The sequence below is a fragment of the Castanea sativa genome, chromosome 6 (genome assembly GCF_040712315.1).
Source record: "Castanea sativa cultivar Marrone di Chiusa Pesio chromosome 6, ASM4071231v1".
NCBI lineage: Eukaryota > Viridiplantae > Streptophyta > Magnoliopsida > Fagales > Fagaceae > Castanea > Castanea sativa.
The window spans coordinates 42119548-42191166 of NC_134018.1; the positions used below are offsets into that span (position 1 = coordinate 42119548).

Consider the following 71619-nt stretch of genomic DNA (forward strand, 5'->3'; position numbering starts at 1 on the left):
CCACCATTTAATGCGAAGGCAATAGGTTACTCCAAAATGGAAACTTCCCTTATTATCATTGATTCTATCTCTCTCTCTTCAAACCCTTCTTCCCACCTGGAGCGCCTCAAAGTCCTTTGACTCATCCCTTCCTCTCCTCGGGCAACTTTCCTTCTCGGGCCATGGTATCCCCACTCCAGTATTGCAACTTTTCAACTTCATCATCGGTCATCAGGCACCCACACCACGCAACTCACTTTTTTTTTTTTTTTTCCTAAGTTGTATCTTATTAAATTAATATTTTATTAAGATATTAAATTACAAGACTGTAAAAAATGCGGGGCTTGTCAGGAGCAATTTTGTTTGGCTCTTTCAAGTATACGTCCTCCTACATTTCTTGGATTTAAGTTTTTCAATGATCTCAATATTAGCATAAGAACATTTTAGTCAAGTCTCCCAAGATTGAGTGATTATCTGTGTGTGTATTAGGACCCTTAGTAAATTAAGAGTTTTTTCATCATATCTCTCTTTTGAAGCAGTTAAGAGGTAGTATCCTGCACCCGCTTGAAATCCACCCAATTGGAGTCATTTTAATTCTAGTTTTCTTGTTAGAAGTTTAGCTTTTGATTAGTATAGGCAAATTTTTACAAGGGAAAGAAGAAAATAATTTATTTTTTTAATAAATTATAGCCAACAAATGAATCATTTCTAGTTTAATTTGATTTTTTTTGGGTGCAAATTTGGATATTTATTAAAATTTCAATCAACCTTATTAAATAGTTTAAGAGAAATTGAATGATATTTAAAGGAAAAAAAAATAAGTGTAATGAGAATATAATAAAATAAATAATAGCATTGAATACTTTTTTTTTTCCAAGACCTCTCATTCCAAACATGAGAAAGATACACTTTCTCTACCCTTATAGCCAAAAAATTCTTGGTTCCCTCCATGCTCTTTATTGGTGGAATATCAACTATACATGTAAACATCGTCCCCACTAAAGGGATGAGGATGAAATTGATGCGTGGCTATCACAAAGAGGAGGCCTACAAATGGTCTAGGTGACAATTGATATGACCACCCTATGCGATTGGTGAGGTTTGATCACCATCTCTCCCCTTTCGTTGGGTTTGAGTGGCTTGACTGCTTGAGTGGAGAAGATATGAAAAGAATGAAATGTCATTTATAAAAGTGGTTATAACGATGTTTTAACTTGCAATGTGTATTTACAAAAATGGTTAGTTAAAAGAATAAAAACCATGTTAGGGACATGAAGTTCTTCTTCAACTTATGGGTGTTAAGTTGGAAGTCATTTAGGCTGCAACAACACTTCACATGATCTCACCTCAACATATTATTTTTATTTATGCATTTATTACAACATGTTATTTGAACTATTATAAAAATATTAGGCTAGGTTTGGTTAGATGGAAGGGGAGGGAAGAGAAGAGAAAAGAGTAAGGGAGGTAAAAGGAAAAAGAAAGGGAAAATAAATACTTCTTTTATGTGTGTTTGGATGAATAAGGGAAGAGAAAGGAGAGAAGGAATAAAATATATAAAAATTATTTTACTATATTATCATTGTAAATTATAAATTAATAATTAATTATGAGGATATTAAAGTAATTTCACACAAAAAATCAGAACTATTGAAAGGCATAATAAGAGTAATTTTAGAGATTTGGAGGGAAAGTAAAAAAAGAAAAAATTGGTAGGCGTAACTTGTAAGCCCCAAGAAACAAATTTTCTCCACATTTCTTTTCTCTTTCCTCTTTCCTCTTTCCTTCTAATCAAACAAAAGAAAATGATTCCATATTTCCATTCTCTTCGCTTCGGTCCTCTGCCTTCTAACTAAACAAAAGAAAAACTTAGGAATCTAACATCTAAAAACTGTTAGGAATTAACATTTAGCAACTGGAAAAATTCTATAAATAATTTCATTCATCAATTTATTCACAAACGATGCATCTAATAGACAGATAGAAGCTGGACAACAAATTAAAGATGGTGAACTACCCTCATAATTGTTTAGTCATCAAGTTACATATTTATTAAATTAAGCTTGATTTGGTTAATATTAAATAAATCAATATAATTAATATTTAAATATAAAAGCCCTCACTTAAAGGTTAAAATTATTGTTTTAGGCCTTAAACTATGAGGGCGTTTGGATACGGATTATTCGCGTTGCGTTTCCTTTGCTGCGTTGTTGTTTTTTTTTTTTTTTTTTTTTTTTTTCTGGGCACGCGTTTCAAGATGCAGAGGCTACTGTTTATGCACTGTGCATGAACAGTAGCCGCAATAGTAGACCAATTCAATCGTGAACAGTGCATTTTATACTGTTCATGGACCCACAAAATTCACTTTTCAGTAACTTTTTCATTAAAAATGGGTCTCACGGCATTATTCACATATTTAAAAATTATTTTACTACAGTATTTTCAGTTTTCAGTTTTCAGTTTCAGCACAACCCATGTGCTCCCTTCTCTTATGGGAAAATTACTATTAACTTTGATTCACACGTGTGTTTTCATTTCCCATCTAATTTTTTTTTATCCCAAATTCCTTATTCAGTTACTCCTATATAACTTCAATATTTAGGAGCCTACGTTAATTATAATTTTGAACTCGCATTGAATCGGAGGAAGGTCACAAGAGTTCATTACAACTTACAAGAGAGTTGATTATAGTTTATTTCAATTTCTTTTATACTAATTTTTTTTTTAGTTATAGCTTACTTCAATCTCTTTTATGCTAATATTTTTACTATGCTAATCTCATTGCACGCGGAGGATGGCTCCAAAAATAAGATGGGTGTACAACAAATAACTGCTTCTTTATTATGGTTTTGGCTTTTCATGTAAATGTTTTTAAAAAAAAAAAAGAAAAAAAAAAGTCGTTATACTATATTTTGTAATGCATGCATGATACAACTGCCCTGGAAAACGAAAAAGAAATACATTGAAAAGCAATTTCCAGGCATTATTTATGTTTGGGGCGACATCAGCCCTGCACACACCGAATGGAAAATGTTGGTCAGTTTCTCAGGATTATTTTTATCAGCTTATTATGCAAGAGTATAACTCCTTAAAAAATGTGATATTTTAAATTGCTGTATATATATATTATTTAGACGAAATTTTTCTCCGAATTAATTTGGATCTCCTTCAACCTATTAGGTAGCAACAAATAACACAGAGAACTACAAATATTGGCCTGTTCATCAAAAAGAGAGAAGAAAAAGTAGCAACATATAAAACTAGTATTAATCATATTTGAACAAGTCATGCAGGGATGGACCCACAGGGGCGGCCAAGGGGGCCCGGCCCCCTGGCCCAAAGAAAAAAAAGAAAAAAAAATTGGGCCCCTCTAGCCCAAAGAGAAAAAAAAAAATCTTTTAATTATTATTATTATATATATACATATTTTATTTCTAGAGTTGTAACTCATTTTTCCAAAAACTTACTCCCTCTCTTTTAATTAGTCTAGCCCAACTAGTAACTATCCAATTCAAAAACTTAACAAAAACAAAATTTTAAGATAAAAAATAAAAAATCTCAGTCAGTCCAGTATTAAAATACTAGTATTAAGTGTTCTAAATGGTAAATATTTAATATTTAGAACACCCAAATACCAAAACACTATTGTACGAGACATTTTAAATGCTATATTAAAGTAGCAAAAGTAAGTTTTGGCTTGTGAAAATATTATTTTTTGCAACAGTTAACGCTTTTAGGAAACAATATTATTTTGTATTATTTTATTTTTATTGGTAAATGAATGCATCTTAATGTATTAAGAAACAATGATTTTATGTATTGATCTTGATTGATAGTTATACTATATGAATTCCTATTTTGAATTTTGTTTATTCTTATACTTTGCCCCTAACTTGAAATCTTAGGTCAGCCCCTGGTCACATGATTCATTAAACGGGTGGAATCATATGACTAAAAGGCAAAAGCACACCTGTATAATTTTTAGAAAAAAAAAAAAAAAAAAAGTTCCATCCGCAAGTAAAAAACTAAAAATGGCAACACGTATGCAGGACTGAATACACGCTATTAGGCACAAGGTTACAAAAAGTGGGCTCACTACCATATCTCTTTTAAAGGACCAGAGCTGAGCCACATAAATCTGAGCGATGCTAATTAACCTTACCCCATACCACCATATCAGCTATCTATTCAGCATATATCTGCCACATGGCGGCACGCAATTAACCGCTTATCTTCTATCTCAAACTGTCACACACCATTCCTAGTTTCCATGCCCAAAGACAATGCAATAGCAGACTGAAAAATATACTACAAGCAAGTGGCTCTCAAGGAAGCATAGCTCTTTCACGTATTAACTTTGTTATAGTTTGAAACACATTTTGCACTTTCTAGTTTTGTAAGCATGGAGACTGGCATGGCATGTTACACGCGTGGTGCACTCTTGCCTAGTGTTACTTCTCAGCATTCGACTGGTCTAGTATCTCCACCATCCATTTCTCCATCTTTCAGCTCAAGGGTATGGAAAATTTGAGTTCTAATACTACATATATGCATGAAATCATGTAAGCCATTCTATGTTATACTTTGTTTTGAATGAGATATAGTTGCACGTTTAATATGACAGACATATGGTACTATTTTAGTGAACATATATTCTAGCAACTCTGTGAAAGGGTGTGTGATATGCATGACAGAGTTTGAAATCGAGCACACTATTTGGGGAATCATTGCGAGTGGTACCAAAATCATCTCTAAAAGTTTCAAAGGCAAAGAACTCTTCACTTGTAACAAGATGTGAAATTGGTGACAGCTTGGTGAGTACATGGAAACTAGTTTTTATTACATGAAACTAGTTAAAATCTAGTTATGGAGAAGGGAGCTTAGGGAGCATAGATAAATATGATTTGAATGATTTTGTGCTTGTAGGAAGAGTTCCTTAAAAAGGCAACCCCAGATAAGGGACTAATCAGGTTGATGACTTGTATGGGAGAGGCAATAAGGACCATTTCTTTCAAAGTGAAGACAGCTTCTTGTGGAGGAACAGCATGTGTGAATTCCTTTGGAGATGAGCAGCTTGCTGTGGATATGCTTGCCGACAAGCTTCTTTTTGAGGTTAGACATAATTTCCCCAATTAATTTTTTTTAACTTGTCCTTTTTGTTACTTTAATCCTGTTTCGTTTGTGTCAATAAAAACTTTTATGAGGAATGGCAGCTTGAAGGTGTCAAAATTGGTATAATATAGAACAAACTATGTTTCTCAAAACCCAATTCCATCAAACCTAAAGATGACATTTAAGGTGGTTTATATGGTTATCTCTGATGTAGGGAATAAAATTATAGTTAAGATGTAGGCTTAGAGCCCTGTACATGCTTTTTTGAATGAAGCTTTTATTTAAAGCAAAAAAATGTAACATCTTTAACTTTTCCAACTACCTATTTGTTTATGAGCAATCCTACTGTGAAGTCTCTTTGATGCAACTAAACTGTGACATAATCTGAAAATTGCACAATACATTATACATTTATGGTCAACTAGAAGTCGTTTTCCCTCTAGTTCACTTCTGATTCCTGAATTAAAACTGAATTTCTTGAGCATCTATAAAACTTATATCTCTCACTTGTAATTTTTAGGCCTTGAATTACTCACACTTCTGCAAATATGCTTGTTCTGAAGAAGTTCCTGAACTCCAAGACATGGGAGGCCCGGTTGAAGGTCTACGATTCTTAACTCTAGTGCAAAATTTAAATATTGATATTAGAAATTAACAAAATATATGAAAATATAACTTATGATGTTTCACAATATGAACAGGAGGATTCAGTGTTGCTTTTGATCCACTAGATGGCTCCAGTATTGTGGACACAAATTTCACAGTAGGCACCATCTTTGGGGTGTGGCCGGGAGATAAGTTAACTGGGGTGACAGGAAGAGATCAAGTTGCTGCAGCCATGGGAATTTATGGTCCCCGGACTACATATGTTCTAGCTCTTAAAGATATCCCTGGCACCCATGAGTTCCTTCTGCTTGATGAAGGTTTTCTTTCAACAATATGATAAAATTTAAAGGCTTTAATGGAAGAAGTCTTGCTTTTTTCTTTTTCACCCTTTTTATGATGGCGGCGAAAAGTTCCTCCAATCCATTAAAATGATTATCCATGTGCATTTTAATCTCATGACTCATTAAGTCATCTAAGTAAGTCACGTGGTCATCAAATAGGTCATGTAATTAAAAGCACACATGGATGATCATTTAAATTGTCACGCAATGTGTTGGAGAAGATTTCTCCATAATTAATTTTAAAGAAAACTTTGTCTATCTATAAACTATGTTCTTTTAAATGATTTTAAAGGGTTCTCTCCTTACAAGCAATGAAATGGTTTCCATTCAGATGAAAGTATCACCTCTTCCCTCTTTCTCCCTCTCTTCAGGTAAATGGCAACATGTCAAGGACACGACAGAAATTAATGAAGGAAAGCTATTCTCTCCTGGAAATTTGAGAGCCACTTTTGACAACCCTGACTACAACAAGGTCTTATTAATCACTTAACTTTACAATTATATTATACATATATATTTTGGGAATCGTCTTATGGTAGAAGACTAAATAGCTTTTTGTTTTATCACCCAACAGCTGATCAACTATTATGTAAATGAGAAATACACATTGAGATACACTGGAGGAATGGTGCCAGATGTTAACCAGGTGTGCCCTTTGCTTTCATACATCCCGTTGCCATGTTTGAATGTTTTAAGTGACTCTCAATTCGAATTGCCCGCAGTGAGACATATGATAAATGTGTTCAAGCACTCTAAATTTCTCCATTATTTCTCTCTCTGCAGATTATTGTAAAAGAAAAAGGTATCTTCACTAATGTGACCTCCCCAACTTCCAAAGCCAAGCTAAGACTATTATTTGAGGTAGCTCCTTTGGGACTCTTGATTGAGAAAGCTGGAGGTTACAGCAGTGATGGCAAACAGTCTATACTAGACAAGGTAATCAATAATCTAGATGAAAGAACTCAAGTTGCTTATGGATCCAAGAATGAGATTATCCGATTTGAGAAAACACTGTATGGATCCTCCAGGCTTGAGGCTGGGGTGCCTGTTGGAGCTGCTGCCTAATTGAAATAATATATATATTTTTTTGGAACAAAATTTAAGCTCTTTCATAGAAATGTTGGTATGATGGTGAATAGAAGGTTGTATCCTTGTGAGAACACAATAAGTCAGCAGAAAATTATTGCTCATTTACTAAACATGTATTTTCTTCAAATTGTGCTTTTGAAGTAAAAATTAGGTTCAAAGACCAGTACTGACTAGTGAAATGTTGTACTGTAAATAAGTGTACCTCCTTGCAATCATCTTCAATGACAAACAGGTTTATCTATAATAGACAAAGATAAAGGTCTTAAGGAAACAAATTTCTGTAATAAATATCTGTGAAAGGCATTGGTCCATGCCAGGGCTGAGATAGCAATCTGTTTGAAATTTCAAAGTGAAATACTGTAATGCCAACATCAAGCAGCTGTCACGTTCCTTTACAGATGGCACTTCTTAGACTCTTTGACTGTTTCTAATTAAATGAACTGTTCAATTACAAGGAGCATCCAAATCTGGCCTAAGTTAATACAGAGTTGTCATGGATTTTATCTTCTTGTAACTGTCTCATATGATGTGCCTATTTATCAGGAATGTTTCTTTGAGTACTTGTCTAACACCATACAAAAATTTCAAAAAGATCTGTTTGGAACAAATAGAGATTATTTTTCACTGCATTTTCCAAGACAATATGGGTATTTGATAGTTAAAAAAAAAAAAAAGAAACATAGAAAACAACCCATTATTCTTATTTAAATATTGTAAATCACTAAGAACATAAGCCTTGAAGTTATCCCCAAAAAGCTCCTACTTTTTGTCTTCTAGGAACATACCAAGCCGTACATTGCTTAATTGATTCCTTGACAGCTTATTGTGTCATCTCCCTGCTGATGTCTTCTTATAAGCAACCATCTAGTGCATAGTGCAATATGTGGATGGATTTATGAGTACCAGCACTATTCTTGGATTGTTTGTGAGGGAGGGCACTCTATTGAATTACTTTTAGATACAATCAACAACAGAACGAGACACAGATAAGCATGGTATGTAATCAAAAGTTATGCGTTCATTTATTTTGGTAATTGAATGCTATATACATACATATACATATATATATATATATATATATATTTATATATATTTGTTTTTGTTTACAAGCAACAGAACTAAACACATATAAGTATGGTACGTAACCAAGTTTTCTACCTGGAGAGAATTGGGTTATGGTATTGAGCCACAAGGCTTTTGACGCTACATATTTGTAAGTTATGTAGGTATATTCTTGATCTATTTATTATAAAAATATAGCATTTCAAAATTTCTCAAAGTTTGTAGAGTGGTCATAGAATCATAAATGTTTACCAGTACAAAGATGTTCATTGCATCTACCTCAGCAGAATTTAAAAATGAACTACCAAATAAGAAAGATTATCCAAACTGCTGGCAAGGGACTTGGTTCTGAGTTTAATCAACAAATTGTGAATTTCAAATTTTCACTCTGCTGCAGGAATTGCAAATGGGAAATGGAGTGGATCAGTTGGTGGCATTGTAGTTGCACCCATTGACAAAGTGTGGACCATGGTTTCTCAAACTAAAAAGCTACCAGAATGGATGCAAATGGTTGAACAATGCTCTGACTTAGTTGGGGAAGAAGGCATGCCGGGCTAGGTTAGGCTGGTGTCTGGTTTCATGTTCCCTCAGCAGGATGGAGAAAGGTCATGGATCAAGGAGAGGCTGGTCTTCATGGACTCATCATCACATGGTTATGTTTATAGAATGGAAGCAAGCAATATTGGCTTAGATGGGTCTCTAAATTCATTAAAGCTTGTAGATTATGGTGATGATTCAACATTAGTTAACTGGTCTTTTGAGATAAACCCTACTGAAGGCGCATGTAAGGACGGCATTATTGATTATCTAGGATTTCTGTATAAATCTAGCATTAACAGAATTAAGAGTGCTATTGAAGCAGCATTCAAACAAGGTTGAGAAGTGTGATTTGTGTGGCCGTCTCACCTATGTAAAATGTAATGAATTCCACATGTATATGTGTATGTTGTGGAAAAATGTCAACTTCACAAATGTTTTGTCACCTGATGGAAACATTGGAATTACATCTTTGTTATTTTGTATCCGGTTCTTCAAGAAATGTCTAGGCAATTCAAACCTAATCAGTCGGAGGGAGTTCTAGAAGAGAGGAATTCCAAGTCTATATCAGTAAGTGACAATATATCCATTTTCACCAAACAAGAGAAATACAGCTGTTATTGTTCTTAAAAAGAAAAAAAAAGTGTTTTTTTTTTTCAGAGAAACAAACACACATACCCAAAAGAAAAAAAAAGTGTTAAACTAGGTTTGCTTACAAAAGTTTAAAATGTAACAGACGCCAGCTTCAGGTACTATGCCGCTAATTCAGGGGAAAGCCAGTTGATCTATTTGATGAAGATTGTCTAGAACTTCTATACATGTGTATGTAAAGATCACCTTAAAATCTCCTCATATAATTCAACCATTATCATCCTCTTAATTTAAAATATATCAATTTCACGGTTTAGATTAAATATTATAAATATAGATTGTTTTTATTTTGAAATAAACTGTTTTCTCATTTTTAGATGCTTGGCCCATTCGAAGATATTTTCCTCATTTTCAGCTGAAATACTTTTACATTTGAAACAAAGGCTGCATTTGTTTCAACAGTAAACTAAAATCTGAATACATTTTACACCTTGGTGTGTGTTTGGCACCACTTGAAAATACAATCAAATTGAAAATAGAATTCAGTTTGACCGTAAAATAAACCTCCCAAGCTGTAAATTGATTTTCGTTTCTATTTTACCTTCAAATGATTTCTAGGAGAGAGAGAGAGAGAGAGAGAGCACAGGTGGCCGCCTAGCCAAGCTCTGGCCAGCCCAGATCGTGCCGCCCCCCCCCCCCCCCCGCTCAAATCACACGCCGGTCAAGCTTTTTTTTTTTTTGTCTCTTTCTCTTCTTCATCAACTCTTCTAGTCTTCTTCTCCCTCTTGCTCAATGTTGCCAATTTGGCCGTCATTGACCACCAGCCCACTCCTCACAGACGTCACACACTTGAAGATCTTAGCCCACCCCTCCCTCATCACCGATCCACAAACACCCAAGACCCACCTCTCCGATCGCCAACCATGCACCGACGAGTATAAGTTGAGCTCCGATCTTGACAACCGACCGTAGGCTGTGCTCCACCAGGCTCTCCAACGCACCTCTCCGCCGTTTTCCTCTCAACCCATAGTGAATTTCTCCCTCATCTTCTCACTCCACCTCACCACTGACCAGTCAAACACCTCTTCCACCTCTACATGAACCCGATCCACCACCGTTATAGCCCGATATGGAACGATCTCACCATCCCTCTCTTCAATCGGTCTCACCCTCCCTATCTTCTCCACGGTGTTCTTCATCTTCTCATCTCACTTTTTCTCTCTAACCCGAACCAAACCCCCCACATATTTCTGTGTTTGATATTCTTTTTCTTTGATTTCAGATTTTGTTGTTATTGTGGTGGTGTGAGTGGTGGTGTTTTGGTGGATTTTGGTGGTAACGGAGCAATAGGGGCGGGTTTTTTCCTCTTCTCGATCTGGATTTTGGGTGGTTGGTGGTGGGTTGTGCTTTTCCTTGGTGGTGGTGGTGGTGGCTGGACCAAGTGGTGGCTGGGGGCTGACTTGTGTTTCCCTTTTCTGAAAATAGGTTTTTTACATTTAAGACCAAACACAAGAAATAACTATTTGGCATAATTTTCACAACACAGTCAAACAACAGAAAATGTTTTCATTTTACATAAAATATTTTCCCCTAAATCTATTTTACACTCGGAAATGAATTTACATAGAGCCAAGCGCTGTAAGTGACAATTTTTATTATTCATTCAAAATATTGGGGTTTTCCAATTGGTCAACAAAATGTCAACATTAATGGTTTTGTACGAATTTGACTATTCAATATCTAATGGGCTTTTAATTAGTATTATTTTTTTTTTGAATTCAAGAACTGGGGTTTTAATTAGGGGATGATTTGTTTAATATTTAGTTAAAACAGAATTTTTTGGTTGTTGATGCCCATTTTGGCAAAAAGGCCCAATAACAAGAAGAAGTCCAACAATATAAAAGGGGTGCAGGAAGAAGAATTAGCAGAGTAAGAAAAAACTATTAAACTTGAATGGCAAGAATAATGGTCCACATGCCTATAAAATAGTAAAAAAGGGTCCTAAAGAAAGCAAATGGGCCCAAGGGAGCCCAAAAAAGGAAGTAGCAACCCATAAGAATCATAAGAAGTAGAAAGTAAGCAAAAAGGGGCCGGAGGAGCCCAAAGAGAGGGATTAGTAAATAGGATTGGTTCAAAGATCAATAAACCTGAAAGCAAAGGATATGGTAATTGGGCTAGGGAAGCCCAAAAGATTTAGCAAAAGCTAATGGAATGAAAGAAAGAGATGGGCCAAGGATGCCCCAAGGAATGCAACGGGTTGAGGATGCCAAAAGGAATGAAGTGGGCCGAGGACACTTAAAGGGTAAAATGGGCTGAGGAAGCCCAAGATGTTATGAGAAATAACCTAGCAAAGATGTTGGGCGACGTGAACTAAGAGAATGAATAATACATGACAGACCCAAAGGAGGCCCAGAAGACACAATTTAAGTGATATCATGGCAAAAACAATGCAATGGTGTGGCAAGATTACCAGTTGACCCATGAACCAGAAGTAAAAGGAGACAGGGGTTGAATCACAAAAGAAAAGGCCCATACCCAAGCAATACCTAGCCCAAAGAAGAAACAAGATGCAAAGAATGAAAGCCTAATGACTTATCCACGCCATAAAGAGTTAAAACGAGTAACCAGACGCGCAACAAGACTAGACAAACCCGCAAACAATGACAAACGCATGAACACCAGACAAACCATGGACTCATATGGGAGTGGAGCACGCATAGGGCTCAGACACCACCTATGTGTATCTAGCCAATACAGGGGCGATGGGCCATGAGTTAGAGGTAAGAGAGGGTATGATCTGGCAGTGGAGAGAAGGTGGAAATCTATTATGGGATTCTCGCTCAGGCTCTTTTGGGGGAAATGTCTTGCTGGGATGACATACCACCCAAAAGAGGAAAAGATGAGGAATCACTAGGTGCATGCCATAGGAATTAGTAAGAGAGAATACCCAACCCTTATCCAGATGGAAATGCCACGAAAGGCAAGAAAATAAAACAAAACTCCCTTTGTCTGGGAATTGAACATGGCACAGCCAGCACAGGGTAGTGGGGGTAGCTGGGCAACCAACAGACCAGTGGGTGGCTTGGGAAGGACACCCACAACAGGCCAAAAGTAGTTGAGGGGTAAAATAATAAATCTTATCACGACAGATAGCATAAGAAGGCCTTAGTTGTGCACAGTAAACAACAATGGGAGAACAAGGAAGAATAGCAAGAAACATAGAAATAAGAAAAGCAAATAAAAACAGAGAGGATAAACAAAAAGAAAGAAAATGAGAGAGTAGGAAGTGAAGTGAGAAAACAAAAATGTGATAGGGCATTCACCAATAGACTACTCCCTTCTGTCTCTCTTAATAGCCTACTCTTTAGTAAGTTAAAGGATTTGAGATTGAGCCACTTAGGTCCATTCTTTTAAAGTGGACAATTTCTATGGTAGGATTTTCTTGTGAAATTGCCCACATTGGAGATTGGTTCACTTCTTGGACTTAAATCTGCTAAGGAGCCAAGTTTAGTAAACTAATCCCCTTCCCCTCTTTTATCATGATTGTTTGAGCATTAAATTTTTTTTTTTTTTATTGTTGCTAACTTATTTCTGCCATACTCATATTATCGCGTTTTCCTGTTGCAAAGTTGTTTAAATATTATCTTTGGTTGGCAGTAAATACTTTAGTTAGAATATCTCTCTTTCTGCCATTACGTTTTATGACAGCATGCTTTGCCGTGGGCATGTGACCAAGATCTCTATAAAAGGGTCCAGGCTTATGCACAAGCCAATTTAAGGTAGGTTTCAGTTGAGTCAGTCCTGACCCTCCTACCCCAGAATTATTGGGTCTCTGTACAGCAGCAACAGTCCACAACACTGGTCCTACATACTCTTAGTTTGTCCTTGGCAACAACATTGATGGTTTCTACGAATTTGACAATTCATTAAGAAATGGGCTTTCAATTAGGGGCTGCTTTATTCAATATGTAGATAATACAGACTACAGAAATTGCTCAGTTTTCCTAATTTAATTCTTAACTGGGTCATAATTTAATTTGATAATGAGTGGTGAAAAAGTCATGACCTCATTTAGGATGATACATCTTTAAGCAAATGACAATTAACTAGTATTAAGCATTAAGGGTGGGCAACGTGTGTACAATGCAAACATGATTAAATTGGACATTACATTTTTAAATAATTAAAATCGAGATCTTAATGTGTAAACTTTTTAATAAAATATATATACAATCACTTATGATTTCATGCATTTAGTTGAACCTTAAAATCAAGCTTAGAGCTTGGAGTCAGATGATAGGTGCACATGGTTTTTTATCCACCCTATTTTTTTGAGACTTTCAACGGAAAAAATCCACTGTACACCTTTTCTCTAGTTACCGTTTGGTATATTTGGACTTTGCAATTTGCATGTTCTTTAGTCTTCTTCATTTTTATTTTTTCCGCTTTGACTTTTTCTTTTTGTTTTTATGACTGGCGGCTAGTAAAACTCTTGCAAGTAATTGATTAAACAGAAGCAGAATGAGATAAATGTGGGTTTTGATTTTTATGTTTATTTATTTTTGTAGGTGAGGCTTTGCTCTTTGTACAATTACATTAGGAAAGGCATGTTTGTGAAAATAAAATAGGAATGAAAGACACTAAAAATCGTAGTGAAAAAGATGTGAAATTTGAAATTTGTGGAGAGTTGAGCTGTTGCTACAAGCTGCATCTAACATCTTTTTATGCTTTTTGTCTAGCAAATCAGGCCATTCCAGTCCATGACCTGAAAACCATTGCTCAACTACAAAATATAATTTCTCTGAAAAAGATTTCAAACACTTATGGACAAGCATGAATTACCCACCACCACCACCACCATCATCATCTCCTATACTAGCATACTCTTCTGGAAGAGTATTAGCTCCCAATACATATCCATATGTGGCCAAGCATATTCATTTAAGGCCTAATATGACAAAATAGACCTTTGTTTATTTTCTTTTTTGGTTGGGTTATTGGGGTTGCTGGATTTAATTTATGGCCATAAAAGTTGTTGAAATATATACACACATGATGAGAATTTATAGGATTGGCTGATTCAAATCTTGAAAAAGAATAATTAACTTGGATATGTACACAAGCATGGGATTATTTGATGTAGAGCAAGTATCATTGGAGTTTTTGATAAGTTGAATAATCAAAACATCAAGGCAGATGGATGCATATTTCAATAGTTTTATTTGTTAATGGTTATTTTTAGGCCTAAATTTAATTATTTTATTTTATTAGGCTATTTTGGTCTTTTAGCAAAGTTGTAGGAAATTAAAGGTTTATTTTTTCATTTTATTTTCAGAGAAGCCTGTCAAAACTTATAAGCCTAAAGAGGCTTTGATAAATATGTGTTGTTATAGATTGATTTTGTCATACTTGAATAAATTAATTTTCTGAGAATTCCTCAAATTTCTAATTTGTTAGGGTCATATTTTTTATGTAATTGGCTAATCGTTTGACAAAACGAACTTTACTTGTAATTGAGTAAATCTAAGTTGGATTTAATGTATCAAGAAGTATATTGTTCATACATAGCAAGTGATATCATTAAAGACATGAAGGTCGATCCAAGAAACAAATGAAGAAAAGCTGTTTTATTAAATCTCGACATGAGTTCGACAATTGCTGTTATCGAAGATTATGGAGAAGTTTGACACAAGCTCGATTTATTGAGATCTAAGATTTCAGAAATTCCAGATATAATATTTGGCCCATGATGATTTGAATGATTAGGATTTCTCTTCTTATAACCCTAGTTATATATAAGACTTATTTTAAAAGTCATTATACATGGAAACAGAGACCTAGAACTCATACACTCTGTGTGAAGCTACTGCGTTTGTGTGTCTTAAAATTTTGTAACCAAGTACTTCCTGATCTTCATCGTTTATGAAGTAAAGAACTTTGCAGCCAACAAAAATTAATTAAGTTGTTGGAGTTAGACACGTATTGGAATCCGTGTAAAGGAGTTAGTCACAGATTGGAGATTTGTGCAACAAAGGAAAAAAGTCTGCTATAAGATCAAGTCCAATTGGGTATTAGAGCAAAGGTTCAACTATAAGTTGGTACATTGGGATAGATCAGGGTAATGGTAAGATTCCTCATACTTGTAACGCTTGATTATTGATTAGTAGATTTTTGGGAGTGGTGATCTTAAATTCACCTAGTGGGGTATTTGTCTTGACAGAGGTTTGCCCCATTTGTCAACAAATCACCTTGTTAATTTATTTTTCGTTGTATATTAGTTAATTGGTGATTTGTTGGTGCCTCCACGATTTACATGTAATTTAACCTAATTAATCAACTTGGGTAATTGAATTAATTAATCAGGGTCAATTTATCTTAACCTAACATGATGGATTCTAGATCCTCATGGACCTCATAACATAAGTTTGAATCTTACTAAACTTAGAAAAGATAGATGCTAATTAAGATACTACAATGAAAGAAAGCCTATTAATAAATATGATTTTGAAGGCTCTTTCTCACAGAGAGGGAGAGAGGGAGAGAGAGAGAGAGAGAGAGAGTTGTGTTGTGTGGTTGAAAGGTATGTCTCAACTCTAATATGGGTTTCAGTCAATTGAAAACGGCAACAAGAGCTTATTAGCTTCACATGTGCAAATGGACAGACTACTTTGTGTAACATGAAAGAAAACTTGGGTAGAATTCATGGCTGGCACTCTTCATTCACCTACCAATCTAAAACGACACGACATCAAAGATTTACTACTTTATAAGTTAAGGTGGTTAGTCGTACCACATTAAGTCAGAATTAAAGGTCTTCTAGAGAGAGAGAAAGAGAGAAAGAGAGAAAGAGAGGAATATGGCTCCTTGGTTTCGGGCATTGTTACTGGGAGCTTTTTTATTTCCAGCATTGGTTGAGTCCTTGGTTCGTCACTACAAGTTCAGTGTAAGTGCATTTTCTAATATATACTTTGTTGCATTTTCTTGCAGCACACAAAAGAAGTTAGGAATGCCATGCAATATATAACGTAAGAAAGCTTGCAATGTCATGCCATGCCATCATTATTGCCTGTGATGGATAGAAATTGCTTTGCTCGTTGCCATTGCAGATTGCTGGGTGAAAACCAACGACCCATACACTATTATTTTGGGCCTATATACAATTTACATTGTTAATTTTGGTTTTATATCAGTGTACAAATTTTATGTTTTATTAATTACAACTTAAAAGACTTGCATTTATTTCCTTATAAAGTAACAAAAAATTTAAAATGAAAGAAAAAAAAAAAGTGGACTAAATGATTTTTATTTTGTGGCATGAAGTGTTTCATAGCAAAGAGTGGATGCAATCACTATTCAGAATAAAAAGAAAAGATCAAGAAAAACAAAAAAAAGATGTTAAATTACCAATTTGGTCTTTTAACTATTAATTGTGTTACGTTAGTACTCTAACTTTTAAAATTACGTCAATATTATCATTGGATATCTTTTCTCTCTTTAAATTTTACTAAGTTTTTTGATGCGACTAAATGAGAATTATGAGATGTGTTAAAAGGTTAGTATATATAGGAAGTGTAAAATTTTCAAAAGCAAATCAATTTTAACTATAAATTTTGTTAATATTAATGGTCTGTTTGGATTAAAGGGGAGGTAGGGAGAGTAGAGTTAAGTTGACCCAAAATTAGTCTATTTTCAGTCAACTTTACTCTACTTCCCTCCATTCTTTCCTCAATCCAAACAGACCCTAAATGAATAGAAGGCCCAAGAATAAAATAAATTTGATATTGAAAATTGAGAGATCAAAGTGACTATTAATATTTGAGAGACCACATTGACCTTTTACCAATAGTTGGAGGATTAAATTACTAATTCAAAAAAAAAAAAAAAAAACCAAATTGAATTGCCAATGAAGGCGTGGTGAACCTCAGTGCAAAGAATCAGCGTAAATAAAAATTACAGTGACAGAAAACTAGGTAAGTAAAGAAGGCATAAGTTTTCTCATATCAGTATGTACAAAATAATGGTATCTATGGAAACAAAATTTTGGTAATAGAACTTTGTATAGCATGACATGATGAAGGGCTAAACGATATGGCTTGTATAGTGTATTTAACCGAACTACAGAAGTACACTAATACTTTAGCCATTTGGGCATGGCGAAGCATCAATGAAAAGCATGTAAAAAACTATATTAACATTTTCCTTACTTAACTTCAAAGCATTCAGTATCGTTTTGGGCTCCAAAAAAAAAAAAAAAAAAAAAAAAAATTCAAAGCATTCAGAAAAGAAAAAAAAAAAGAAGGTGTATATTGTTCTTATTATCGAATTAAAATTCTTTGTTACACTTTTTTATTCTCCATTAATTATTGTAGCTTATGAGAAGGTTTTTTTTTTTTTTTTTCCCTCCTTTTAGATGCATGTCATATTGGAATTGGTAAAGTATAGAATACCACACTAAATGTTAAAAATGGATTTTTATTATTATATTTATATATAACGTGAATCTCTTATTTCTGATACTTTTCTATTTTTCAATCTCACTTTTGCCATATATTTTGATACTCATTTTAGATTTTAAGATAGAAAACTTCATGTAGGTGGTCTCAAAAAACTAATAATAAAAATTCTTCAAACAGAAATTTCATCACTTTATATATATACGTAAAGCTCTAACACTACTGGGTACTTTATGTAGGTGGTCTCGAAGAACACTACAAAACTATGTGCAACAAAATCCATTGTCACTGTCGATGGGCTATTCCCTGGGCCAACTCTGTATGCAAGGGAAGATGATACTTTGATAGTAACGGTCACCAACCATGTTACAGACAATGTCACAATACACTGGTGAGAACAATTCTACCTCCATTTTCAACGGAGAATATTGGAAGTTAGTGGGAACAAGGCTATCTCACATTTAGTCCACTAATCACCAAAAATAAGTCTAGGCACATAAGAATTTTCACACTTATTGAGATAACATAACATGTTACTAACTAGATCATATGAAAGTAACGTTGCTTCAATCATAACTTGACACAATAGCAATTGTGAAAAAGATTGTAAAATTTTTTTTAGGTCCCCATGGCATTGTTCATCGCCAAAATGTACAAAAACCTAATAAAATTTGTATAGTTGACTAATTGCAGCTATATGCTATTACTTTTGTAATGGCAGGCATGGTGTAAGGCAGTTTCTAACTGGTTGGTCTGATGGGCCTGCATATATCACACAATGCCCTATACAGCCAGGGCAGAGCTATATTTACAACTTCACACTGACTGGCCAAAGAGGCACACTTCTTTGGCATGCACATGTCTCCTGGCTAAGGGCCACACTACATGGTGCTATTGTTATCTTGCCCAAGAGAGGGATTCCTTACCCATTTCCCAAGCCTGATAAGGAAAAAATCATCATTCTAGGTGAGCTAAAATGTTTATTTGGATTGTTTTGATACGGTTTTTTTAGTACTTGTAAATTGCAATTCTAGACTAATCAATAATCATAGACTACAGCTTAAGTTATCCTAGTAAAATGTAGCTATTAATGTGATATTTTCTTCAAATTGTAGCCGAATGGTGGAAAGCGGACGTTGAAGCTGTGATCAAACAAGCTACCCAATCTGGTCTTCCACCAAATGTATCAGATACACACACCATTAATGGTCATCCAGGACCCGTTCCTGGTTGCTCTTCTCAGGGTACTGACATGGGGTATACATTATCTTGTTTTGTCTTTAAAGCTAATAATATACCATCTTAATTCATATGTTTTCTTTTTACTAAAAAATATTGCACCCTTTTGATTCGTTTTTCAAAAGAACAAGCAAAAAAGGCTGGTTGTGTTTCACTAAGAAACACAACGAAACACAAGCATTGAAACAAATTCGAAAAACAATTTGCTAAGGACTAAAAGTCATGTAATTCAATGGCATTGTTTAGTTCTCTCTATGGGGAGAACCTGAGTTCAAACTTCAAACCCCCCATCCCCACTTATTGTAAGCAAAAGTACGAAAACAATCTGTTAAATGCAGACAATCATTGGAAAATTTTCAAGTAAATCCAGTGTAGCATATCCCCAATAGACTTTTTAAGCTTTAATGTACAAAGATAATAGCACACATATTACCAGCATATATGGCTTACCACTAATTGTTTACAACTAATCCTACCACTTTTTTTTTTTTTTCTTCCTTTGGGTGAAATTTAATCCTTTCTTGGTATGGTCTTTAATCTTCCTTTCTACAAGTGCAGGTTACACTTTACATGTTGAAAGTGGTAAGACCTATTTACTACGGATCATCAATGCAGCAGTGAATGACGAGCTCTTCTTCAAAATTGCTGGTCACAATCTAACAATTGTTGAAGTTGATGCCTCCTATGTCAAGCCCTTCCAAATTGACACAATATTCATCAGTCCTGGCCAAACCACAAATGCCCTTCTAACTGCTAATCAGGGTATTGGCAAGTACATAATAACACTCTCACCCTTCATGGATGCACCTGTTGGCCTTGACAACTTGACCAATTATGCCACATTGCGCTACAAAGGCACCCCTACTAATCCCCCAACCATCTTAACCAGTGTTCCTGCTCAAAATGCTACTCCAGTAACATATTCTTTCGTTGACTCACTTCGAAGCCTTAATTCGCCACAATACCCCGCAAAAGTCCCATTAACCATAGACCATTCTCTCTTTTTCACCGTGGGGGTTGGTGTTAACCCATGTGACACATGTGTCAATGGAAGCAAGCTTGTGGGAGCTGTAAATAATGTTAGCTTTGTGATGCCAACAATAGGTCTCCTTCAAGCATATCGCTATAACATATCAGGAGTTTACACAGTTGATTTTCCAGCAAACCCCCCAATACCTTTTAACTATACTGGTAACTCACCATCTAATCTCCAGACCAATAATGGCACAAGACTATATAGGTTGTCATTCAATTCAACAGTCCAGATTGTGCTTCAAGACACTGCTGTAATAGCACCAGAGAACCATCCAACCCATTTGCATGGGTTTAATTTCTTTGTGGTTGGGAAGGGATTAGGGAATTTTGATAAAAATAAGGATCCACAGAAGTTCAATCTTGTTGATCCCGTTGAGAGGAACACAGTTGCAGTACCAACTGGTGGATGGGTAGCAATCAGATTCAAGGCAGATAATCCAGGTAATTGAATTTACAGCCTCATCAAGTTTTTCTTTGGAAATTAATTTGAAATGCTTTTACATTTGTTTGAAACCGCCATTGATGCTGACTCCCAAAAGAGTGGACTCGTTTGAGAAATTAATAGTGCCATGCAATCTGCAAAGAAGTGGCATAACCAAGGAACAAATTTTCTCACCTTGAGCTTCTTCTTTTCCTGTAAAACATAGATAATTATTGACTAGGCTGCTGAACAACTACATGTGACAATCTAACAGTCATAACTTCTTGAAGTTTTTCAAACAAATTATTGTTAGGAAATTGTTTAAGTTACTATCAATTATACTACAAAATACTTACAAACTAACGTGCCAATGAATATAATAATGCCTACTTCAATGCCATAGCATTCCTCTTATCCTTAACAATTATTATGTATCCAAAAATTGATCCAATATTCTACATTGGTGTCTGTAGGTGTTTGGTTCTTGCATTGCCATTTGGAAGTACACACAACGTGGGGACTAAAGATGGCATTCTTAGTGGAAAATGGGAAGGGCCCGAATGAGACTCTACCACCACCTCCAAGTGACCTTCCCAAGTGCTAGAATACTCAAGTTTTTACATCAATGCTTGAGACTTGACATCGGAAGAGAGGGCCAAGTAAATGTATAAATCAGCCAAAGATGCACAAAAACTTTGACATAACCAATGAACAACAAAGAAATGGTTCGGTTGTTTTTGGGAGGGGAAAGAGAGGAACCGCCCAAAAAGAGTGAATAAGAATATGCAAGTTAGAGTCATGCTGTACAATTTCAGTTTCCTTTTTTTGTTTTTACTCTTTTCCTTGTGGATTGTAATTAATTAATTACACTTTGAGTGCATAGAGTGTATGTGCTTGGTAGATTTTAGATAGATCTTTCATGGTAATTAATCTCATGTTTTGTTTGGAACATAAATTAATTCCCATGTTTAAATTTGAAACTTCTGAATATTTATTATTTGTGTTATGTATGGAGCAATCGTGCATGGAGCAGAAACTTTTTGTTGCTGTATACAAAGTTTTTGTGGGATAGGGGTGTGGGTAAGGGATGGGCCAAAATAGCCAAATAATACTTTTTGGCATAATATGTATGGATTTACCATTATCTGTGACATAATTAGGAATATACCACTTTTTTAAAACTCAAGTTTGTGAAAATCGAGTTTGTCGTGTAACTCAAGTTCCATGGAAAATTTTTTATGTAACTCAAGTTCCAGGAACTCAAGTTTCATAATAATAGCACGGCAGATTTGAATGCTATTTTTTCAAAGAACTCGAGTTACACAGCAAACTCAAGTTTCAAAAATGTGGTAAATTGCTAAATATTTCACAAACAATAATATATTGCTAAATATTTTGCCAAACAGTGGTATTGGCTATTTTGGCCTAAGGGACGAGGTTTAAGTCATTAAGAAGTTTCACACACACACACACACACACACACACACACACACACACACACACACACATATATATATATATATATATATATTTAGATTAGACTAGAGTGGAATTTTAATCTTTATATATATATATATATATATATATATATATATATATATAAACCTAAACTGATATAATAATTGGCGAAACTGCACTATTGGTCCCTGAAGTTTACTCTGTGTGCGCAATTGGTCCCTCAAGTTTGAAGCGAGTACAATTAGTCCCTTAAGTTTTAAAACTGAGTTGTATTGGTCCTTTTACTTACTGTTTTTAATGGTGTTACTTACGTAGCTAACGGATCAATGATGTGGCATTCTTTTTTAACGATATGGCATGTTTTTGATTAAAAAATTTTAAAAAACTAATTTCCACATTAGATGAAAGCTTAAAAACAAATCTGATATTTGTTTAACTAAGGCACGACGGAGAGAGAGAAGAGGAAGAGAGAGATTGACAGCCACAAGCCTAGCCGCCGGTGGAGACCAAATACCTAGGCGCCGCCAGTGGAGACCAAATCTTTCACCCATCTTTATCTTTATCTTTATCTTTATCTTTGAAACACTACAGCTCGACCACTACACAAAAAATGTAGCATAATAAAATAGTGAAATAGAAAAAGTTCAATCATATCTAAATGATATAAAGTTGCTTCCTTTCTCTATTCCTTCCAAAGTTATTGTGAAGAGAGAGAAGAGACAAAGTGAGGCACAGAATAGAAAGCCCAGATTCTGGAGAGAGAGAGAGAGAGAGAGAGCTCTTCTGCTTCGCGGTGGTTACTTCTTGCAGAAGGTTCTCTGTGTTTGCTTATTAGAAGATTCTTTAGCTTCACGTAATCCCTTTTCTTTGATTATCTTCGTGCCTCTGTGCAAGTTTTTCTCCTTAACCCTTTCTTCAAAATTCGTTTTTGATTCGATCGATTGTTTTCGTGTGGTGGTCATTGTTGGAGGGTGGAACGAATTGGGGCTTTGTCGGAAGTGAAATTGGGGATTTCATGGTGAAAAACTTGGTGGGTCTAGTTTGATTTAGGTTAATTTTGCAGAATTGAATGGTGGGTTGGTGATGATTTTGGAGTTTTGTGTGTAATCGTTGGTGGGTTCGTTGGGAATTTGTGTATATTTTCGAAGATTTTTGTTGTGGGTCGGTGATTAAAGTTTTGGTTTTTGTGAGGGGAAATCTGTGTTGGATAGGTTGGTTTTGCTGGTTTCACTGATGGATCAATGGCAATTAGTGCCTTTTGGGGGTAAAATCCTTGGTGGGTTTGTATAGAATCGGGCTGCTTCTGCAGAATTTGGTGGTGGGATTGTGAGAAATCGGTTTTTTTTATAAAGATAAAGATAAAGATGGGTGAGAGATTTGGTCTCCACGGTGGCGGCTAGGGATTTGGTCTCCACTGGTGGCTAGGCTTGTGGCTATCAATCTCTCTCTTCCTCTTCTCTCTCTCCGTCGTGCCTTAGTTAAACAAATATCAAATTTGCATTTAAGCTTTCATGGAAATTATTTTTTTAAAATTTTTTAATTAAAAACATGCCACATCATTAAAAAAAATGCCAAGTCATTAATCCGTTAGCCACGTAAGTAACACCGTTAACAGCAATAAGTAAAAGGACCAATACAACTCAGTTTTAAAACTTAAGGGACTAATTGTGCTCGCTTCAAACTTGAGGGACCAATTGTGCACACAGAGTAAATTTCAGGGACCAATAGTGTAGTTTCGCCTATAATAATTTAATTAATAAGCAAAGACAAAAAAAATATTATGGAAGGTGCGCAGTGCAACCAACATTATTCAACATTAATAAAAAAATACACATAAAAACTTTTTAATACATTTTAAGATCAATCATTTATGATATGTTAAAATGAAATTCTTCGTTCTTTAATGTCTCAAACATTATTTATAATTGATTTTATAATAAATTTCACAACAACTCCCTTTCAATACACAAAATCAAATAATTCATTATAAAATCATCTTCCATTTTGTGACAATATTTAAGATATTGATCACTCAATAAGTTAAAGTTAATCACAATGAGATAAGAAGCAAATGAAATGACCAGGGCAACAAATTATGAAGAAAAGAGGGTCATTGGTCGGGCTCGAGGAATATCTATTTTATATATATGTGTGTTTCTTTCTCACTTATACAAATATTTCAGTTCTTGGTTACAAAGTCTTTTTTCTCTTTCTTATTTTCCTCCCCCACATATGGATCTTAATTTTTCTTTTATATTTAAACACAAATCATCCTAATCCTACAATTGGAGGGCTGAGATTGCATTCCTAGGACTTTTGTCTCATCCGGAACATACTAGTAAGCTTTTACCTGCAATCTTAGCTGTGCCACCACTGTCCATGGTCATTTCCTCATTAATGCAGCCAGGGGAGTGGTTGTCTTGTATTTAATGTGGAAGGGATCGCTTCTACACTCTTCTTCCTTCATCCTTCTCGTATTTTGTGCCGAGTCTACTTTCTTTCCTTTGTGATGTTTTAACTTCATGCGCCTCACACAGCTAATGCTCATCCTCGAGGCCCGAGGTGTATCCTCGGAAATAATCTTGGCTGCTTGTGTGAATTGGATTAGGGATCCTTGTCCTCACAATAGCCCCCCAGAACCTCATTTTTCACTCTCGACCAAAAAAAGTGAGGTTTTGGCCAATAAAAAGTCATTGACAAGGGTACATTCATAAACAGGTTCCCTAGTGAACACATCTGTTCACTTAACTGCGACCCGTTTATGACACTTCAAAATCCCCAACTCTACAATAAATGCAACTGGCAGCCTGCTGTTTCCCATGTTCTACGGTGAGATCATGATCGAACGGCTCAGAATTCACCATTAGAAGGGGCGGGAAGATTATCGCTCCTCCTTTTTCCAACATATATATAGAGAGATGTGAGACCCTTCTTTCCAGTTTGTCTCCTTAGAAGCAAAAAAGAACATAAATATGCTCCTTTCACTTGATAACCTCGCCCAAGGAGTTGTTCTTCCATGAACTCATAAGTGTGTATTTTTGTTAACCAGAGTTCTTCCCTTATTCTTTCACGCTAGTAAATTTTTTCTTTTTTCCTAAATGGGTAGATTTTTTAGTTTGGTTGACACTCCCAAACACCAAGAGGAGTTTAAGAGGTATTATAGGATTCCTAACAATATGTCCATACAACATTGCAACCCAGGTGAGTGGCACAAGAGGAGGCCTACTGGTGCTGTTGTAATTCCTATGATTGCCTTCATTGAAGGGGGTACAAGGATTCCTATGGGTAGAGTTACTAGGGATTTTCTAAATCTTTTTAGACTGTGTCCTACCCAGTGTGTTCCAAATATGTTTAGAATATTAGGTAGTGTAGATGCACTAAATGAAAAGTTGGGTATACAACTTACCCATCACGACATGAATTGGGTGTATAGTTGTCAGAAAGGTGCTGATAGGGGGGGGTTATTACTTAAAAACTTGGGTTCCTACTGTTAGGTTAATCTTTTGTCTCCCCGAGACGAAAAAAGGCATGGACAAGAACTTTCTCATTGTTTCAAGGGAGTGGCACGACGAACTCCATTGCACTACCAAGGATGGAACTCCAGGTAGGATGGCTTAGGGACACTTAACAAAAATCAATGTTAGCTTAGGAAACTATAAACAGTCTTTTTACATGCCATTTTATCGTTTTACCTCTATGTATGTATATTTTTCTTTTACTTTCTTAGATTTGGGCTTGTCCGACCTACAAACTAACGTGAATTCTTAACTTTTCTTCTTCCGAGAAAAGAGCCACCACCAAGAGATGAAGATTGGTGAACTTCAAATTACTGAATTCAGTCTTACGGTCTGAAATCTTCCTACATTGAGACAGTCAGCTCCATGCAGTTCATGTGATCCTAGGCTTCACCCCCATATCCAATCGCTTCCAAACATCCAAGCACGTGATCTAGGCCCGATACTATCGCCTTGCTCTGGTTGATGTGGCCATTGAAGGCTTCATAAGTATACCTCCTCTAGAGGGAACACAAGTAGTCGAGCTCCCTACCTTCAAGGATCCTCAACCCGTTGAGCTCCTTGCCTTTGAGAATCCTCAACCTATCATAGCAGAGATTACATCCTCGGACGAAGAAGTTGAGATAGAATCTGAGGATTATACTTTGGAGAAAGATATTGAAAATTCCGTCCAAGACAAGGATTTTAAAATCTTTTACCACACCAACGTGTCTGAGGAGGAAGGACTCAGCCCCCAACTAACTACAGCCCTAGTTAGTGAAGACCAAGGGAATACCTGAGTACCCAAAGGGATGGTGATAGAGAAAAAGCTACCAGATTTGCTTTCTCTACTAGAGTCCCATGCTGGGACAGTAGCCCCTGAGGTCCCCATAATTCCCAGACCTCCAGCTCCAATTCCTCCTGCCCCCGCATAGACCGAATCAGTTGACAAAAAGTGAAAAAGGGACAAAAAAGGAGGCAAGGGAGTTATTGAAGAAAGAGAAGTTCAAGAGGAAACCCCATTGAGCCCACCAAGGTGACCAAAATGACCCGCGCCCAACAAAGAAAGGGAGTGGAAAGCTCAAGCATAGCCTCTGAGTGAAGGTCTCTGGTTCCAAACTGGAACCCTATCTTTTAGTTAAATGACTCCCCTTTCTGGGAGGATGCTTCTATCCATGATTTTGATGGTAGAAGAGCAGGCTACGTAGCCAATGTTATGGAACAAGCCCTTCTTCTCCCTAGGGACATGGATGAACTTCGAAATTTAAAGAAGCATGAGCTTTTCCTGTCCGTGAAGAGGGACTTAACTCTGGTAAGGTTTCTCTACATTCTTTTTTTTTTTTTTTTAACCTTTAAAATCCCTTCTACACATGCTTTCCCACTAACTTTTATGTTAATTGTTCATACACAAGCTACCTAAGCAGCACATGTGGCAGAGGAGTGGGTCGACCAGGCTTTCCGAGACTTGAAAGAGGACAAATCCAAGCGCTTCACTATGCAAAAGTCTCAAACTCTAACTGATAAAAAGTTGAAAGAGACTCTCCTCAAGTTGGCTGAGTGCAACAAGGCTAGAAAGAGTGCTGAGGCTTCCATTGAAAGCTCAGAAAGGCAAGCTCGGGAGCAGCTTGTGCAATTGAGGGAGGCAGAGAGACAGCTTGTCATTGCTCGGACAACTATTTCTGAGTTGAAGAAGGAGCTCAGCCAAAAGGCCAAGGAAAGGGACAAGGTCAAGCAGACTGCGTACGACCAAGGGCAAAAGGAGACTGAGGCTCACCTCAAATCTCAGCTCCTAGTCGTATGTCACAGCTTCTGCCTCCAGACATGGATTGAGGCCTTGAATGCTATTGGAGTGGACTCTAACTCCGAGTTGAGGAATCCGGAGAAGGCCTTCTACTCTCCAGCAATCAGAGCTCGTCCAGTCAGCCAACCTTCGGTCAGTACCTCTGCTTCAACTCCAGCAAGCTCTACTGAGAACCCTCAGCCCAAATCCAAAACCATTGCTCCTACTTCAGTCAAACTAGCTGAACAGCGACCCAGCACCGCTGCTCTCGCCAAAGCCAAACCCACTAAGTAGCAGCCCAACACCACTGCCCCTGCCAAAGCCAAATCCACTGAGTAGCAGCCTAGCACCACTGCCCTTGCCAAGCCCAAGTAGACCCAGCACCGTTGCTCTCGCCAAAGCCAAACCCACTAAGTAGCAGCCCAGCATCACTGCCCTTGCCAAAGCCAAATCCACTCAGTAGCAACCAAGCACCACTACCCTTACCAAGCCCAAGCAGATCGAGCCTACTGTCTCTAAACCCAGTGCAGCTGCTGCTCAAAGTACTAAGGTGGCAACCAAGGCATCTCAAACAACACTCCATAAAAATTCCACCAACCACAATGGCTTCTTCTGCCCCAACTTCAATTGCTGAAGTGCAACCCATTATAGGGCTAGGAACACAGAAGACATTCTGTCTTTACTTTCCTTCTCTGTCATATGTATCTTTTTGAGCTTGGATTAATGAAAAACTTTTGCTAAAGCTTTGTCGTTTTAACTTTGCATTTGTATTTTTATAAGTTAATCTTTGCTTACCATGCATATATGTAAAGAAATACTTATACCGAGGTTTTAATTTCCTGAGGTAGGTGACATAAGAAACAGAACATAACCAAGGTTAGACTGAATACCAAAAACATAACTTAAATACTATTTTGCCCAAGGCAGGTAACCCAAGAAATTTAACTTAGCCAAGGCTTTGTTTAATACATAAAAACTACTTAAGTGTTAACTTACCCAGGGCAGGTATCCCATGGAGTGGAACCCAATTAAGGTTCTATTAAACATAAAAATGATCTTAGTGTTAATTTACTCAAGGCAGATAACTCGAGGAATTGAATCTAGCCAAGGTTTTGTTTAACATAAAATTGATCTTAGTGTTAATTTACCGAAGGCAGGTAACCCGATGACTTGAACCTAGCCAATGTTTTTTTTAACATAAAAATGGTCTTAGTGTTAATTTACCCAAGGCAAATAACCTGAGGAGTTGAATCTAGCCAAGGTTTTGTTTAACACTTAGAACAACCTTAGTGTTAATTTACCCGAGGTATGTGGTCCGAGGAACCAGGTATGACTGAGGTTCTGTTTAACACTTAGACGAATAATTGAGATAAGAAATACAATTATTGAAATAGAAAATGGCATTACTACCTTTTATTAATAATAGTACCTTCATAGATTATTACATTCCATAGACGTGGTACAACATTTTCATCTAAATCTTCCAAAAAGTAGGCACCTTTTCCAGCTACCGAGGTGATGCGATATGGCCATTCCAATTGGGCCCTAAATTTCCCCATGATGGATTCTTTGCAATACCCACTACTTTCCTCAGTATTAAGTCTCCTACGGCTAATGGTCTTATCGTTACACTGAATCATACCCCTGCTTAAGCTTCTACTGGTAGTACACCAGGCCGCTTCCCTTTGTTTGTCAACCAAGTCTAAATTTTTCTCCAATAGCTGATCATTACTATCTGTGGTGAACAAGCTCATCCTTAATGTTGGAAACACAGACTCAAGAGGGATCACAGCCTCAGACTCATAGGTCATTGAAAAGGGTGTTTCCCCCGTTGACCAACAAAGGGTGTTCCGATAAGTCCAAAGGACGTTTGGTAGTTCTTCTACCACATCTACCATTTGCTTCATTTAACCTCTTCTTAAGCCCGTTTACTATGACTTTGTTGACTGCTTCAACTTGCCCATTTCCTTGCGGATAGGCTGGAGTTGAATATTGGTTTCTAATGCCCAACTCATAGCAATATCTCCTGAAGGCTTTGTTATCAAATTGGAGCCCATTGTCCAAGATGAGGTTGTGAGGAATCCTAATTCAAGTAACGATGTTCTTCCAAATGAAATTTTTTGCATTTGCATCTCTGATATTGGACAATGGCTTCGCCTCAACTCACTTCGTGAAGTATTCAGTTTCGACCAAGAGACATCTTCAGTTTCCCACAGCCTTGGGAAATGGTCCTACGATGTCCAAGCCCCATTGAGCAAATGGCCATGGACTAAATAAATAATTGAGTACCCCCTCGAGCTGATGAATATTCGGAGCAAATCTTTGGCACTGATCGCACTTTTTAACGTACTCTTATGCTACTTTTTTCATACTCGGCCACCAATACCCTTGAATAAGGGCTCTATGTGACAAAGACTTGCCCCATGTATGACTTAGACTTGCCTCCTGTATGACTTCCACATATCCCCTTATGCAACTCTTCCAAAAGTGGTTCCACTGCCTCAAGATGAACACAAAGCAAGTATGGTCTAGAAAAGGAACACTTGTACAACTTTTGCTCCTCGAACAACCAAAATCGAGGATATTTCCTTCATATCTTTTTTGCCTCTCCCTTTTCATTAGGTAAAACACCCTCCTTGAGAAATAGAACTAAAGGATCCATCCAACTAGGCCCGACCATGATCTGGTGAACTTAGGCTTTCCCCTTCTTTTCCTTAGCAAGCTTATGTAGATCCTCAACAAGTATAAGCTGAGGTAGGTCTTGTCCAAAGGAAGTTGCTAGAGTTGCCAAGTAGTTAGCATGGGTATTACTGCTTCTTGGGATTTGTTGTATGGTGAAAAATTCAAAACCTGAATGCAAATGCCAGCTTGATTCAGATACCCTTGCATTCTCAAATCCCTAGCTTCCAGTGCTCCCTTTACTTGTCCTACAATCAAACTTGAGTCTGAGAACACTTCAACAACCTTTCCTCCCATCTTCTGAACCATAGAAATCCTTTCTAGCTAAGCCTCATACTCAACTTCATTATTCGTGGCCGGAAAACCTAATCTTAGAGATTTCTCAATGGTGATCCTGTCCGGGGACACTATAACTAGCCCCACCCTAGATCCCCACTGATTTGCTGCACCGTCAACATACAACTTCCAAGATGAGGGCCCTCGTAGAGAAATTGCTTGAACTTGCTTTCCTCCTGGGCTATGTTCTTCATCTACCCCCTCTATTGGAGACTCGGTAAATTCGGCCACCAAATCTGCAAGAACTTGACCTTTAATGGAGGTCCAAGGCATGTACTTTATGTCAAGTGCCCCCAAGATCGTCCCCCACCTAGCAATTCACCCTGTATAATCAGCCTTTCGAAGCAACGACTATAGAGGGAGTTGAGTTAAAACCATAACTGTATGAGCTTGAAAGTAATGGGGGAGTTTTCATGTAGCATGCACCACTGCCAAAATAGCTTTATCTAAGGGTAAATAACAAACCTCTGCTTCGTGTAGTGACTTGCTCACATAATAGACTGGCCGCTATACTCCATTCTCTACCCTCACCAATACCAAACTAACTGCATGAGATGCCACGGCAACGTAGGCGAAAAGAACTTCTTCCTCCTTGGGTCTGGACATAATGGGTGGTTGAGAAAGGTAATCCTTCAATTGCTGAAAAGCTAGGGCATACTCCTTGTTCCACTCAAACCCCTTCCACTTATGCAAGAGTTGGAAGAATGACCAACATCTATCCGCGGACTGAGAGATAAATTTGTTCAAGGTTACAGTCATTCCTGTTAACTTTTGGACCTCCTTAGGATTCCAAGGAGGTTGCAAGTCATTAATTGCCTTAATATGATCAGGATTAACTTCAATCCCACGGTGGGTAACCATATAACCCAAAAATTTGCCTGAACTAACGCCAAAGGAACATTTAGCAGCATTAATGTGCAATTTATGATTTCTTAACACCTCAAAAACACTTCCGAGGTCATTCACATGCTCGATCTATACTTTGCTTTTCACCACCATGTCATCAATATAGACTTCAATATTCTTGCCAAGCTAGGGCTCAAACATTCTAGTCATCATCCTCTAGTAAGTAGACCCAGCATTCTTTAATCCAAATGGCATCACCTTGTAATAATAATTTCTAGTGGGCATTACAAAAGTAGCCTTCTCTTGGTTAGCCAGAGTTAATGATATTTGATGGTACCCCTAAAAGGCATTTAAAAAGCTCATCCGAGGATGACCAACTATCACGTCCACCAACTGGTCTATCCGAGGTATCGGGAAGGGGTCCTTGGGGTAAGTTTTGTTTAGATCTGTTAAGTCCACGCACACTCGTCATTTTCCATTCTTCTTTTTTACCACCACCGTGTTGGCCTACCATTCTAGGTAAAAAACCTCTTTTATTGCCCCTGCGCGCTTAAGCTTCACCACCTCTTCTTTGACAACATCAGAATGTTCTTTGGAAGAGTGCCGAGGTGGTTGTTTCTTGGGGGTGACAAATGGATTAACATTCAGATGGTGACAAAATTTGGATCCACCCCGGGAGCTTTATAAGTACTCCAAGCAATAGTACTCCAGGCAGTTGAAATCCCACTTGAAAATACTTATTGTTATCATTATCAATAGTGATATTTTCAAACTCTTCGCATCTCGCCCCCTCAGCTACAGCGTTCGAGGAAATTTTTGTCTCATTTGGTTACTATAAAGCCCTTTCTGTGGTGGCCGAGGATTCACCCTTAGACTGATGTCTAATTGCCACAACTAGGTATTGCCTGGCCATATCTTGACTTCCAATCAACTCCTCGACTTGGTCCCCTGAGGGATACTTCACCTTCAAGTACAAAGTTAAAGAAACAGCCCCCATGGCATGAAGCCAAGGCCTTGCCATGATAACAGTACAGGGGGAATATGCATCCACCACAATAAAATCTACCTCAACTATTTCTGATCCTGCTTGAACAAGCAATCTGATCTGGCCCCTTGGGATAACTGTCTTCCCATCAAATCCTACCAGAGGAGAATTATAGCTAACTAAATCTTCGAGCTTCAACGTAAGCCTCTTATACAGGTCAGGGTTCATGATCTCGGCCTTGATGCCCTGGTCCACCAAGACTCTCGTCACATTATACCCCCCTATCCGGAGGGTAACCACCAAGGCATCATCATGCGGTTGAAAAGTTCCAACTTTATCCCCATCAGAGAAGCTTAGAGCTGGTCGAACTTCCATTCTTCCACGCTTAGAATCAGGGATCAAATCCTCAGCGCGTGGCCTTGCTATGGACAGAACCCTTGATGGATACGAACCAGTCCGACCTGGGGTAGCAAGAAGAACACAGATTGTTCCTAGGGGTGGTCTTGAGGAAGCATCCCTTTGGTGTGCTGATCCGACCTGGCTCCTCTGCCCAATGGGCTGTCAACTTCCCAACTTAGACTAACTGCTCAAGGTAGTCACGTAGAGTCCTACAATCTTTTGTAGTGTGTCCTCGGTCTTGATGGTACTGGCAATGAAGATTTTGATTTTGCTTTATGGGGTCTCCTCCCATCTTATTTGGCCACTTGAAATATGGCTCATTCTTTATCTTCTCCAAGATTTGGTGTACAGGCTCCTTGAACACTGTGTTAACCACTTGGGCAGTAGTAGGCCCAACATGTCCAGCAAAATCTCTTCAGGGTCGATTGCTGTTATACCTTTCTAACCTAAAATTTCTTCAATCCTAGGGAATTACCTTTGCTTTTCCCTTTCCTTGTTGCTGATCCTTATCCACCCGTTTATACTCATCAATCCGGTCCACCAATTAACACATACTTCAGGCAGGCTTCCTAGTCAAGGACTTCCACAAATTGTGCTCAGTGGGCAGACCAACCTTGAACGTTCTTATTGCTACATCCTCGAAATTTCCATCTATCCCGTTTAACATCTCACAGGGCCTATCCGAGTAAGTCTTCAGAGTCTCACCTTCTCGCATAGTCATAGATAGCAAAGAGTCCAGGGAACGGGGAACTCTACTACAAGTGACAAATCGGGCTCCAAAGGCCCTGATAAGCTCTTGAAAGGAGTTAATTAATCCTTCCTCCAAACCATCGAACCACCTTATCGCAACTGGCCCTAAGTTAGATGGGAACACCTTGCACATCAAGGCCTCGTTCCTCAAGTGAACAACTATTCTTTGGTTAAAATGACTGACATGCTCCACCGGGTCCGTTCTACTATTATACATGGTAAACGTGGGCTGCGTGAACCACCGAGAAAGGTTTGCCCTATAAATCTTCCGAGTAAATGGGGACTTTGAGATTTGATGCAAAGCCTTACTAATAGCATCATTTCTCAAGCCTTTATAAGTCGGGCTTCTATTCCTTTACTTATGATGACGCTCTTCATTATAGGAGAAATACTCACTTGAAGGAGTCCTTGATCAGGGTCTATAATTGTCATCCTTATCACACAAAGATTCTGTGTTTGATGGTATCCCTCTCCTCTGCTTCCGATGTAACTTCCTACATAAATGATCTATCTCCAACTGCAAGTTTTTGGTATCCTCCCCATGAGACACATGGCTCCCACTTCTAGAATGACTCCTATTGGTATAAGTTGTGTACACACTAACCTCATGATCTCTCCTTCGCTTAAGATTCAGAAAATGATCTTGACGTTGCAATTCCATTGAATCCTTTGAACCCACCATGGTTGAACTAACTCAGGTATGTTCAATATCCCTACAGATGGCACCAATTGTAAGGGCACAAGTTGACCCATGGCCCAAAAATGACTCTGACAGTGGCCCAATAAGCCACCACAATAAATTTGTTAGAAAATGGGTTGGATATTGATCACTTAATAAGTTAAAGTTAATCACAATGAGATAAGAAGCAAATGAAATGACTAGGGCAACAAATTATGAAGAAAAGAGGTTCCTCTCATTCCTACACTTGGAGGGATGAGATTTCATTCCTAGGACTTCTGTCTCATCCGGAACATACTTGTAAGCTTTTACCTTGCAATCTTAATTATGCCACCACTATTCATGGTCATTTTCTCATTAATGCGGCCAGAGGAGTGGTTGCCTTGTATTTAATGCGAAAGGGATGGCTTCTACACCATTCTTCCTTCATCATTTTCGTATTTTGTGCCAAGTCTACTTTCTTCTCTTTGTGATGTTTTAACTTCATGCGCCTCACACAGCTAATGATCATCCCCGAGGTCCAAGGTGTATCCTCAGAAATAATCTTGGCTACCCATTTGAATTGGATTAGGAATCCTCGTCCTCATAACTATTATTTTTAGGTTTTAAATAGCCATTAACACAATTCATAAATATTTGATATGTAAAATTTTGCAGATAAAACTTGTTTACAAACAAATAATATTAATTTTTTCTATGTTGCGTTTCTTTGCAAAATGATTTCATAACGATAATTAAAACATCTCATCCATCTTCTCTAAATTTTTTGATAAGCACTTTAGTGGATGAAACTGGATGAATGACAGCCCCACATGATTTTTCAGCAAGTTAGTAACTTTATGAAGAAAGTTAAAATAATTTCCTATATTCGGAAAAGCACAATTTTTTCTATCCTTAACTTTCTTCTAATTCGTCAACAAGTAAATGCATTATATCTATGAATTTCAAATAGGTTTTTAAAAAGAAATGATGGTAAAAAAAAAGTTTACATCTTTATTGGGCAAATATTCAATCCATGAATGACATAGAGCATGAACCACGAAAGGTTGATACTTGATAGTCATATTTATTATCTTATTCTATATCTAAGATTCTTCTAACTAAAAATTAATTAGTGTCACTGTTGCCAAATAAAAAAAAGAGAGTTTTAGGACACAAATTTTGCCACCACCGTGATATGTGCCTTTGTGAGTGGTGTAAAAAAGGTATAGTTCTATGTAAAAGTGATAGTTCATCAATCACAGTCAACATTAACAAATATAATCAAGTTGTGTTAAATAATAGTCCTTAAAAGATTAAAAAACAATAATAAAAATAAGAACACTAGATCTTAACATTAGATCTTATAAACTAAATAATTAAAGGTTCATGCCAATCATAGATTCATGTGACTATATTGTTTTTTGGACTACTTTCCAATTTGTTTGTTCGATCAGACCCCTATACACTTAGATTGTTTAACCTAATTAATTAACCAAGTAGTTACTTAAGTTGATTTTGTAGATCTAGGTTAAATTCATGCAATCATATTACTTAGTACAGAAAAATAAATAAGACAGCAATATGATGACCTAGGAAAACCAATAAAACCAACAGTTTACAGGTAAAAATCCTAGTGAGGATTTAACCTAGGTATCCTCAAAATAAACAAATTCACTATGATAGAATGAAAGTTTACAATAGATTTTTTCCCTAAAATCTAAAGCTACTTCTTGTAGAGCTTACTCACACGACCACATGCAGTTCTGAATCCACAGACTCTTCTATCTGAATTTATTGAACACAAACACCCCCATATGTGACTTTGAGATCCCACTTTAAGCTTTAGATCACCATTAGTAGTAAATCTTTATGCATCAACTTGTTTTCACCAGTTCTAGATTGTAGATCTCATTTCAATAGATGCTTGTTAAGTTAGAAAGCTACAGAAACTTCATAAATCTCACAGGAGTAACTGACAAGACTTCCAAGAACTTATAAAACGTAGTTAGAGTTTTCCTTTTATACTTAGTAGTGTTTCACTCAAATTCTAAACGTTTTTGCGTGCTTTGGGCCTAATTTAAAATCTGCTATCTGCAATTTTCGATTGGTCGAGCCTGATTTTCGATCGGTCGAGTTTTACAGAAATTTCTTTTGCATTCTACAGCTTGCATGTTTTGAATCTTGATGTGTACAATCTCAAGCAATGTCTAACACATAATCTAGACATGTTTTGTTCTCGGTTTACAAACATACATAAATTTAGAAATCTAAACATTTAATTCTAAATATTTAGAACCTAACACAATTTAGTAGGTTAATTACTTATAGCAGTACAAAATAATGTTATCCATGGAAACAAAATTTATGTAATAGAACTTTGTATAGCATGACATGATGAAGGGCTAAATGATATGGCTTGTATAGTGTATTTAATCGAACTACAGTAGTACACTTATACTTCAGCCATTTGGGCATGGCGAAGCATCAACAAAAAGCATGTAAAATACTAAATTAACATTTTCCTTCCTTAATTTCATCACTTAATTCATCACTTTATATATACGTAAAGCTCTAACACTATTGGGTACTTTATGTAGGTCGTCTCAAGGAACACTACAAAACTATGTGCAACAAAATTCATTGTCACTGTTGATGGGCAATTCCCTGGGCCAACTCTATATGCAAGGGAAGATGAAACTATGATAGTAAGGGTAACCATGTTACAGACAATGTCACAATCCACTGGTGAGAACAATTTTGCCTCCATTTTCAACGGAGAATATTGGAAGTTAGTGGGAAGTGAGAACAAGGCTATCTCACATTTAGTCCAATAATCACAAAAAATAAGTCTAGGCAAATAAAAATTTTCACATTTATTGAGATAACATAACCTGTTACTAACTAGATCATATGAAAGTAATGTTGCTTCAATCATAACTAAACACGACAATAGTTGGGAAAAAGATTGTAATTTTTTTTTGTCCTTCTAGCATTTCTCATCACCAAAATGTACAAAAACCTATTAAATTTTGTATAGTTGACTAATTGCAGCTATATGCTATTACTTGTAATGGTAGGCATGGTGTAAGGCAGTTTCTTACTGGTTGGTCTAATGGGCCTGCATATGTCACAGAATGCCCCATACAGCCAGGGCAGAGCTATCTTTACAACTTCACACTGACTGGCCAAAACGGCACACTTCTTTGGCATGCACACATCTCCTGGCTAAGGGCCACACTACATGGTGCTATTGTTATCTTGCCCAAGAGAGGGATTCCTTGCCCATTTCCCAAGCCTGATAAGGAAAGAATCATCATTCTAGGTGAGCTAAAATGCTTATTTGGATGGTTTTGATAAGGCATTTTTAGTACTTGTAAATTGTAATTCTAGACTAATCAATAATCATAGACTACAGCTTAAGTTATCCTAGTAAAATGTAGCTATTAATGTGATATTTTCTTCGAATTGTAGCCGAATGGTGGAAAGCGGACGTTGAAGCTGTGATCAAACAAGCTACCCAATCTGGTCTTCCACCAAATGTATCACACACCATTAATGGTCATCCAGGACCCGTTCCTGGTTGCTCTTCTCAGGGTACTGACATGGGGTATACATTATCTTGTTATGTCTTCAGAGTTAATAATATACCATCTAAATTCATATGTTTTCTTTTTACTAAAAAAAATTGCACCCTTTGGATTCGTTTTTCAGAAGAACAAGCAAAAAAGGCTGGTTGTGTTTCACTAAGAAACACAACCATTGAAACAAATTCGAAAAACAATTTGCTAAGGACTGAGAGTCATGTAATTCAATGGCATTGTTTAGTTCTCTCTATGGGGAGAACCTGAGTTCAAAATTCAAACCACCCGACCTTCCCCCCCCCCCCCCCCCCCAATCCCCACTTATTGTAAACAAAAGTATGAAAAACAATCTATTAAATGCAGACAATCATTGGAAAATTTTCTAGTAAATCTAGTGTAGCATATCCCCAATAGACTTTTTAAGCTTTAATGTACAAAGATTATGTTGGGTGCAAGTTCTTAATTATATGGCTAGGAGGAGAATTTAGTGTTTTGTAGAGATGTTACTGTTATGCTAGATATGAAGGAAAAACAGAGTATTGCAGCATAACTGTTACATTGTCATTTTTATTCATTGTTTTTCTATTCGAATGTTACACTCTTCAATTTACAACTCAAATCTATATATATGTGTGTGTGTGTGTGTGTGTGTGTGTGTGTGTGTGTGTTAGGAGTTTAGGATGACTACAAGCTTCAAGAATACTGCAGAGGTTTGGTTCATTTCTCATTGATTGACACTTGTCCATGAGGTGTCCACTTGTTTGCTTGTTCAATTTTGCTGCTGCTTGATTCTTCACTTGTTGACATCTAGATGATACTTAGGGACCCACTTTGACAATTACAAATTTTATTCTAACAGATAATAGCATACATATTACCAGCCTATATGGCTTACCATTAATTGTTTACCAGTAATCCTACCACTTTGATTTTTTTTTTTTTTTTTCCTTTGGGTGAAATTTAATCCTTTCCTAGCATGGTCCTTTAATCTTCGTTTCTACAAGTGCAGGTTACACTATACATGTATGTTGAAAGTGGTAAGACCTATTTACTACGAATCATCAATGCAGCAGTGAATGACGAGCTCTTCTTCAAAATTGCTGGTCACAATCTGACAATTGTTGAAGTTGATGCCTCCTACGTCAAGCCCTTCCAAACTGGCACAATATTCATCAGTCCTGGCTAAACCACAAATGCCCTTCTAACTGCTAATCAGGGTATTGGCAAGTATATAATAACACTCTCACCTTTCATGGATGCACCTGTTGGCCTTGACAACTTGACTAATTATGCCACATTGCGCTACAATGGCAACCCTACTAACCAGTGTTCCAGCTCAAAATGCAACTCCAGTAACAAATTCTTTCGTTGACTCACTTTGAAGCCTTAATTCGCTACAATACCCAGCACAAGTCCCATTAAACATAGACCATTCTCTTTTATTCACTGTAGGTGTTGGGGTTAACCCATGTGCTACATGTGCAAATGGAAGCCAACTTGTTGCAGATATCAATAATGTTAGCTTTGTGCTACCAACAACAGCTCTCCTTCAAGCACATTACTTTAACATACTAGGAGTTTTCACAGATGATTTTCCAGGAAATCCTCCAATACCTTTTAATTATACTGGTAACCCACCAACTAATATCCAGACCATGAATGGCACAAGACTATATAGATTGCCATACAATGCAACAGTCCAGATTTTGTTTCAAGGCACTGCTGTAATAGCACTAGAGAACCATCCAAGCCACTTGCATGGTCATAATTTCTTTGTGGTTGGGAAGGGATTAGGGAACTTTGATCCAAGCAACGACCCCCAGAAGTTTATTCTTGTTGATCCTGTTGAAAGGAACATAGTTGCAGTACCAACTGCTGGATGGATTGCAATCAGATTCAAGGCAGATAACCTAGGTAAAACATTTGGATTAGCTTATTTGCTTATATACAGATTTTAATGTTTCACTTTTTTTAGATACAATTGTCTGACTTTCAGCAAATTCAACCAAAAGCTAATCTAAACGCACCCTGATTGTCTTTTTCTTGATAACGAGGTTACACCTTCTAGTATGTCTTGTCATAGAAATAAAAAACAAAAAAATTTAGGAAGTAATTTCAATTTTCTTTGAAATCACTATTGATGCTGACTCCTGAAAGAAGTGGACTTGTTTTTAGTTAAAAGCTAACTAGGGCCATGCAAAAAGATGTGGCATAACAAAGCACAATGTTTCTCAAGTCCTTGAGCTTCTTTCTTTTCCTGTAAAATAAAGATAATAATCACTAATTAGGCTACTGAACAACCTTTTGTGATAGACTAGAAATTGAAGAGGATAAAATTAAGATGGACAAACAGATTTTATAAAAACAACTTTGGACAGCTGCACTTGGGTGACAGACGAAGAGAGTAGCTAACACGACGACATGTGTAGTGAGTGGACAGATTAACCTTGTTGGACGGACAGGGAGGTAGACGGACATTAAGGTGGACGGTGGCAAAAGCCACGTGGCACCTACATGGTTTAGTTGGTCCTCAAGGAACCTCAAATGGAAATAACTTGTGCTCCACGATTAACCCTAGTCAACAGAATATTTATATGGAAAGGATCCCACAAAACATGCGCATTTATGAGGATCTTCTCTACAAGGAAATATTCCCCTTCGCCAAGGAACCGAGGTCGGTTCCCTCACTACTATAAAAACCCAAAACCCTCAGAAACCAAGGTATGCATAATTCACCCCAGCTCTGGCACTATAGAGTTGTGACAGTTTTCTGACTTAACCTTTGGAGGATATTTGGCCGGTACCACACCGGTACTCTCTTGAGGTCTTCTTTTTCAGTGTTGTGTAGGTGTTATTTTGGGCATGTGAGGACTGTGCAGCTTACTGATGATTTTCAGTATCATCAGTTGGCGCTGTCTGTGGGAACGCGTAGGTGAGTCGTACTATTGCTTCTCGGACAAAAGGTTGCATGGTGCTTACTCGCTCGATGGCAATTAACACCAACAACCAAGGAAATGAACCCTATATCGCGACCCTTGAGAGACAAGTCCAGATTCTCGCCGCTACCGTGGAACACCTCACCAAGTTGAACCATGACTTAGAAGAACAGCTATGCCAAAAGGACGCCGAGCCCCGAAACTAAGAAGAGGAGCAGGAGGGCGACAACCTTTTGCATGCTAACGGCAGACAGAATAGGGAAGGGCCAGAAGGCAGCAACGCCGTGAGTAGGCCGACAGCCACAAATATCGCCCCCTCGAACCTAGTGGCAGATATGCAGATGATGAGGGAACAGATGGACTTGATGATGAACACTCTCAAGGGATGGGTATCAAGTGATCTCAACGAATTGGTGCACCGAACGGATTCGCCATTCACTGCACTAAGCTTCACCGAATGGATGAGACGCTAAGATTCACCGAACGGATCTCGATTGATGAAGCTGACAACAAGATACTCGTGGCCGCTTTCACCAATGGGTTACGAAAGGGGAAGTCTTTTTTCCCTATAAAACAACGACCTGAAGGCCATGTCAGATGTATTTTACAAGGCTACCAAATACATGAACGCGGCGGAAGCGATGCTCACGCGAGAGGAGAAGCCCAGAAAGAGAGAAAGACAAGAGGAAGTAAGAGAGGAAAAATGACGAAAGGCCATGAGGACAGGAGATGGACAAGAGGACAGACACTCTAAGCCCCCTATAGGAAGGTTCGCAAGTTTCACCCCACTAAACATCTCCATCGATCAGGTACTTATGCAAATCAAAGACGAAGGATCGCTGACGTTTCCTAGCAAGCTGAAAGGTGACCCTAACAAGAGTTCCATGGACAAATACTGCCGCTTCCATCGAGACCACGACCATGATACATCCGAATGCTACGATCTGAAGCAACAAATAAAAGCCCTGATCAGGCAAGAGAAATTGCAGAGGTTCGTCAACAAAGAGAAGATACACCAACCACAAGAGCAAGGCCCCTAAAGGGAAAATGAGCACCCTAAACCACCCATAGGGGATATATGGATGATTGTAAAGGGCACCGCAACCTCTTGTTCAACTAGGAAGGCACGCAAGACCTACCTCCGGTTGGTTCAGAATGTCCAGTTGACGAGTATGGTCCCGAAAATGGCGCGCATCGATAACCCCGTAATCGGGTTCTCGGAGGAAGACGCTCGACGTCTCCATCATCCACACAATGACACACTTCTTGGGAGTATATGGATTAGTGACTACAACACTTACAGGGTCCTGGTGGACAGCGGCAGCTCTGCTGATATACTTTATTATCCGGCATTCTAGCAGATAAGGATTGAGAGAGAATGATTGACCCCATCTGACGCACCACTCGTTGGGTTTGGAGGAACCAGAGTGTACCCACTCGGCGCAGTCACCTTGCCTGTCACCATCGGCGATTACCTTCAGCAGATCACCAGGGATGTCATGTTCCTGGTAGTAGACTGTTCATCTGCTTACAACGCCATCCTGGGCCGCCCTACCCTTAATTCGTGGAAGGCCGTAACCTCCACCTACCACCTGATGGTCAAGTTCCCCACCGAGTATGGTGTAGGATAGGTACGGGGCGACCAAGTAGCAGCACATGAATGCTACATTACCATGTTGGAGATGGGTGATCATTTGCTGGCAATGTGCATAGAAGAACATCGGGCGGGGGTAAAGCCAGTCAAAAGGTTGGAAGAAGTACTCCTTGATGACTCCATGCTTGACCGGACAATAAGAGTAGGTACTCTTGCAAGCCCACCGGTCCATCAGGCACTGCTATCATTTCTAAGGAAGAACCAGAATCATTCCTTCGATCATGGTTCACAAACTGAATGTACGCCCACATTTCCCATCCGTCAGAAGAAATGGGTATTTGCTCCAGAATGAGACAAGGCCATAACAGAAGAGGTTTGTAAGTTCCGGGAAGCAAGGTTTATAAAAGAAGTATATTACCCCGACTAGCTGGCCAACGTGGTGATGGTAAAAAAGGCCAACGGGAAATGGAAGATGTGCATAGACTTTACAGAACTAAGCAGGGTGTGCCCCGAAGAAAGCTACCTGCTCCCCCGGATAGATATCCTAGTGGACTCAACAGCAAGACATCAGCTGCCGAGTTTCATGGACGCATTTTCTGGTTACAACCAGATCAAGTTAGACGAAGTTGACCAAGTGAAGACTTCTTTCGTCACCAGCCAGGGCCTCTTCTATTATCAAGTAATGTCATTCATACTTAAGAACACTGGTGCCACGTACCAAAGGTTGATGGACAAGATATTCGCACATCAGATTGGGAGGAACATCCAAGTATACGTGGACGACATTCTATTTAAAAGCGTACGGGAGGACGACCTCAATGAGACTTTCAAAACCCTATGGCACTATAACATGAAGCTGAATCTGAACAAATGTGCGTTCGGAGTGACGGTAGGAAAATTCCTGGGATTCATGGTATCCCAAAGGGGTATTGAGGTCAACCCAGACAAAATACGAGCCATCATGGAGTTGGCTCCGCCAAAGATCGTCAAGGAGGTGCAGAGTTTGAACGAAAAGGTCACTGCATTGAACAGGTTCGTTTTGAAAGCCACGGATAAGTGCTTACCCTTCTTCCGCACATGAAAAAAGGTCTTTGAATGGACGACCGAGTGTCAGCGCGCATTCGAGGATCTAAAGGCATATCTTTCTTCCCCACCTTTGCTTAGTCCATCCAAGCTAGGAGAGGAGTTGTTTCTCTACTTAGCCGTCTCTTCGGCCGCTGTTAGCACAGCCTTAGTTAGGGAGGAAGACGGGGTACAGAAGCTTGTATACTTCATGAGCCAAGCGCTCCGAGGTGCAGAAGAGAGGTACCCCCATATGGAGAAGCTCACTTTCACATTGATAATTGCAACAAGAAAGCTAAAACCATACTTCCAGGCCCACACTGTTGTTGTCTTGACCGATAAACCCCTACGGAGAGCAATGAGTAGTCCGGAGGCAGCTAGACGGATGGCGCTATAGGCAATTGAGCTAAGTGAGTTTGACATACAATATCGACTACGCACGGCCATAAAAGGACAGGTTCTTGCCGATTTCATGCAGAATTCACCCACACGGATGAGCAGAGGGCAGGAGAGAATCCCCAATGGATGGTCCACATGGACGGCTCATCAAACAAACATGCAGGAGGAGCTAAGTGTAATACTCTGCAGCCCAAAGGGAGACGAGGTCGAGTGCATGGTCCAATTTGACTTCCCTACAACAAATAACGAGGCTAAATACGAAGCTTTGGTAGCAGGACTAAATCTCGCATAGGCAGCAGGAACCACAAGTGTGATCATGCATTGTGACTCCCAAGTAGTCACCAGTCAGGTCAACGATGGTTACGAGTGCAGAGGGGAACGGATGAATGAGTACCTTAAGCCAGTGAAGAGTCGGATGAACAATCTCAATGCAAAGTTCGTGAAAATCCCAAGGGAGGAGAACAAACGAACGTCTTGCCAAAGTAGCATGAGTAGAGGACATGTCTTTTCCTAGTCAGGTACTCTTCTTTATTCAGGCATCACCTGTGATAAACACAGTTAGCATGCAGGAGATAGGTTCCGAGAATAACTGGATGACGCCAATTACTACCTACCTAAAGTTCGGAACGTTACCGAACGATAAGGGAGCTGCAAGGAAGTTGAATGTCCATGCTGCATGATTCGTACTAAGACATTTTATACAAGAGAGGATTCTCCCGGCCATACCTAAGTTGCCTTATCCCCGAGGAAGCAAACTATGTCATGCGAGAAGTTCACAAAGGAATCTACGGAAACCATTTCGGATCTCAATCATTGGTCCACAAGCTAATCCGGGCTGGGTATTATTGGCCCACTATGCAGAAGGATGTCTTTGTGTCAAAGCTTGCAACAAGTGTCAGAGGTTCGACAACATAATCCGACAACCAACAGAGGAACTCACCTTAATGACAGCCTTATGGCCCTTCGCTTAGTGGGGTTTGGACATCATGGGTCTATTCACGATGGCTATTCGACAGCTTAAGTTCCTGGTGGTCAGCATAGATTATTTCACCAAATGGATAGAAGCAGAAGCCCTGACTACCATCATAGAAAAGAATATACACGGTTTTGTGTGGAGAAACATCATTTGTAGGTACGGTATCCCTAAAGTGCTGGTCTCAAACAAGGGGAAGCAATTTGATAATAACGCATTTAGAAACTTCTGCTCACAGCTTGGGACCAAGAACCACTACTCGTCCCCCACTCACCCTTAGGCCAACGGGCAAGTTGAGGTCACGAATCGATCCTTGCTCAAAATCATCAAGACTTGACTCGAGGCGGCAAAGAGTACTTGGCCGGAAGAATTACCAAGCGTGCTATGGGCGTATAGGACGATGGCGAGAACACTAACAGGTGAGACTCCGTTTTGACTTGCGTATGGAAGTGAGGCAGTCATCCCGACTGAAATGGGATTCACAAGCTATAGAGTGGCGAGCCATGATGAGGCAATGAGCCAACAGCTTGATATGGTGGATGAGGTCAAAACGACGGCTAAACAAAGGTTAGCACAGTACCAAAACCTCATGGCCAGGCACTACAACTCTCGAGTAAAACCTAGGAAGTTCCAGGTAGGAGACCTCGTCTTGAGAAAAGTAACGGGCGCCACCAAAGATCCCTCTTAAGGGAAGTTAGGACCTAATTGGGAAGGACCGTACGAAATCGCATCATGGCACGGGAAGGGCACCTACCACCTCGAGACACTAGACGACCAAAAGCTGCACCACCAGTGGAACGCGGAGCACTTAAAGAAGTACTACCAATAGACAAAGATCATAAGTGACGACACTCCTCATTTTTCGAATTATTTCTATTTTAGAGTTTATGTCCTTTTTTAGTTTTTACCATTTACTGTACTTTTGTGGCCCAAAGGGTAGTTTTATTATTCTCAAAAGAACAATTTCTACTTGCATATTTATCACAATAATAAGAGTTATTCAGAGTACATTGCATGTGTCTACGGAGTTATTTACCAATTCCATAAAGTGGACGGATCATCCTAAAATGATGATTTTTCTTCACTAAGTCCACAAAAGTAGACGAGTTCATCCAAAAGGATGTGTCACATTTACAAAGTCCATAAAGCGGACAAATCATCCTTAAATGATGAATTTATTCACTAAGTCCACCAAAGTGGACGGGTTCATCCAAAAGGATGTGCCACATTTACGAAATCCATAAAGTAGACAGATCATCCTAAAATGATGAATTTATTCACTAAGTCCACCAAAGTGGACGGGTTCATCCAAAAGGATGTGCTATGTTTATTGAGTCCATAAAGTGGATAAATCATCCTAAAATGATGAATTTATTCACTAAGTCCACCAAAGTGGACGGGTTCATCCAAAATGATGTGCCATGTTTACTAAGTCCATAAAATGGACGGATAATCCTAAAAGGATAAGTTTTCTTCACTAAGTCCACCAAAGTGGACGGGTTCATCCAAAAGGAATGAGCCACATTTACTAAGTCCATAAAGTGGACGGATCATCCTAAAAGGATGAATTTATTCACTAAGTCCACCAAAGTGGACGGGTTCATCCAAAAGGACGTGTCATGTTTACTAAGTCCATATAGTGGACGAATCATCTTGAAATGATAAGTTTTCTTCACTAAGTCCACAAAAGTGGACGAGTTCACCCAAAATGGATGAACTATTTTTTACTAAGTCCATAATGTGGACAGATTATCCGAAAAGGATAAGTTTTATTCACTAAGTCCACGAAGTGGACGGATTCAACCATTGAACATAAAGGAGACGAGTATATGGCAAACATATATTAACATACGCATAATCAAAAACACCAATATATTATAAAAAGCCCAGTAAAGGGCAAAATTTCAACATGTTAGGCCTAAAAATAGGCGATGATAAAATAAAGATTGTTCAACCAAGAGATTTTTACAAAGAAAAAGAAAGAAAGAAAATTTAAGTAAAAACTAATTTAATTTTCTCCATCCTTGGTCTTCTGGTCCCCCTCGAGTGGATGGGCATCATCACCGACGGGGGATGTTTGGGCTGCAGGAGCTGTCTCCTCTTCGCCTTAGGGGTTGGTGACGGTGTCATCATTAAATAGCTCGTTTGTGCTCTCGGAGTAAACGGACTGGGCAGGTGTTTGCGCCTGAGAGTCGATGGAGACATGAGAAAGATCCATGTCGGGGTAAGATGCCTTCACCTGACAGAAGCAATCGTTAAACCCATCCGCAAACGAGCTGCCGAGCTTCGCCAGAATCGCATCGGAGTCACGATACTCTTGTATCGCATCCTCCTTAGCCTGGCGGAGCTGGTCTTTGGTGTTGACGATTTCCTTTTCTTTGTCCTCAAGGACCTTTCCTAACACCTCCGTCTATTTCTCCAGCTCGCCCCCGGAGCTGCTCAGATGCCTCAAGTTTCCTCTCCTGAATTGCCTTCCAGGCCTGCAACTCCTCCAGCTCTGTGGCCGTCACCTTTGCCCGCGCCCTGACCCATTCCAAGGCTGTCTCATGGGAAAGGCAATGGTCCATTAAACCCTTCATCATCACTAAGCCTTGCAGAACCAACATAGGGATTAAAAGGGACACGGACATAATTTGACAAGTAAAAAGAAACGGAAGGAAATAAAAACTCACCCGCATGGTGCTGAAGTGCCTCATTTCCCCCATCGCCTACGTCGCACGATTACTTAAATTATTATAATCTTCTCCCTTGATGATGGACGACAACTGTTCAAGAGCGTACTAGGAGTCTTCGCGAAGGAGGACGGGTGGCTTTGGGGCGTTGGGGACCTGACCCTTCATCAAACCCAAGCCTTTTGTTGGGCCAGGAAGCATAGCCATCTCCTTAGCCTCGGCTTTCGCCCCGACGGTTGATTCTGCCACCTTGGGCTTTTTCGGAGGATAGTCAGAGTTCTCCGACGGCCTTTTCTTCAATAGAGGGATTTAGGCGATGGACTTAGGAGGTAAGTTGCCCTTTTGTTTCTTCCTGGCAGCAGCCTGCTGCTTTATGTAAGCCCTCATTCTGCCTTCTTCCATTTCTATACCAACATGGACGAAAAGAAAGAGTTAGGCAAATTGCAATATTAAAGAAAAATAAAGACTAAAGGAGACAGGCTTATGTCTACGGGCCTGATCGTTATAGCAACAGGCAGCTTCGCTAGGTTCAGGACCATTGCAATACAAGTGGATTGTGTCCAAGGTGACGAGCTTGGCCCATATCCTCTTCTTCAATTTGATTGCAAAAAAAAATTTCAAGAAGCTCCACTGCTCCAAGGTCACCTATGGACAGTCTCAGGCTGCAAAGAAAGGGAAGGTTAGAACAAAGACGAAGAGTAAAAGATGAAATTTAGAGAGGACGGATTCTTACCAGACAGAGGCATTATGCCCCAAGTTTTGTCTACAGGCATAATCGTCAGGGTGACACATCCAGTTGTCACCGTGCATGAAGAAGTAACGACTCTTCTAGTTCCTGTTGGAGTTTGGAGTGTCGCACACCAGCCTAAGTACAGTCTTCCTTGGTAGGAAGCTGTACATACCTCTAGATTGAACAATCTCGGACGGACAGTAACAATGGATGAACTCCTCCACCGTCATCTTTCACGCCCCGTCACTCAAAACTCCATAGAGGACTTCAGCACTAAGGAAGACCCTCCAAGCATTTAGAGAGATCTAGGTGACGACAACTCTGAGGTACTAAAGAAGGCGATGGTGTAGAGCACTTAGTGGGAATCGAAGTCCAGCCTTAAATATTTGCTCATATACACCGACGTCCTTGACGCCATCGTAGTAACACTTCTCAGACTTGCGAGGTAGACGGATGAGAACGTTAGCAGGGATCTGATACCTCTCCCTAAGGGTTTCAAAATGTCTTTACTTGATGGACAAATTAAAATCATTCACCGTCCACAAAGGAAGGAGGATGAACTCCCTGAGGCCATCTGGGCCTATCACAGATTGGATGGGAGGATCAACGTAGATGACGTTAGAACTATTTAAGTCACCACCTGAACCTCCCTTTGATCCGACCACATCCACATCCTTATCTTCCTCCGTAAGAGAATTGGCAGACGGATCTCTTTCATCATAAGATGTGTTGAGGTCGTCATGACCAGACGGGTACACTTCATCGTAGCCCGCTCCTTCGTGGACCCACGATTGATCACTCAACGCCTCACTAGACATCAGTCACCTACACGTGACGGGTAAACCCCTAAGACGCTGCTGGTCTATGAAGACGACGAGCTAACAACATTTAAGCTAAAAAACGAAATTAGAAATAATAGGCAACAAATGCTTACCTGTTAAGGATTAGAAGGAGAGATAGACACTGTTTAGCTGACGAATGAAACTGGTGGACGGTCTCCAAGAAGTGACGGAAAAGGCAACGTTGAAATGGAAAGCAGATGGTAGCGCTCTGGCTCTAAAAATTTACAAAAAGTAAAAATGAGAAGGGCAGGCCACAAATATAAATAGAGGAAACGGCACGGAAGACGAAGGGACGCTTCAGTACAAGCAATTAACCAATAGGAATGTTCCATGTGCCCCTACTACATTAAATGCACCAGTCTAGCCTGTCTAATCAAGACACATCTCCTAAAATATTGTGTTAAACCGTCACTCTACAGGTCCATCTAGGAAACATGGCGACTGACCCATAGAGTGAGGGGGCAGCTGAAGAGGATAAAATTAAAATGGACGGACAGATTTTACAGAAACAACTTTAGACGGTTGCACTAGGGTGACAGACGAAGAGAGTAGCTAACAGGACGACATGTGTAGTGAGTGGACAAATTAACCTCGTTGGACGAACAGGGAGGTAAACGAACATTAAGGTGGATGGTGGCAAAAGCCACGTGGTACCTACATGGTTTATTTGGTCCTTAAGGAACCTCAAATGGAAATAACTCGTGCTCCACTATTAACCCTAGTCAACAAAATCTCTATATGGAAAGGATCCCACAAAAATGCACATTTATGAGGATCTTCTCTACAAGGAAATATTCCCCTTCGCCAAGGAACCGAGGCCGGTTCCCTCACTACTATAAAAACCCAAAACCGTCAGAAACCAAAATACACATAATTCACCCCAATTCTGGCACTCTAGAGTTATGACAGTTTTTTGACTTAACCTTCGGAAGATATTTGGCCGGTACCATACCGGTACTCTTTTGAGGTCTTCTTTTTCGGTGTTGTGCAGGTGTTATTTTGGGCACGTGAGGACTTTGCCGCTTACTAACGATTTTCAGCATCATCAGAAACCATAATTTTTTCAAGTTTTTTCAAATTAGACATAACAATTATTTGTGTACCCAAAATCTGATTCAGTATTCTACTTTTATGTCTTTAGGTGTTTGGTTGTTGCATTGCCATTTGGAAGTACACACAATGTGGGGACTTAAGATGGCAGTTCTAGTAGAAAATGGGGAGGGGCCAAATGAGTCTCTACCACCACCTCCAAGTGACCTTCCCAAGTGCTAGAAGGTCATATCCAATCAGTTTTTACATCAATGCTTGAGACTAGACATCAGAAGAGAGGGCCTGCCTAGTAAGACAGCTAAAGATGCACAAAAAAAACTTTGACATAACCAATAAACAACAAAGAAGTGGTCATTGTTTTTACTTTTCTACGAGGGGAAAGAGAGCTACCCTTCCAAAGGGTGTGCGAATAAGAAAATGGGCAAAAAGTTAGTCAGATCCTGTACAATTTCAATTTTTGTCTTTTGTTTTTTTACTCTTGTCATTGTGGGTTGGAATTTCTACTCTTTTTAAGTGCATATAAGAGTGTATGTAATTGGTAGATTTTAGAAGGATCTGAATGGTGACTAATCTCATGTTTGGATTTTACACTTTTGAGCATTTATTAATTGCTTCATGCATGGAACAGAGAGTTTTTTTTTGCCAATGTAAAAAACATTATGTGTTTGGCTCTAAATTAAAAAGTTAGCTTATTTTACTATTTAACTTATTTTTGCTACTATTTATGGGTCTCACTGTACTTTTTGGTATTATTTATAGGTCTCATTGTACTAATTTAGCTAATTTTTACCTTTAGTTACAGCACTTCTAGCAAAAAAATTTCAATTTCAACAAAATAAGCGGATCCCAAACAGAGCTTTAATTGTGTAATTGAGAAAGAAAAGAAATTATGAGATAGATGCAAAAGGGAAAAAAAAAATGAAAGAAGCGCGCCAGGTAGGGGTCGAACCTACGACTTTCTGCTTAGGAAACAGACGCTCTATCCACTGAGCTACAGGCGCAATTGTTTCATACCCGTGATAGTTAGATTTAAAAAACACTAAATCTTAAGTCACATTCAGCATAGCTACGACAAAATATTCTGACAATGACAAAGATAGGTGAATTGAACATATAAGTTAACCCTGTCATACCAAAACAGAACTGTTCGATTGGGCTTAAAATCGATTTCATATTGACATACCAAAACACTTTTCTAGTGGTTTGTTACTGCTCAATTGAATGAGGGAATCAAACTCAAACAATTGGCTACACAGCTCATTTTCAATTTTTGTTTTATTAGATCAAGTTAATTAAGCCCAATTCTTCTATATAAAAAATTTAATTAAGCCTAATTAAATTTATGATTAGTTCCATAAAAACCAATTTACGAGTAACTCATTATTTACCTCACTCCTATAAAGACTTAGTAAAATTAGAATTGCACTTGTTAACATGCCCATCCTTAGAAGAAACATGTATGGGTAGGTATTTTTCAAAAAAATGTAAAAAAAGTTCAGGCTTTTTGAATCCTAAATGTCTCTATTATACACAATGAGTTGCCAACTAGTTGAGTTACAAGGTTCTTAAAAATTTTATATTTTACATGTCAAGTGCACCTAAAGCTAATTTTTAGACTATGACATCCAAATTTTCTTTAATTTAATTTTTTAAATCATTAGACTAGTGAACGGTTAAAGTTAATTATCATACTAGAAATTTAAAATTTTATGTACTATCTAATATTTATTTTTTGAGTTATTTTCTTTGTTCTCTTATTTATATTAAAAAAAGAAAAAGAAAATGGTTTAAGTTTTGTTTTTATTATTTATTTTAGTATTAAACGAAAGTATGAATCATAACAAATTTAACTAACCAAACAAAATCCGAGTACGGTCACAAGAATAATAACTAGTATTCAATAATCCACATCTAATAAGCTCCATTCAACTTGACTCATATGCCACGTCTATGTAACTATGCACTTGACAGAAGAAAATAAATAAATAAATAATAATAATAATGTTTACTTTACTTTAATTGGGAGGGGCCCAAAAAGTTGATACCTAATCTCCTTAAGATTTTTGATTAATGATACAAATTAAAACAACCCTTTGATGCTTTAACTACAGAACCTTGGTTTGATTAACCATAAACTAATTGTGTAGTTCAAAATGAAATTAAAATCAAACCAAACCTTATAAAAAGTCCAAATTCACTTATTACCATATATATTATGACTCAAGTCTGACCCCTCTACGTTAACTTTTTCCTACATTCTCCAAAATACAGATTGGCATCATAAAATATGACACATACTTAGAAAGATTCTCTCTACAATCTTCCTAATAATACTCTTATTATTAAGTGTCACATCAATTTGCTCTTTCCTCTTCCTATGTTGATAGTATTTTTGCACAAAAATTGATTATTTCTACACCATCTTATTTTATATGGTGGAATTTAATAAAAATAAATAAATAAACAATTTATATGATAGAAACAATAATTCTCTCAATTTGTTTTTTGTTTTAATTTCTAATGTAGAAGAATCTTGAAACCAACAAATTATATGCCCAATTGTCCACTCTCTGTCTAGGAATGTAAAAGATAATTGTACACTTTAATTAGCCAAAATAATTAAATAATTGTGAAATTCATTTAGGCTACATATATTCATATTCTTAATTATGTATATTCATAATAATTTTGGTTATTTTCATTTTCTTCCTCTTAATGATATGTATATTATAATTGAATACAAAATTAATGTTATAGGGCTATAAAGAATAATTAAAAATTATTTCAAAATGAAAGTATACATTTTTTGCACACCGCAAGGGACATGACTAGTTAAGTTAATAAGAAAGCCTAATTTGACCCTTAAAAAAAAAAAAAAAAAGGCAAGACAACAGGAAAATATGAGAAATTTCAAAATCCATTGACTCTTTTATATATATATATATATATATATATATATATATATATATATTATTTATTTTGAGCAAAAGAAAAATCCATGTTCTCTTTTTTGGAAGTAAAAAAATCCATATTCAAACACCCCATAAAAATATAATACCAATAAGATGGAGCCAATAGGCCCTAGACCCCTAGTGCTACAATCCAATCTCAACTTGCCACATTTCAAGCTACCTTTTTCTGTGGACGATTCTTCTCTCCTTTGAACTCAAACTCATCCACAACACAACCAACCGAGAAATCTCAACTGGTTCTGATTCATTTCTTTGATACTCGCTTGCTTACAGGCCCTTTTTCAATTTTCCTATTGTATATAGATTTACCTCTCTCTTTCTCTTTTCTTCTCCTCAAAGAAACGAAGCAACAACAACAACAAAAGAAAATAGTTTCCCGCTTCTTTTTTTCTATTTTCTTCCCGGATTCTTCAGAATCATTCTCTTTTCTCATCTGGGTCATGCTTTTTTATCCAACTTCTAATTCCATTACCACCATCTTGCTCTTGGGTTCTTCATATTTTACTTACTCTCTGTTTCTTGGTTTTGCTAGAGATTCTTTCAGTTGGTGGGCTAAGAAGGTTGCAATCTTGAGCAGCATAAAACTTGTCACTTTTGAGCTTCATTTCTTCAAAGGTTTCAACTTTCAGCATCTTTGCTTCAAATTCAAAAAATTCCATCCTGGGTTTGGTTCTCTCTCTTTCTCTAAACGGACTTAGTCTAGTTACACCAAAGCAAACAAAATCAGATCTCTCATGCTTTTCCAAGATTCCCTTCGATTCTTAAAAGGTGGGAGCTTTTTAAGATTCTTCAATTGATGCTATTAAGAAAAAGGAGATTCTTGATTCCCAAGTAAAAGCTTCTGTATTCAATGCCTTTTTAAATCATTGTAAGATCACATTCTCTCTACCTTCTGAGTCTCTGTTTGTTTCTTATACTTTAAAAAGAAGCTTGATTTCAATGCTTCTCATATTGACTCATTCAGCTCTTGTTGTATATTAGTTAGTAGTAGTAGTAGTAATAGTAGTAGTAGTAGTAGTGCTACTAGAGTAGTGATTATGGAAACTCTATATCCAGCTTCGTTTATGTCAAGCTCCAATTGGTTTATGAGCACTGAATGGACTAAAGAAGAGAACAAGGCCTTTGAGAGTGCTCTTGCTATGTTTGATCAGGAATCTCCTGACCGATGGGTACATATAGCCCAAATGATCCCAGGGAAGACTGTGTGGGATGTGATGAAGAAATATGAGGAGTTGATAGATGATGTTAAGGATATAGAAGAAGGGCGGGTTCCGATTCCGGTTTACCTTGCCTCTTCTTTCACTCTAGAGTTGGTGGATAACCGAAACTTTGATGCCTACAGAAAAAGGTCTTCAAGAGCTGGGGGTGCTGATCAGGAAAGGAAGAAAGGGGTACCTTGGACAGAAGAAGAGCACAGGTGATTTCCTTTCACGATTCTGTTTCTGATAGTGAGAAATGCATACTATTTTCAATACTCTTCTATTCAGTTAGTGAGAAAACTAAGGAAAAGATACCATTAACTTGATGGTTTTACCAATTTCTGCTTTTTCAAAACTTTGTTGATCTTTGAGATTCTGTTTCTAGTGAAAACGAAGGAAAAGAAACTATCAAATTGGTCGTCTTACACTTTAAGTTGTTGAATTATGATATAGCCACATGGTTGTGAATGATTGTTTTTGAGTTTCTTTTCTCTTTGTCATGTGTTTGAGTTAATGAGGATACTGAGGTTGCAACTTTACTCTTCTTTAATTTTCAACTAGTTAGTTATTGACCAAATAAAATTTTCCACTATGCCACATTGTTACTGCAGCCATATTTCTAATTTGGCTGCTAAATGTTCATGAAATGGCAATTTGGAGTTTGAAAACCCAGATATTTACTTCAAAAATTTCAAACTCATAGTAAATATTTCGTAACAGAGATGAACTGCCAAAGAACTCTCAAGCTTGTTAGTTTTTTAAATTTCGTGGACATCCCTATTTTGTATGGTCTGCAGTTAAAACTCTCTCGAATGTCATGCTATTATTCTTGACATGGGTTGTTTGGGTAATAAATTACAGGCGGTTTCTGATGGGGCTTCTAAAATACGGTAAAGGGGACTGGAGAAATATCTCCCGGAACTATGTAATCTCTAAGACTCCAACTCAAGTGGCAAGTCATGCTCAGAAGTACTTTATTAGGCAACATTCTGGAGGTAAAGATAAGAGGAGGCCAAGCATCCATGACATCACAACTGTCAATCTCACAGACACTACATCAGAAGATAATAAGCCTCCCTCATATGATCAATCTTCTGTATTTCAACCGCAGCAAAAGCCCACCAGCACACCAAGAATGTCACTTGATTGGAATCAACCTAACGATGAAGCAGTCATGGTTTTCGGCGCCACTCACGGAAACCATTTAATGTCATCTCCATATGAGTTTGGCTCCAATGACTTTAAAGTGCAAGGGCACAATCTGTATGGCAGTGCTCATTATGGAGCTCTTACCAAACCGCACAACTCAGTGTTTCAATTCCAACCCTCAAGACATCAAATACATGGATAAGGCAGCCGCTTTTTACATACAGAATTAAAATGCCAAGTCTGATAATGTTCAGTATAACTTCAACATCAGTGCTTATGTCAAGGTTATGAGTGTGATTACTTAGATGAGGGCTTGAGTTACGTTGATTTTGAACATTACCGAAGATGAAATTGCGTAATGGTTCAAAACTCAATCATTGAACTGTGAAAATTAAATGAAAGGGTCTTCAATTTCTCTGTATATTTTTAATTCTCTGTTTGGAATCCTTCCCCGTGGATGTTTGACTGATGAGTCCGCCTTACATACTAAGTCACCAACATTAGTCATAGGAGGATGGATTAAGTCATTAAACGCCACCCCATTAATGAGATTCGCCAAGGTGAATATACCTATTAACTTGTATTTGGTTTTTAGGCAAATCATTTGTCTAGGGAGTTTATGCTGCTTGGCTAATTTAACCCTTCTTCATTGACCACTTTAAGACAGATCAAACCTTAAATATGATGGCAGTCCAATTCTTCAAACACATGATTTTAGGCCACAAATTTAAAAAAATTCTGGATTTCATGGAGCAATAATGAATAATTTCCTGTGAGGTTCTAAGAATGTGTGTCTCTATTCAAGGTGTAATCCATGTATGCATCATGCTTTTACATGTTGCTGTATTTTAAGGTGGTAATCCATGTATACATTACATTATGGTTTCACATGTGTAATAGTTTGTGATAGCTGCAAAGTAGCAGCCATGTCATTGGATGATGTGGCCAAACTGGCTGACTCAATTGTCACTCTTTCTGATATTCCACGGTATCTGATTGCATACTTTTTTTCTTAGTACGCTTTTCTTTCGGCCAGTCTAAGCTTTATGGTTTAATATGGCCAAGTTGACTGAGCTTCGTCACCATCACTTAGTCGAAGCTGAGTTTGCATTCCACTTAGTTAGGCATCCCATGCTTAAATCCGCCGTAGAATATTGGAAGATCCACGTAAGAATGCCAATGTGGTTTTGCATTTTTTTGTAATCATCTTTTCTTGGAACCAATCCAATTCTGCCTCGTATTTGATATTTCTGTTTCCGCCAACCCAGTTGTCGATGGTGGCTAAGACTGTTGCATCAGCATATTTGCTCCCTTTAATAGTCTCTGGAAGCATCATGCTTTGTAGTGATTCTTTATTTTACTTGTAAATCCAAAAAGGGGGTTAAAGGGGTTATAGTTGTGTCACATTTTTGTGTACGTTGTAACCCTGTTCGTATGAATGGAGTATCTAGCTATGAAATGAGGTCTTGACTCAACTTTGCCTCTGTCTACGTTTAGTGTCATATATCTTTTGTTTATAGTTAGTGCGAAGCTCGAGAAAAAGAAAAAAAAAATTAAAAAAAGAAGGTTGTGGTAGATTGATAAAAATTTAGTCACTTTATTACGAATGAATCTACTACAAATACATGTTGAGATGTCTCCTATTAGAATGGGAGAAAAGAATGCACATAACTAACTTTGATTAACCTATTTAGGATTCATAGCCAACCTCAAAATTTTGGAACTATGGCTTGGTTGTTGATGTTAAAGTAGATTGACTTCAAAATTTCCCTTTTTTGGTTTGGTATAATAACTTTGATAGATAACGCAACATGTGGTGCTAGGAAGTGAAGACAAGCATTGGAGTCTTACTATTCTTTCCATACATAACAGATCCTTTTGGCCTTGTAGTACTAGTGAGTTGATTATACCTTGTTCAATTTATAAGTTGATAATATACCAAGAGAATACTGCCTAGGAATGTTCTCATCACAAGTAAGTGGCAAAAAGAAAAATCAGTTGGATTTGACAAGAAAAGAACAATGAATACTACAGTGATCTAAATTCCCTGAAAAACATAATTGTTTTCACTTTTTTATCTAAATTACCTACCCCACCACAAAAAAAAAAAAAAAAAAAAAAGGATACTATTAAAGTATTGTTGGTACATTTTAATATTAAAATAAATAAAATTAACAAATGGATATTTATCACGATAATAGATCTGCTGGATAAATGAGAAAAAAGAAAAGAAAAGAAGTTTCATGGGTTAATGAGGATTTATTAGGTTAGTAAAAAATCAATTTCCACATTAATAAGAAAATAGAGTAAGTATTAATATATACTTATGATATTGTTGGGCTTAAATGTCTTATCCATAAAATGGGCCTAACCCACAGGCATTGGGAGATATGAAGAGGTAGAGGTAAAATTTCTGCACATCAATCCAATCTTGTATTGATCAAATTATAAATTTGTTGTAATTTCTTTGATTTTCACCATCATATCTTTCATTGGGGCCTCACGAAATGGGTGATGATGGATCACCATCTCAAAAAGTAGGCATTCCACAAATGTCAAAATGAAATAAACAAATCATGTTTCCTAATATGCTGTTACTGTGTTTGTTTTCTTTTAGCTGCCATTGTGGGTTCTACTACCACCGAGATTGCTGCTTGCTACTATTATGAAAAAGCTTAGTGCCCACCTAAGTCACTTTGCATATATGAATTTCTAAGCCACACATTGGGCATTAAAATTTCCAAGCCAACTTGGTTATTCATGTCAACATTTATAATTTTTTTTTCTGGTTAATGACATAATTATCAACTAGGTATAATTCTTTAAGAGGAAAAGCATTCTGGCCACTTTATCCTAATTTTTATGAAAGCTTATTTGAAGAGGTTATATGGTACCCTTTTAGCCCTCTTTACTTATTTAAAGTTTCCTCTAAATCTTCCTTTAACAATGTTTTGTTTGCTCTGCAAAATCCTTTTAAAGCACCATGCAAAGGCCATGTTCAGTCACAAGCTTCCACTATAGATAAAGTAGGCCATTTTCATTGGCCCACATGGATCTAAGGATAACCTTCAAGGAAGCCTTTTATCATTTGAAATAATGGATAGAACTTTGGATAAATTATAACCAAGTTATTAATATGTTTACAGTCCACCAATTTTGTTAGCTATTCAAGTGAAAGTAAGTGCCTATGCGAATAAACAAAGCTGTATCATTTTGCTGAGAAAGTCAAAACAAATGATACAATATAACATCCCTACTATTACTACAAGGCAAAATCATGTCGATTAGTGCTCCATACTGTGCTATATAGCAAAGTGTGGTTGGTCTTCAAGGTGAAAAGGACCTGAGAAGGAAAAAAAATACTATATAACATACTGTGCAGATGATAATTTTCCTAAAAGGAAGTCTGCATTACTGTACTGGCCTTTTGCACCCATAATTAGACATCACAAAATGATGAAAGGAAGTTTAGGTGAAGAATAAGGACAAAACCAATGAGTCAGTTATCTTGGGTACTTGTTATATTTATGTTTGAAATTGACTTCATTTCAATGGAGTCGTCCACTAAAGCAATTTCACTTCTACATTGAAGATAAAAGTTCAATGATGTTTCTTATTTTTCTCTGTTTAATGATTGAAGTATTGAACATTTGTGTCTACACTTAGTGTTACGTATTTTGTTCATAGTCGGTCCCATGTCTAGAAAAAAAAAGAGGGTTGTAGCAACATTCACTATAGATAAATGGGACTGGGTGACCTTGACTAGCCTGTTGATCCATAATGGATCCAAAAATTTTAGGATTAAAGCTTGGAGGTATTGAAATTTTTATATTTAGCCATTTTAGTTTTTGTTACTGTCCAATAAATTCGAAATTCTAATACTGCTGATGACCATTTTAAACATGCTTCTTAAACAGCAAGTTCACTTTTGAAACCTCCCCCCTCCCCCTTTTCTACAGTTTCACATTTGCTTTGCCGACAGCATATGTTAGTGATTTCCTAAGGCTCCAAAAACATCACCATCTTGAGGATGCATACCCAATTAAGGGAAACAAAAAAGACTTTGCAAACATAAATTTTCCACAAACTTTTCATTAATGGTTGAGTACTTGAGTTGTCACGCATGTAAGGCTCACTCTAAGCATCTGGCACAAGAAAATTACAATCAAGAAGCTGCCACGTCGTGGAGTGGACAAGTTAACTTGTAAAATTTGTTGTCATCAAATAAGAAATCTGGAGTTCAAACCCAACCTACACAAAAAATAAATTAGTGTCTTAGTTTTAATGATAAAGAACAATCATCATAAAGCAGATATTCTAAGTTGAAAATCTATTGTATCTAAAAAATAAAGCTACCACATCATTTTTTCCCCCTTTACATTACATCACAATTCATAGTTGTAGTATTGCCTTAAGTGATGAATTTTTGTAATTATTGTGATTGGGGGCAATATTATTTTATTTGGGTTCATCACTGACACTTTTTTATTATTCTTCAATTATTTGTACTTTTTTTTTTATCACAACTGATCCTACCTTGCCCTTAACCATGGCAACATGGCACATGGGAAGCGTAACCCACTTTTTAACTTTGCACCAATACTGCACATGGGAAGTGTAAATCATTGAAATCTTTTCTAAAATGATTAGGTGGTTTAGTTCCACTCAAAAGTCTTGATTGTTTCAAAAATGCTCAACATATTTCTCATTCTTTGTCAAATCACTTCCACGAAAAGAATCCCATAAGATATCACATTTTCAAAGGGTCAAAACATTTTCAAGACTAGTTTTGGATCAATTTAAAATGCAATATATACAAAGACTAACTTAATAAGTTAGTAGTTTAGCAAAAAAAAAACTTAATAAGTTAGTATAAACTTTATACTTACACTTTGGAGCTTAAAGGAAATAAAGAATCATGCTCTTTTGAAAAAAGGTCATTGGGAGCAAACCATGGATTCATAGAATTCATCATAAGGTACAAACATGAGATCGGCTTTTCTCGTCCTTTACTCCCAGGCAACCATGCAGCAACACGTGTCCATCTTCTATAGCAGACTTGGTTTTGCAGACAAAGGTTTCCTAGGACTTATTACAATCATGGTAAGGTAGGAATTTTCTGTTGGCTACCACTACCAAGTTGATAAAATCCAAGCCCTTTGTTGTAACCTTTGCTTTCAACAAAAGTTTGAAAATATAAAATCGAGGTTATAAAGACTAGAATTTCGCTTCAATAGGCCCGAATATTTGAAACTTACCATACTGAGGAAACAAAAAAAGAAAAACATAAGTAGACACATCAAATTTTGGGTTGAAGCAGGCTCATATTTGTTTCTCGGTGAACTAGCCCAAAGGCCTTATGGGGAGAGAGTGTACATAAAAATTGTTGTAACTTGTAATCTAAGAAGCACGGATATAGGTATACATGATGACATGAGCAATTTTTTAAAATTAAAAATTATAACATAAAATGGTCGGTATGACACCAATATAATACGGGAACAACACAGATATGACACCTTAAATGAAGTGTCCATACTTCCTAGCTTCTAAGCTTAATATCTCATATAGTGGATTAATAGCCGCTTGTTCTTGTGGATGTTGGCACACTACTGAACCATGAAATCTTATTTTTCCCTTCCTTAATCTTGCTTATACAGAGTTTTCACAACATTTAGAAAATTAATTACCTTGTGTTCAGTTATCTGTCTTGGATTTTTTTTTATAAAAAAAAAAAAAAAAAAAAAATGTAACTTTGTATGATCTAGGCCTTGACAAATAGCCTCTCAAAAGCATATTAATCAACATTAATGGGATACCTAGTCAGAGATGAGAGAATGCCTAAACATTTACTATAATAAAAACTAGATTCCTATGTACAAACTAATAATATAAAGTCTTAGCTAGAGATGTTCACCAAACCGCACAAATCACACCAAAATCGCTCGTAAAATGACATAACCACACCGCATCATAAGTAACAATGCACTGCATTGTATCACATTGCATGGTGCAATGCAGTGTACGGTTTTATAATAAGAAAGCCGCACAAACCTCACTACACTGTACCCTCTCTATATATTAATATATTTATTTTTTTAATATTAAATATATTATTATTAGTTTAATAACCCTAGTTTTCAACAAAAAAACAAAAAACAAAAAAAAAAGCTTAATAACCCTAACAAGTGTTGATTAGAAAAATCAACCCAAAATAAAGAAAAATTAACTCAATAGTTTAAAACTTGGCCCAAAACAAATGGAAAAATCAGTTTTGTGCTAGGCAAGAAAAACCCAAAATTTAAAAAATATACTGGTTTCAAACTGTTCAAACTATATCGTATACACCGCACCGCACATGTGATCGCAAAAATAAGGTGAGATTCAGTGCGGTTATGGTTTTGGTTAAACTCTAAACCGCACCACACCATACATGTGACTATAAAAATGAGGTGTGGTGTGGTTATGATTTTGGCTAAACCACACAACAAAGTGCAGTGTCAAAAATAGCTCAAAATCGCACCACGAACACCCTAATCTTAGCATATTAAAGTAAGATGATAATGGTTAACAAGAAAACAAAAATAAATAACGTTTTACATAGTTGACAATTGTTAAACGAGAGGTCTGCATTGCGTTATTGGCCTTTTACACCCATAATTGGACATCACAAAATGGTGAAAGGAAGTATATGTGAAGAATAAGTACAAAATCTATGTGATTCTGCTATCTTGGGGAAGAAGTACTTGTTGTATACTTCTATTCATCATTGGATATTTGGAATTGACTTCATGGAGCCTCCCACTGATGCAATTTCACTTTTGTAGTGAAAATGAAAGTCCTCTCTGTTTAATGGTTGGAGTAATGAAATTTTGATATTTAGCCTTTGTATTTTGTTATTGTCCAATAAATTCAATATTTTCAATACTGTTTTGTCACTTTTGTCACTCCACTTAACAACTTTGTGCTTGCTTTAAATTTGACTATTTGATAACTTTACTTCCTCTCGTCTACCCATGCCGACAACAAAAAGTTGTTCCATAATGCATCATATTAATTATTCATTATTGATACAAATACTCATTCCTTGGAAAATGATTTGCGGACAAAATTTTTCCACTAGAATAATTTTGTGTAATTTGAAAAAAAAATTATATCCTTTTTAGATTTTTTTAACACAAAATAATGATTCTTAAAAGCATATTGATCAAAATAAGGGAACAATATCCTCAATTGCTACAAAATACTTAATAGTTTAGTTGGATCAAGGTATTTAAAAAGTAGGATCTGGATTTCAATTTTTAATTTAAGTAACTTGAATAAAGTATGAAATGACATTTTTTTTATTGATGAAATTTATTAATAGTTTTACGCTTTACCATTTGAAATAAATAGGTGAAAGATGTCATTTCAAATTCAGAATATTACATGTATTTTTACTTGATAAAAATCTCCGAAACTCAAATCATCATATATTGTTAAATTTCTATAAAGCAATTATACCAATAATTGCCTTTCAAATCCCTTGATTTATATAAAGCAATTTCTATATGTTCATTACACCTTATAAATAGCTGATACCACCTTCTTTAATTGCTGATGACATATCAACATCATCCTGATATCACTAAAAATTTTCTTCTAGATGCAAATAATTAAATAAATAAAATACTTTATTACAAAACATAGCTAATGTTGTCATGGCCATCAATTACACGATTACAACTGGAATTGTTGCACCATCTTATAATCTTCTGTTTAACTTTACAGGCACATTGGAAGACTTCCAAATCAAATGTCTTCATGAGGATGGAGGAAAATGCTAGAACTCAGAAATGACATTAGGTGTCCAGAGTGTTGAGAGGAAAATATTGGTGCCAAAGGCTTGCAAGATCTGTAGCACTTATGGTGTTGGGAAATTTAGTGTTGATTTTTGGTTATTACTATCTAATTTGTGAGTTGTAAAAATGGGTTGAAAACTGAAGATTATGTTCACAGTACAAGACTGCATACTTTGGTCAAGCAAAATCCAGAGCTCGGTAGAGCAAAAATGAAGTTCAAGTAGAAAGCCTGTTTGACTTCCCTCAAAATCTGGCGGGTGTTCCAGTGCAGAGATATGGCATGCTATCAGGTTTAAGCTTCCAAAGTTTGAGTGGTCTACGCTTGTCTAAATTTCAATGATAATTTCTAGACAAACTTCCATAATGTGGTTAGCACTCAAGAAAAGACTAACTACAAGAGAGAGACTGATTCAGTGGGATACTTGGGAGATGCTGAGATACAGTTTGTGTCTTCTTTTTTGAGTGCCCTTTCACTAGCAGACTTTGAAAAGAGGTCGTGAAGCTATGTCAGTGCAGTAGACCAGAAAAAAAAAAAAAAAAAGCTGGGAAGGGATTGTTAATTGAATGGGTTTAAAATATTGGAAAGGAACAAAATCTAGGGAATACCTTGTGTAAAATTGCTTTGGGGTAACAAACAATGTACCACTTATTATGGTCTCAAAGAAGTCTGTGACTATTCGTGGAGGGCAAACTAAGGCTAGAGTAGGGAGAGCATTATGCAGATCATAAAATGGGAATTCAGAGTTTTGATTGCTGGAAGAGAGAAGATTGAAAACTTTGTTTTGGATAGTACGCTTTGTTGCTGTTGAGGGATTTCTGTCTCTATACTTGAGTGGAAATATACAAGTAGTTTTGTAGTGTTATTGGGTTTTTCCTGATAGTTAGGAAGTGTACTTTGAGGTGCAGGGTGGCTTGTTGTCTTGAAGTGCCTACAGTAGTGTGTTCTGTTTTTTAAGTTGTATCTCTGATGTGTTTGGGTTTTTTTAATAAAAATTCTTACTTGGACATTAAAATATCCTAAAGCCAGTAGTGGTTTCAAATTAAATCTTAAATCCTACACTTTTAAGGAATATTTCAATTCACATCATAAACTCATTACATGTAATATCGTTAGTGGAAAACTACAATTTGTCAAGTAGAAGAACTTCAATTCGTCAAATTTTTATTATACATACAACTAAAATAAAATTATTAAAAAAAAAAAAAAAAAAAAACTCTCTAGAAAGCACTCCACCTTTCAATGTGAAATTCCCCCTCTACTTTTCAACATAGCTCTAAGCAAGACTGGAGGAAATAGTAATCAACAGGCAAATAACCAGTAAAAGCATTTTCAAGGCCCAGCCAGTAGTTCGTCCTTGCAAGTTACAACATAGATGAACCACTCATAATCAGTAAAAATTAGTAAAAACATTTCAACCCAGTGGCAGTTCATTCCATCTAGGACACAAAAAAACTATATATCAGAATTACTTATGGTGATAAGAATTACCTGTTTAAAGAACTATAAAGCTCTACAGGTCACAAGCACATATGCGATGTACCTCAACCACAATCTCATTTGTTACCTCAAAATAAAAATAAGCAATCACATTTGTATTAGTAATTTATTTTGGGGTACAATGTTACTATGAGTCGTGGATATGGTTAAAACGTTCCCACAGCCATTGTTCAGTAACAGTTGAAATATACTACAAAGGCTTGAGGCTTCAATCCAGTCAGTTGTCGCAATAATATGATAGCATAAAATCATGGTAAGTAAAACCACTCTTCATTTCTATTCACAAACTTGAAACATCTCAACATTTTACCCAATAACAACAATAATTTCGAATAAGATTGACTCAGCATATTAATACAAGTCACCAAAGTGTTGAAGTTTAGGCCAACTACCCCCCAACAGGACAGTGAGATTGGTAGCACCAAAGATTCCAAATTACATAAGGAAACCCAAACTTATTACAGGACTAACGTCTAGAGCTAGGACAGAAAAATGTAATTTAAAATAGAAAACCCCCTTATCAAAAGGGGAAAAAAGCTACATGAAAATATAAACAAGACGTGGCAAGGAAAGACTCCTCTGCGGAGTAGTATATACAGCTCTACGCGGTGACAAAGGCTTCTGCATCCAAAGGGATAACAGTATTGGGAAAATCAGTTCTCGGTCCAGCAAGGGAGTAATATGCAAGTATATGGGCTGGATGCTCAACTATCACGGTCTCCCCAAGAGCATTGGGAATGCTTCCTCGTCTAGCAGGAATTAACTCGATATTCCAGAATGGGCGAGCCATTGCCATAAGGTCGCTACCATTTGAAGATGCTCTATATCCTTGCACCCATAAATACCTCAGAGAAGTGAGTTGCAACACAGCATCAGCCAGTGCACGCTCACTGAAGATACAGCCCCTCATTTCTAGTTTTTGCAAGCTAGGACAGCCTTTAGCAAACTCCAAAAGCCCAGCATCAGTCTCTCCAACAGAACCAAGAAGCATCCATCTCACATTTTGGCTGTACTTCCCAATATAACTGAGACCCACATCAGTCAAGCCCCCAGGTCGGACATACAACGCAAACCTTCTAAGCTTTTCACAGCCCCTCAAAAGAGCTCGAACACCATTGTCAAGTGGCAAATCGGCTATCCTCTCTTCTCGGTCAAGCAGGACTAGGCGGAAATCACAAAGGTTTTTTGAGTAAGAGCCAATATATTCCAAAGAGGCATTTGTGATATCAGACACATAAACAGCCAAGTATTCCAGTTCTAGGCATCCCTGGGCCAAGGCAATCAATCCTCTTTGTGAAACTAAACCCTGTTCATCGTCCATTCCCTGCTCATCGGCACCTCGCTCAATCCTAAGCCTCTTTAGTCTCTTACAACTCTGAGCAAGAACTTCTAATCCTCTATCTCCAATAACATTCCTTGTCTGTATTTAAGAAAAACAGATTTAGAGATATATATATATATATAAGTTTCAATGCACTAAATACCCACTCCTTTGAGTAGAACCATTTTCTAGGATTTTTTTTTAAAGAAGTTACGTACAACCATTTTAAAGGATATGCATCTACATTTGGCATTTAGCATTGCCCTATAATTTCTATTTTTTTCCCTACAGTTTACATGCCAATTAACATGAAATAATTCAATTTGCGACATCACAAACAGGAAATAGTACACTTAAGTAAAATCCTAGGAATTTGATCTTTTAAAACCAAGGTCAATATAGTCATTATAGAGAATAAGTAATGGGGGATTCTAATGGAAGAAAAGGTTCTATAATAGTTGCAAATAATCCGGATAAGAAAAGCAGAAATGAAAGTCTTTTGAAATGTGGGTTCCAATTAGCAGAACGAGTAAAGTCTCTTGCCAACGAATAAGAAATTTGGGATTCAAACCCCTGTTTACACTAAAAACCAATTAGTGTCTTGGCTTGATGATGAGGAACAATCATCATGAAACGAACATCATAGGTTGAAATACTATTGCATCTATCAAAAAACAATTATAAAAAAATTTCAAAAAAAAAAAAATTGTTTCAAAATATCTACATATATAGTGCCTTAAAAATTTAGAAATATGATATAAGACAAAACTCTGACCAATGAAAAAAAAGTATACACGCACACATAATGATAAAAAATAAATAAATAAAAAAGGAGAAAAGATGAGAAGTGGTTTTATGGTTTTACCTCAAGAACTTCCAAGTTGGGGCACTTTTGAATTAACATACAATGGTCATCTGTGTCAAGGAGTGCATAGAGTAGATCCAACTTTTTGAGTTGGGATGCAAAAGGGAATACAATTGGAAATTCATTCTTCCCCATGTATGATAGACCCAAACGGCATAACTTTGGAGGTAATGACACAACTGAGTAATTTTCTGGTTGCTCATTGAAGGAACCCCCACAAAACTCTTCTAAAGCAGTTGCAATACGAAAGAAACCAAGGAGGTCCAAGATTTCTCTATCACTAATTTTCACAGAGATCAAGGAGCGGCAATTTCTAGCAATGAGTTCAAGGTCCTCAAATCTGACTTGGGTAAGATCCGTCATATAAAAATTTAAAGTTTCAAGAACAGTGTTGTTCAAAGCAAGCTCATGTAGCCAGTCGCCATCATTCTCAGAAATGAAGCTCTCCTCCAAAAACAAAGTTTTTAAATTCCTGAGAAAGCATATAAAGAATAATACATTAGTCATAATGACTACGGATCAGATCAGTGCTCCAGAATCAATAGCGTGTACCACTATGACAGCAAGCTGTGCTCACACATCCCCTGAGTGAAACGTAATAGTAGTAGCCCAAATAACAGGCATCATATACAGTCAACATATATATGAATGGTAGTGGGTGCAATCACATGATACATAAAAATGAGAACATAATTCTCAACTTAACAAAACTTATCTGAACTAATTTGCAACCACTGCATAAGTCATGTTTCTGCAAATCTAGAACATCTCACTAATGGATCAACATTTATATACTGCTATCTCATATCTTCCTCTCCTTTTTTCCTGGTGGGACAAGCTCATTGTGACTAATACAACATATTTCTAAAATCCATGGAAAAAAAAATAGAAGTGAAAACAAGAAACAAAGCACAAAGAAAACTTTCCAGGGTGTGAAATTCTCCAAGAAAAACAAAATTCTACCAAGGTTTAAGCAGCATTGCAATCCCAGGCAACGGCTAATTTTTATTTTGTGCATCCTGAGCAGCTTTTTTCCTAGCTTTAAATTTCTGTTTTCCTCTGTAGTACAGAAAGTTGCTTAAGAAAGATTATTGCAGAATGAGTAAATATAAATAGTGTACCAATACATATGTGAGGGTTGGTGTCCAAAGCTCTTCGGGAGTCCAACTATTCCCCTAAGGGTGTGTAGATCCCTTGCCCCACGTACATTAGGTAATTATAGGGAGGAATCCCTTGGAGGAAGTACCAAGATGCTGATTAGAGGTTTCAAAGCCAAGACCTCGTGGATATCATGAGGCCTTAGAAACCACTAGTCCAATCCCTTGGGGTAACAACATATGTGCAGCCTAACACTTCACAAACATATCCAAAAGACTAAAGCTTCTCTCTAAAGGTTTTTTTCAAAAGTAAAAATTCATTGATTAAATGAGAAAAGTGCTCCCCATGTAAAAAAAAAAAGAGGAGGGGGGGTGAGGGAATTTACTATTAAAACCCTATTATATGTATATTGTCAGAATAGGGATGAAATCGATATTTCATCTCCATTTCATTAAAGGAATAAGTGTTCCTCCAACTTCTGAGGGGAATGCTTACCTAGATGAGCATAGGGAACAAGATACAGAATCTGCAACTCTAACAAGTCATAAATTTCAAGATATAGAATCAAGCTAGTTGACTTTCAAAGACAAAGTAAATGTATAACTTACTTTCATCATTCAAGAGAGAATATATAGAAGCAGTTAATTAAAAGGAGAAACTTGGTATCATTGCACAATCTACCTTTTAAACTCACTTAAATCATTTTGTATATATGGTTGATGGTTCACAAACATTTGCTTGTCAAAAGCAATAGTTTTTATGTTTTCAGCCTACATTTGATGCATTTTGCAGTAGTAATTAATCTTGTATATTATCTCAGTGTTATCCAATGATTAGACTCTTTCAAGATGTTTGAATTTCTAAATTGAATATATTTTCATTGCCTTATTTTTTTTTTCCATTCTCTAGAATCTTGATTCATTGCTGATCACACCTATAACTCAATCCTGTCAAGCCTGAGTATTTCATTACCCATTTAAACATCCTGATTACTCATCAAGAAAACTTTCCATTGGTCATTCAAGTGGGAAAGGGAAAAAAATGGTAGTTTTGTCAATTGATCTCCATTATATAAAACCAAGTCAGTATTGCATTACCCTTTCCAAAACTTGATTGCCTTCAAAAGTGCTCAATCATACTCCCCAAAGTTTTCAAAACATAACTCAGAGATATGACAATAATTAGCGCAACTTCAACCCTCTGATTAGTGATTAATGAATTCATCGCAAAGTTCTAGGGATTTCACAACCTTTAGAATCTCGGCATTGTAGCCGTTGTTGTACACAAACCATAATTTCAAAAACCTTGCGGACTTTTAAGTTAGATGATTTGCAGGTTTAAAAGTTCAGAAGCTAAAGCATGAGGAGAGCCAACCTCAACTACCTGAGAAATCCTCAAAAGTAACATATAGACAGATCCAGATATATCCAACTATTGTTAATATACATGTTAACAAAACATTCTAGTATATTTTCACTTCCCAACTGTACTCAACTCATCTACTAGTGGTAAACTCAAACTATAACTGCCAACAAGCTTTCAGTTACAAACCTATGCATTACTAAAACAACTATATAGAGAAGAAGTCCACAAATGACTGAAAAATTGTATCAAAACTTTAATTCTTTTTATCACGCGTGCTAATTAATTCAAATTTCAATCAAACTACAACTTCCCGAAGAAGAAACAGAGACATTCTTCCCACTATAACACATGTAATCATCCGAATAGAGACATAATCATACTCAAATGGCCTGCAATTTAAGCTAATCATGGAAGACACCAACGATCATTTTGCTCGACATTCAAAAACAAAAACAAAAAAAATCGAAAACAGCATGTCAACTACAAGCCCTGCACTGTATCAATAACTCGCGATAAATGAAAAGATTTAAGTAAAAATTACTCGAGCAATACTAGCGAAGAACTTCAAGCCCTTGAAAATCATATTTAATCAAGAAATCTCAGTAAGTCAAAACTTAAAGCAACAAAATTTGTACGATCAATCTTTACTTAATAACAAGAAATTGAAAAAACAAAATAGAAATCACAGTAAGTCACACAATAAAGCAACAAAATTTATTGAGATAAATCTTCAGTTCAAAAACAAGTACAAAATCCGAATCCGAATCCAAATTCAACAGGAATAGAATCAATTCAAGCTTCAATTATCACAAAGAAAGTTTCAGATAAGAGGAACTACCTGCAAGATCGACCGATATGTAGAAGGCCATCGGTGGAGAAGCCAGAGCACTTGTCGAGCTTCAGCGCGAGGAGAACACGGCCGCGAGTGCGAGCGAGAAGTTCCAGATCCGAGTCTCGAACAATCATTCGGCGAAAGTGGAGCGCTTTCAAGCAATTGAAAGACTCGGCGATCTCTCTCACCCAGGGAGTGACGTAGCCGCCCCAATCTTCAGGTATGAGGTTGAACATGGCCGCTCTCGGCTTTCCTTTAAGCTTCAGAGATTCGAGGTGCCGAAAACGGCGCCGCAGCCGATCGGGACTCGTGGTGTAGCAGAGCGCGATCGTCACGTGCTTGCGCGTGAGCGCGTCGAGGTCGTACCACCTCTTGCAAACCAGAGACACCGCGTCTCGGTCTTTCGGGTCGTGAATATACGGCATCACACAGCCCAGAACCACGTCAGACATTCCGATGTTCATTCTGTTCAAGTTCCGATCCTCCATAACCGAAAAACAACAAAAACAAAATCGGCTTAAAAGTTAAAAATCAGTTAAAACAGCAACAAAACAAAAATATCGGATACCGAAACCGATATTCAGAGACCGAATCATTCCGTTATATCTGGAAACGACGAAACGTTTTTTGAAGAGAAACGCGGTTCGATGAAGATCCACTGGTGAGAGAGAACGATCGGAGAGGATGGACGGTGACGATCGACGGAGAAAGAAAATCGAACGGCGACGGTTGGAGAAAAAACAGTTAGTGGAGTGGTGGCTGAGTGATTGGATTGGATCAGACCCTAGTGAGGGGTCTATTGTGCGCCTCAAATAACAAAAGAAGAGAGAGAGAGAGAGAGAGAGAGTGTCTGTGTGTGTGGTTTTGTGAGTGTAAAAAACGAGAGGACTCACAGGGTAGGAGCAGAGGTTTTTAGAGAGAGAGAGAAAGAGGGAAAGAAAAATAATGAAAAGATAAAAGAGGAAACGACAAAAACATACTGGTGCAAACCAATCAAACGTCATTGTTGAGACAATGAAATTTTTTTTTTTTGGGTTGATGAATTATTGGGGAAAAAAAAAAAAATCGTGATGGGTGGTTGCAATGTGGCCAGCTTTCATTGCTTGGGTTGGATTTATGCTTTTATTCACTTTACTGCACCAGATGTTGTCTGGCTCTCTCTTACACTCTGCGATTGCTTTATATATTTTGGAGGGTTTTTTTTAACGGTAATTAAAACTTCTGATCACAAATTTTGATAAAAATGGAAACAGTAATTAAAAGTGGAAAGTATTTTTGTTTTTCTGTTTTTATGAGAGTTGAATTTTTGAAAGTTTGTCTTTTTTTTTTTTTTTTTTTTTGGCATCATTTGAAATGCCCTGGTTAGTGGGGAATTGCCCAAATAACTAGTTGCTTATCGACTCTTTTTTTTTTTTTTTAAGTGATGTTAGCAATGAGGTCAAATATGATAACTATATTACAGATATTAATTAAGATTCCAAAAACTTACATATTTATAACATTAATTAAGCTCTATTTCTATCACAGAAAATATAAGTACAATTTTTACAGGTATTTTAAATCCCTCACTTCCACCTTAAACTATTGAATTATTAAAAAAAATTGACTTAGCTACTTTGAACCCTTAAATGAGAAAAAAAGAGTGTTTTTTTGGTATGATTGACAAAAAGGAGGATTGAATTAGTACAAAAAGAAAAGAGTCAAAATATTAGTGACAGATTAACTGATTAAGGATGGAACTATTCAATGAGTAAAGAACTAGGATCTACGAAAAAATAGCTATTAGA

The 71619-nt window shown here is 37.3% G+C and overlaps 5 protein-coding genes, 1 non-coding gene and 1 pseudogene across 7 annotated transcripts; 4 read left to right on the forward strand and 3 right to left on the reverse strand.

The window, feature by feature from the left end:
* The first annotated feature begins 4119 nt into the window (after nt 1–4119).
* Nucleotides 4120–7379, forward strand: LOC142640450 (sedoheptulose-1,7-bisphosphatase, chloroplastic). Its single transcript, XM_075814551.1, has 8 exons — nt 4120–4495; nt 4674–4793; nt 4906–5091; nt 5612–5693; nt 5793–6014; nt 6410–6510; nt 6613–6684; nt 6822–7379. The coding sequence occupies exons 1-8, from the start codon at nt 4382–4384 to the stop codon at nt 7101–7103; spliced, it is 1179 nt and encodes a 392-aa protein (XP_075670666.1). The 5' UTR covers nt 4120–4381; the 3' UTR covers nt 7104–7379.
* An 8731-nt stretch (nt 7380–16110) lies between these two features.
* On the forward strand, nt 16111–21462 carry LOC142638723 (laccase-4-like). Its single transcript, XM_075812791.1, has 6 exons — nt 16111–16260; nt 18010–18161; nt 18492–18736; nt 18886–19014; nt 19568–20485; nt 20939–21462. Exons 1-6 carry the CDS (start codon nt 16174–16176, stop codon nt 21067–21069), a joined length of 1662 nt encoding a protein of 553 aa, XP_075668906.1. The 5' UTR covers nt 16111–16173; the 3' UTR covers nt 21070–21462.
* Nucleotides 21463–30719: 9257 nt separating this feature from the next.
* Nucleotides 30720–33409, reverse strand: LOC142639990 (uncharacterized). The gene is made up of 3 exons (XM_075814109.1): nt 33056–33409; nt 31926–32589; nt 30720–31090 (listed from the first exon to the last, which is right to left on the reverse strand). The coding sequence occupies exons 1-3, from the start codon at nt 33407–33409 to the stop codon at nt 30720–30722; spliced, it is 1389 nt and encodes a 462-aa protein (XP_075670224.1).
* Nucleotides 33410–33872: 463 nt separating this feature from the next.
* LOC142639991 (laccase-4-like) lies at nt 33873–49914 on the forward strand (annotated as a pseudogene).
* Nucleotides 49915–50620: 706 nt separating this feature from the next.
* On the reverse strand, nt 50621–50693 carry TRNAR-CCU (transfer RNA arginine (anticodon CCU)). Its single transcript has one exon. It is a non-coding gene; the product is annotated as a tRNA-Arg (tRNA).
* Nucleotides 50694–52784: 2091 nt separating this feature from the next.
* LOC142641333 (transcription factor DIVARICATA-like) lies at nt 52785–55433 on the forward strand. 2 transcript variants are annotated; one of them, XM_075815743.1, is made up of 3 exons: nt 52785–53532; nt 53721–54081; nt 54725–55433. In XM_075815743.1, exons 2-3 carry the CDS (start codon nt 53729–53731, stop codon nt 55212–55214), a joined length of 843 nt encoding a protein of 280 aa, XP_075671858.1. In that variant the 5' UTR covers nt 52785–53532; nt 53721–53728; the 3' UTR covers nt 55215–55433. The 2 variants fall into 2 exon arrangements, with proteins under 2 accessions (XP_075671858.1, XP_075671857.1); XM_075815742.1 differs by having other exon boundaries at nt 52785–54081.
* Nucleotides 55434–64655: 9222 nt separating this feature from the next.
* Nucleotides 64656–70770, reverse strand: LOC142638604 (coronatine-insensitive protein 1). The gene is made up of 3 exons (XM_075812649.1): nt 69839–70770; nt 66538–67009; nt 64656–65771 (listed from the first exon to the last, which is right to left on the reverse strand). Exons 1-3 carry the CDS (start codon nt 70318–70320, stop codon nt 64953–64955), a joined length of 1773 nt encoding a protein of 590 aa, XP_075668764.1. The 5' UTR covers nt 70321–70770; the 3' UTR covers nt 64656–64952.
* Nucleotides 70771–71619: the final 849 nt, after the last annotated feature.

Excerpts from the sequence above, each read along its gene's own strand:
- LOC142640450 (XM_075814551.1), top strand. The coding sequence starts at position 4,382 with ATGGAGACTGGCATGGCATGTTACACGCGTGGTGCACTCTTGCCTAGT. Across the intron at positions 5,092-5,611 it reads CCGACAAGCTTCTTTTTGAG|GCCTTGAATTACTCACACTT; the intron begins GTTAGACATAAT and ends TGTAATTTTTAG. Across the intron at positions 5,694-5,792 it reads CATGGGAGGCCCGGTTGAAG|GAGGATTCAGTGTTGCTTTT; the intron begins GTCTACGATTCT and ends CAATATGAACAG.
- LOC142638723 (XM_075812791.1), top strand. The coding sequence starts at position 16,174 with ATGGCTCCTTGGTTTCGGGCATTGTTACTGGGAGCTTTTTTATTTCCA. Across the intron at positions 18,737-18,885 it reads GGAAAAAATCATCATTCTAG|CCGAATGGTGGAAAGCGGAC; the intron begins GTGAGCTAAAAT and ends TTCAAATTGTAG. Across the intron at positions 19,015-19,567 it reads TCCTGGTTGCTCTTCTCAGG|GTTACACTTTACATGTTGAA; the intron begins GTACTGACATGG and ends CTACAAGTGCAG.
- LOC142639990 (XM_075814109.1), bottom strand. The coding sequence starts at position 33,409 with ATGTATAATAGTAGAACGGACCCGGTGGAGCATGTCAGTCATTTTAAC. Across the intron at positions 32,590-33,055 it reads TAGCAATAAGAACGTTCAAG|AGGAGCCAGGTCGGATCAGC; the intron begins GTTGGTCTGCCC and ends CCCATTGGGCAG. Across the intron at positions 31,091-31,925 it reads AATTAGACATCAGTCTAAGG|GCAAATTTTTGGGTTATATG; the intron begins GTGAATCCTCGG and ends GCGTTAGTTCAG.
- LOC142641333 (XM_075815742.1), top strand. The coding sequence starts at position 53,702 with ATGGAAACTCTATATCCAGCTTCGTTTATGTCAAGCTCCAATTGGTTT. Across the intron at positions 54,082-54,724 it reads TGGACAGAAGAAGAGCACAG|GCGGTTTCTGATGGGGCTTC; the intron begins GTGATTTCCTTT and ends AATAAATTACAG.
- LOC142638604 (XM_075812649.1), bottom strand. The coding sequence starts at position 70,320 with ATGGAGGATCGGAACTTGAACAGAATGAACATCGGAATGTCTGACGTG. Across the intron at positions 67,010-69,838 it reads CATATCGGTCGATCTTGCAG|GAATTTAAAAACTTTGTTTT; the intron begins GTAGTTCCTCTT and ends ATGCTTTCTCAG. Across the intron at positions 65,772-66,537 it reads CCAACTTGGAAGTTCTTGAG|ACAAGGAATGTTATTGGAGA; the intron begins GTAAAACCATAA and ends TCTTAAATACAG.